A 72,089-nucleotide genomic window follows, 5' to 3' on the forward strand; every position below is an offset into this window, starting at 1 on the left:
ACCTCTTGGACTGCAGTACCGCTTCTTGCCGGTAGGCCACCAGAGCTTGCCAAAATATATCCATTCTTGGCAGTGTCTTTGAGTTTAAAGAAAGATGACAATCATGTGGTATAATTTTTTTTTCTCTTACAGATACTTACAAAGTTCTGTCATCATAAAAGAGCCACTTTCAAGGTAGGATAAATTTGGAGATGTATTATTTGAGTTGGAGTTTTTTAAACTTGATTTTTGTGTACCCTTTATATTCCACTCACATGAATTCTGTGTTTATTTTAGCTGCACTGATACCTGGTCCTGACTTCCTGGAGGAGAAGTATTCCTGTTGCTATCTTCAGTCTCACAGAGAAGCATCTATACTTCCCCAACTCTGAGTAGATCAGTAAAATATTCTGTTTGAGAAGTTCTCAGAATAACTACCTCCTCATGTGGTTGTCTGGCCAGAGAAATGCACCTCTTGTTACTACCAAGTATTTTCCTTCCCTGGATTTTCTCCCCTCACACACATAGACCTCTGCCATCCCAGATTTTCATTAGAAAAGCAGTTCATGCTCTGAAACAGAACCAAACTGTAGACATGAAATTCTGTTGAAAACAGTGTCTTGAGCTCAAAAATAGTAATACTGATTATTTTTTCCTTTCCTTTTCCCTTTTTTTTTAAAATCCTTTTTACTATTGAACGTAGAACAATATTGGGTTTGGGAGAAATGTCCTAAATTGCTGTTTAGACAGACTAGTTAATGTTGCCATTTGGTTTGCATGTAATGTTACTGGCTGCTTTAAGTTGGCATCTGCTCTGTATTCATAAATACAAAAATGAATACTGACCTTTGAGTATATCCAAGTCTTCTCGACTTTGATGTAATTAAATCCAACTCAAAATGAAGTGCCTTTTTTCAAATGTGGTTGTAAATTTCCTTTAAAATACTTAAATTGTGTAGATGTCTCAAAAATCATTATATATGAAAATGAATGTGTGATATATGGATTGGTCCATGCTTTTGAGGAAAAGATAATTAAACTCTGTTTAATAATAGATGCCATTTCTTACAAGAAATTGGTTTTCCAGAAGCCTGTTTACAGACTAATTAGAAGGGTTAAACTGGAAATAATTCTAAATAATTTCACTTAATTTTAACTTAATTGCCATATTTTTAATAGGTTACTACTACTATTTTAAAATGATACGTAGTTTGATTTTTTTAAAATTTCTCTAGTTTTCATTTCAGTGAACATCTACAGAGATTTTGGAATTCCATTCATTCATTGTTGTACCCCTCTCCCCGCCCCCCCATCCCCCACCCCCATGTAGTTTGATTCTTACAGCTTACTGATAATCAAGTATTCAGTGAACCTCCACTCATTCAAATTTGGGTCATACCAGAGAGCTCTACATTTTCAAGTGTTCAAATATTGTAAAACTTTCCTCAAATACAGTATATTAATAGACATACTACATTTTCATTCTTTAATGTGTTAATCTTAATTCTTTATATAACTTATCCTCAGTCCCTTGTTTACCCCATCTTCTGCCTGTTCATGCCACAGCAACAAGGGCTGAGTAATCATTTCGTTTGGGCAAAGCATGGTGCTAATAGAACAGGGTCACAGTTTCAAAACTTGAATGAGCCAGTAAGCATCACACAGGAAGAAATCCTTTCACATTTTCACATTGCACCACTGACTCCAGCTAGTAGTTTTGCCAGGTGCAAACTGAAGGGCTTGAAAGAAATAGGTCAGTTAGCACCCATCTCTCACTAGGACTGGAACAATAACAGTTTCCTAAGGGGTGTCAGTTTAGTAAAGTCTTTATCACAAATATTTAATGTTTTTGTTAACCACTAAGATAATCCAATAAATTTTCTTATTAAAGTTTTTTTTTAAAGGAGGAGAGTACCTTCAAATCCAAACTAAAAAGATTTTCTTATACAGAATGTTGTTTGAAGGATTTAAAACAGAATTTCTACTAATCTATCCTGTGCATACCAGATAATCAGAGCTGATGCGTTTGATTTGGTTTTGGGTTTGTTCTTTTTTAAATTTTTATTTCATATTTGTTTGCATATACTTACGTGTTTATTGAAGACAGGAAGGAGTCTTTTAATTGAAGTAGTAGCTTGAGAAAGAAATGGAAAATAAAATTGATCATTACTTACGGGAATTTGGAGGCTTGACTTTTCCATTTGCCAGAAAAAAATCTGGTTATATGAGAAATAGATTTGGATAACTTTGATAAAAGAATAATTCCAAAGGGATAGTCTCTGTTCAGATCTTCTTTTGTCTAAATACTGAGGTCCCCTATCTTCTGTTATGAATATACATTTGTAAGGTCTACCCCACACTACCTAGAAGGAAATTCACAAGAGGAATGAGCCATCCGCTGTATATTTTTTCACATACAAACATAAACACACATAACCATATAAACTCAGTGCTGTTGAGTGCTTATTTGGAAGTTTTTACAGTACTGCAATCACCTGCAAACAAGCTCTCTGCTACTTTGTTTCCACTCCTTTGGAACATTACTCTGTAGTTTTTTCAGAGGCTTATCACCTCAGTATGTCATCAAGAGTTACTTCAAAGTGTCTGTGATTGACAACATAACTCTTCATTTAAAATAATCCAGTAAATTTAATATGTTACTAATTCAGTATATATTCTTTTCAGGCTCATAGCCCTTATCCCTGTGATTTTGCAAGTATATGCTAAGCGCAGAGTTATCTGAACAGAGCCAAAACTGAGTCTTCAAAAGTTAATTTATATTTAGGGTGAGTTTTGATATAATAGGATGACAGGTTTGTTTAATTTATGTGTTGTTTTTTAAAAAAAAACTAGCCTTCAGTTAATGTTATATGAAATGTGGTTTGAAGGATATATTTGTGTGTTAAAAACAATTTGAAGTTACCTCAAAATATGAAAGTATCCATCCCCAAGTAAAGTGCCTGTCAGCTGTCATAAATGATGTATTTCTTTGTTTATATTTTTTTAAATGTTGCAAGTTGAACAACAAAAATAGTATGTTCTGTTTAAAGGCTAGCATGCATGATCTGTAAATGAATATTAAGTGCTTTATTTGCTCAGATATCTTAGGTATAGAACATTACTATAAAATATCTTATTAACGCTTAAAAAGAGCCCACAAAACCTCAAACTCGTTGCCCTTGAGTCAGAACCATCTCATAACTGACCTTGCAGTTGGTGTTCAGAGGCTGTCTGTCACATGAGAGGAGATGCCCATCTTTCTCCTGCACGTAACACTTAAGAATGTAATAGATTAGTTTTATTTTAATGGATCCCATCCTTTAAAGTGCTGTGAATTTTTTGTTTTGACTTGAAAACCAAGAACAGAGAAACAATTTAAAGAGACTTTTCCCCCATTCTAGAATTTATGAGCATTTTGTTTCATATGTACCATCATAAATGGCAGCTAGAACCCAGAACAACAATAGGTGCATTCTGCTTTTTTTTTATTATTATCTTTTTTTTAATTTGTGTGTGTGTGTGTGTGTGTGTGCGCGCGCGCGCGCGCTGTCGAATCAGATCTGACTGGTACAGGAGGAGATTGTCCCTCCTTGTCCAGCAAAACATTTGGTGGATTCGAACTGCTCACCTCTGGGATTGCAGTTGCATTTTGCTTCTTATAATCCATCTCTGCTAATAAATTATAAGTTGTTGGTCTGTGCAGTTGAGTCAGAACCAACTCATATCTGACCCACCAGTAGATTTTCAGAGGCGAGGATATTGCCCGTTTTACTCCTGCAGAACTGGATTCAGACTGCGTACCTTTGGTTTGGCAGCCAGCACAACTCCTTACTGCTAAGCCACCAGAGCTCTCTAATATGTTAAAAGAAGGAAGGATGTTAGAGGAAGTATTTTACTGGGGCAGTTTATAGACATAAGATGCTATAATTTTTGTGTATTTTTTCCCATTCTTACTAAATTTTTTTAAGCGAGCTAATGTGCCACAAAATGATTTTAAGATATTTGCTCTCTATGAGAATTGTTTTAAAAGTGTTTTCTCTTTATCAGAGTTATTACAGATGTATTTCGAAATATAATTGATGATTTTGAAAAGCCTGAGTACTGATCTAAGAATCAATTGTGAACTGTTCTTGAGGGGAGGAAGGTTCTTAATGAAAATTGTATGACATGTAATTCTGTGCCATTAATTACAGGTAAAAATATCATTTGTGCAATTCATCTGTTTAAATGCAAACGTTGGCATCCTTGACCCTAAATGAAAGGGCTGATATTTTAGGTTGACTATTTTATTGTAAATTAATTCATTCTAATTTTTTTTTAACTTGGTTAAATATTTTTCTTGTTAAATGATTTTTTAAAAATAAAAACTGGAAGTTCTTTGCCTAGTCTAATTGTTTTTCTCTCCTGAAATGCCTTTGTTTAAAGTTAATATTAATTTCAGACTTTTGATTGTGACATTTGAACAGTGTTGGTAGACCTGGGTTCCTCATTTATTCCTTTTCTTTTTATTTATGTGAACCTTAAAAAAATCATACTGTTTTTTCTTACCCCATTCATTGTTTTCTAACACTAATTGCAGTTAATAGAATTCATTACAATGCCTAGCCAAACCCTCTTGTATTTTCCCTTAACTCAAAACCTACTTAAACTATACTTTGGGAATGATTGATAGCTATCAGTCAAATTCTTACACATTAATATGAAGCACATAAAACTCTTATGGGAAGTCTTATCCTTTTTTTGTATTATAGTATGACCTAGCAATTTTAACATAAGTTGTTAGGTGCTGTTGAATTCAGTACAACTCATAACAGCCCTATGAACAACATATCTGAGTCCTGCCCTTATCCTGTGCCATCTTCACATTTCCTGACACACTTAGAGCCCATTGGTGGCAGTCACCATGTCAATCCACTTGGTTGAGGGTCTTCCTCTCCTTCATGGACCCTCAACCTTTGTAAACATCATATCCCTCTCCAAGGAAGAGCCCCTCCTAGCAACATGCCAGAAGTTTGTGAGGTAAAACTTTATCATCTTTGCCTCCAAAGAACACTCTGACTTTACTTTCTCCAAGACATACTTGTTCTTTTTGGCAGTCGGTGGAACATTCAGTACTCTTCTCCAGCATTTAACATAGAGAAGCAGGCATTTCTGTTAGGTGCCATCAAGACCCTAGTGGTGTTCATATGAAAAGCACTTCTGAAACCTTCCCAATCCTGTGCCATTTACACTCTGCTCTATCAGTCCACCTAGTTGAGGGTCTTTCTCCCCTTTGCCGTCCTTCCACATTTCCAAGCATGATCTCTCTCCAAGGAATAGTCTCTTCTACCAACATGCCCAAAATATGTGAGATGAAGCTTTGTCAACCTTGCCTCAAAGGAGCACTCTGGCTGCACCTTCTCCAAGACACATCTGAGTTGTTCTTTTGTCAGTGCATGGGATACTCAGTTATCTCTAACACCACAGCTCAAAGGCATCAATAATTATTCTTTCACCCTTATTCATTGTCTACCTCTCAGATGCATAGCAAGTGACTGAAAAGACCATGCATGACCTGAACCAGGCACACAGTCCTCAAACTGGCATGATTGCTCAATAATTTGGATAAGTCCTTAACTGCAGACTTTTCCAGTATAATACATTTCTTGATCCGAGTGCTGGTACCAAGTGTATTGTGTATTGTAAGGTGAAGTTGACAGTTTGCAGTCTTTTCTCCATCGTGATGTTGCCTTGTGGTCCTGTGATGAGGATTTTTATTTTCTTGACACTGAGGTACAATCCATTTTGAAGGTAGATAGCCTTGGTTCTGACTAATTTTATTAGCTTGGCCCAGTTTATTTGTAAAAGAAGTTGAATCAACATGTCTCATTTTCTGACCTTAGTTAATGGAGACAATGTAGATATTAAAGGAAAACTTCTTTTGTTTAGTTCTGAAATAATGTGATCATGGAGACTTTTATTCTGCTGAAGACCGGAGACTCAAAACATTTTTTTTTTTTTCATTTAAAGGGGACAGGATGTTAATATTTGGCTGAATTCAGAGAAATACAAATAATGGGCTTTTTAAAAAAAAAATTTCTGGATATGGTTACTAGAGCAATTAGGAATATTTTGTTTGCATTCCCATGTTTATTGTGGCTTTATTCACAATAGCAAAGAGTTGAAAACAACCCAAGTGCCCATCAACAAACAAATGGATAGAGAATATCTGATATATTTGCACAATGGAATACTATGCTGCTTTGAAAAGCGAGGAACTCATGAAATATACAAAATGGGTGACCCTGGAGGATGTTGTGCTGAGTGAAATATCTCAGTCACAAAAGGACAAGTACTGCATGGTGCCACTCTTGTAAAATGGGACTGACATCCAGGTTTAAGGGAGACTGAAAGGGGATAAATTATGTATACTGCTTGAAACAGATGAGGGAGAGAACTGTTTAAAAGGGATATATGATTAGTCCCTGTAAACTTATATTAAAATTAATTTTTAAAAAGATGGACATTGTAGCTGCTGCAATGGGATCAAGTCTATCAGAGGTCATAAGGATTACACAGCATAGAGCATGGTTTAGCTGCTGTTCATAGGGTTGCAGAGTTACACTCAAATGCACTTTACAACAATGAACTAGAAAAAAGTTAAAAGCCATCCACTTACAGTAATTGTAATAGCAATACATAACTAGAACAATCTTTGATCTCAGTTTATCAGAAGGTCAAAAATTAGACTCTTAACTGTGTCAGAAGTGGCCTGCTTTTAGTCTGTTATAGCAAATCTGCAACTGTTTTCATTTTCATATAACCTAAAATGTTTTTTAATTATTTCAGTGAAAGTTTAGAGACTTTGGATTTCCATTCATTCATTGTTGCACTTTTCTCCCTGCCCACCGCTCTCCCCCAGTTCGCTCTTCTCTTTGAAAAAGAAAACTCTTTCATTGTTATACAATCCCTACCCCCAAGTCCACTCCACTGTGCAGCCTTCATTCTGGACTCCTGTCATGACAATAATAGCTAATCATATATCCCTTTTAAACAGTTTTCTCTCTTTATCTGTTTCAATGCAGTATACATAATTTATCCCATCTCTCTCAGTCTCCCATCTTGAGGGTGTTCTTCACCCTCCGTCTTTACCAACATACTGTCCTTTTTAAGTATGTCTCCTAACAACATGCCCAAAGAGTGGGAGATAAAGCATCTTCATTCTTGTCTTTTTAAATTTTTTTATTATTAATTTTAATGAAAGTTTAGAGACTGAGGATTTCCATTCATTCATTGTTGCACTTTTCTTCCTGCCCACCTGTCCCTCCCCCCAATTCGCTCTTCTCTGAAAAGTAAAAGAAAAATTTCTTTCATTGTTATACAATCCCTCCCCCCAAGTCCATTCCATTATGCAGCCTTCATTCTGGACTCTTGTCATGACAATAATACCTAATCACATATCCCTTTAAAACAGTTTTCTCCCTCATCTGTTTCAATACAGTATACATTATTTATCCCATCTTTCTCAGTCTACCGCCAACCCCGATGTCAGTCCTTGTCTTTATGGCGCACTCAGGCAGCATTTTATCCAAGATATATCTGTTTGATCTTGTGTCAGTTCATGAGAAACTCAGCACTCTTCTCCAGTACCACAACTCAAAAATAATGGCCAAGATATATGTTTGATCTTGTGTCAGTTCATGAGAAACTCAGCACTCTTCTCCAATACCACAACTCAAAAATAATGATCCTCCTTCTGGCATCGCTATTCATTGTCTAGCTCTCAGATGCGTAACAGGTGATTGAAGAGATACGGCTTGAATCGGGTGCACCTTAGTCTTTGCTGATATCATTGCTCTTCAATATTTTGGAGAGGTCCCTGACAGCAGACTTCCCCAGTGCAATATGTCTTTTGATTTTTTTTTTAATTTTTTTAACGCTTTTTCCAAAGGTGTTGATTATGGATCCATGCAAGATGAGATTATTAAAAACTTCAATATTTTTTGTCTATCATAATGTCTTATTGGCCCATAAGGATTTTTGTGCTTTGATGTAAACCATATTGTAGGCTCTAGTCTTTGATCTTCTGCAACAAGTGCTTCAAGTCCTCTTCACTTTGAGCAAGCAATGTTGTATCATCTGTGTAATGCAGTTTGTTGAGCTAAATGCCTAGTGCATTGACTGTGAGAGATTCCCTGTTATCTTTGGAGGAAGGCCCTGGGAATGGGAACAAATATGTATCTAGCAGTAAATTGGCCAAGTAGTTGTCTTCCTAATTTCTTGGCATACGCTGGTGAGCACATCCAAGGTTGCATTTATTTGTTGAAACATGTCAATTGATATTCTATCAATTCCTCGGGCCTTAGTTCTCAGTCATATGTCATTTCCTGAAATGTTTCCATGCCTATCAGATCTTTTTGGTATATGACTGTGTATTCTTTCCATCTTCTTTTCATGCATACAATCCTTCAGTGTTGCTACTCGAGGCTTGAATTAGTTCGTCAGTACCATCAGCTTGAGAAATGCCAAGCATGTTTCTCCTTTTGGTTTTCTAACTCCATCTTCTTGTACATTGCATTTTAATATATTTGTCTTCTCAAGCTACCCTTTGAAATTTTATGTTACACAGATGACATAACCTCGCTTGCTATAAATGAAGACCTGAAACAGTGCAGAAGATCAAGGACTACAGCCTTCCCATTCCCAGAAGTAACCCAACAGAATATGGAAATTATCTATCATTAATATCACATACAAGCAAAATCTTGCTGAAGATTGTTTTAAAACAATGAGTACATCAATTGAGAACTGCCAGATATTCAAGCTGGATTTAGAAGAGGCTATGACACCAGGAATATCATCGCTGATGTCAGAGGGATCTTGGCTTAAGGCAAAGAATACCAGGAGAATGTCTATGTTTCATTTAATATTCAAAAGCATTTGACTGTGTGAATCATAACAAATTATGGCTAACATGGAGAAGAATTGGAATCCACAACATTTAATTGTGATCATGAGACTCCTATACTAGATGAGGAAGTTGTCCAAATAGAGCAAAGGAATACACATGATTTAAAAATCAGAAGTTTGTGGTAGGACTGTATCCTTTCTTCACACCTGTTCATTTGTATGCTGAACAAATCATTCGAAAAGTTGCACGCTGAAGCATGTGGCATCGAGATAGGAGAAAAATAATTGATGTTCATAAATAAACATGCAAGGAAGCCAAAATATCTCAGATAATTTTGTAAAAACTACTTGAAAGACCAGTGACACTGGTCACAGCATAAGAAGCTCAGCAGCTGACGTGTTGGAAATCACAGAAGCCAAGGAAGCTTCAGATATGTAAAGACACTTGTGCCAAAGGCAGGGACAACCCTGATAGTAATGGTTAACTCCACAATAAGGGATATATCTTTTATTTTCTGTAAATGCTGGTCTGTCTGATATTTCTCTAAATCTGAACATTCAGATTAAGAGACTAGGAAGAAGGATTGGCCATCCACTTCTGAAATAGCAGGCCTCTGAAAACCCAATGTACAACAGAACTCATGTAGAATAACAAAAAGCAGCTGAGGTGGAGCTTTCAAGTATGGAAATACAAAGGAAGAGGAGCAGTTGGAAGCAGACACTAGGGATTGAGACATGGAATGTGAGAACCATGAATGTAGGAAAATTAGATATTGTTAAGAAAGAAATGGAATGCATAAATATTGACATACTAGGCATTGGTGAGATGAGATGAACTGGCAATGGGGCATTTTGAGTCGGATGATCATATATTACTCTGGAGATGAAAAGATGAGGAAAAATGGAGTTGCTTTCATAGTTAAGAATGTCATTTCTGGGAAGCTCTGGTGGCCTAGTGGCAAGGTCCTGCAACTACAATCCCAGAGGCACACGGTTCGAATCCACCAGATGCTCTGCCGGGGAAGGAGGGACAATTTCCTCCTGTACCAGTCAGATCTGATTTGACGGTACACTCACACAAAAATAATAAAAATAAAAAAAAGAATGTCATTTCTAGATCCACCTTGAAGTACAATAATGTGTGACAAGATAATATCCATACACATACAAGGAAGTCCAGTGAATACCACTATCATTCAGATATATGCACCAACAACCAGAGCCAAGGAAGAGGAAATAGAAGATCTCTACCGGCTTTACAGTCGGAGAGCGATCGAACATGCAATCAAGATGCCTTGATAATAATGGGTGACTGGAATGCAAAAGTTGCAAACAGAGAGGAAGATTCAGTATGTAGGAAAACATGAACTTGGTGACAGAAATGGAGCTGGAGAGAGACAATGATTGAGCATTGCACAATCAATGACTTATTCATTGCAAATATGTTTTTAAGAGACATAAATGCAGGTTATATACATGGATTTCACCTGATGCTATGCATAGGAATCAGATTGATTACATCTGCGGAAAGAGCCGCTGGAGATGCTCAATATCAACTGTGAAAACTAGGCCAGGAGCTGACTGTGGAACAGACCACCAAATACTCATATGCAAGTTCCAGCTGAAGCTGAGGAAAAACCGAATCCATGGGAACCAAAATATGACTTTTTTGAGTCTTCCCACCTGAATTTCAAAACCATCTCAAGAACAGGTTTGAGGCTTTGAACACTAATGAGCGAAGACCAGATGAGTTGTGGGAGAATATCAAGGATATCATCCAGGAAGAGTATAGTCATTACAAAGATACAAAGACAGAGGAGGAAGAAAAGACCAAAATGGATGTCAGAAGAGACTCTGAAAATTGCAATGGAGCGCAGAGAAGCCAAAGCAAAAGGAAGAATCCAAAATACTAAAGAGCTGAACAGAAGATTTCAAAAGGCAATGCTGGATGACAAAATAAAATAATGAAATTTGCAAGGAGCTGGAGTCAGAAAATCAAAAGGGCTGAGCTCGCTCAGCATTTTAAGCTCAAGGAACTGAAGAACAAAGTCAAACCTCAAGTTGCTATAATCAAGGATTATTCTGCTTTAGGCAGAATATTAAATGATCCAGGAAGTATTAAAAGAAGATGGAAAGAATATACTGAGTCACTGTATCAAAAGGAAGGGGCAGACGCAGAAGAATTTCATGAAACATATGACCAAGAGCCTCTGGTGCTGAAGGAAGAAGTTCAGGTTGCTTTGAAGGAAATGGGAAAAAATAAGGCCCCAGGAATGGACGGTATCCCAATTGACATATTTCAGCTAACAGATGCTGCCTTGATCATGCTCGCCAAGTTGTGCCAAGAAATCTGGAGAACAACCATTTGGACAAATGACTGGAAGAGATCTATATTTGTTCCTATCCCGAAGAAAGGTGACCCAACAGTGTGGAAACTATAGAACAATCGCATTGATTTCACATGCAAGCAAGATTCTACTGAAGATTATACAAAACCAACTGGAACAGTACATCAGCAGAGAACTGCCAGAAGTCCAGGCTGGGTTTAGAAGGGGTCGTGATACTAGGGATATGGTAGGTAATGTTAGGTGGATCTTAGCTGAAAGCAGGGAGTACCAGAGGAATGTCTATCTGTGTTTCATTGACTATGCAAAGGCGTTTGACTGTGTGGATCATAACAAACTGTGGCTGACTCTGAGAAGAATGGGAATCCCAGAACAGTTGATTGTGCTAATGGGAAACCTATACTTGGACCAAGAGACAGTCGTCAGAACAGAGCAAGGAAACACTGCATGGTTCAAAATTGGAAGGCCATATGCCAGAGATGTGTCCTGTCTCTATACCTTTTCAACCTGTAGGCAGAACAAATTATCCAGGAGGCTGGGCTCTATGAGGAGAAATGTGGCATCAGGATTGGTGGACGATCTATCAACAATCTGCGTTATGCAGATGACACAACCCTGCTTGCTGAAAGTGAGGAGGACCTGAAGCACTTGCTGCAGAGGGTCAAGGACTGCAGCTTTCAATATGGATTGAGGCTCAATGTCAAGAAGACAAAGATTCTCACCACTAGACCAATTGGCAGCATCAGGATGGGTGGTGAAGAGATTGAGATTGTTCACAGCTTTAGTTTGCTTGGCTCCACAGTGAACACTCTTGGCACCAGTAGCCAGGAAATGAAAAGACGTATTGCGATGGGAAAGTCTGCTGTTAGGGACCTCTCCAAAGTACTCAAGAGCAATGGTGTCTCTCTGGAGACTAAGGTGCGCCTGATACAGGCCATGGTCTTTGCAATCACTTGTTATGCATCAGAGAATTGGACAATGACTAAGGAGGATAGAAGGAGAATTGATGCCTTTGAGCTGAGAAGAGTATTGAGAGTACCATGGACTGCTAGGAAAACAAACAGATTCATCCTGGAAAGGGTTAAAACCGGGTGGCTCCTTGGAGGCAAGGATTCTGAGCTCAATGAAACATACTTTGGACATGTAAGGAGAGACCGGTCCTTGGAGAAGGACATCATGCTTGGGAGGGTGGAGGGACAGCGCAGGAGGGGAAGGCCCTCTGTGAGGTGGATTGATTCAGTGACTGGGGTAATCGGGATGGGTGTATCAGAGACAGGGCGATTGGCACAGGTCAGAGCAGAGTTTAGGGCTGTTGTACATAGGGTCGCTATGAGTCACAAGCGACTTGATGGCACATCACAACAACAACTTGAAAGACATTTCTACTGTGGAAAATCTGTAACTCCATGACTTGAGAGCACCAACAGAATCAGTGTTCAATATCCAAACAGGAAGAACATGATTTTTAATTCTTAAAATCATTCTTGGTTATATGTGGTCCCTATACCTTAATAAAATAGAAACTCAAGGAATTTTGGAAATGCAAGAAACTAATGCTTTTTCCAATGCCTAAACAGACCAACTGGATGCTGGGAAGGGTGAAGTGTTGGTGAAGGAGAGGAAGACCTTAGCCAGGTGGATTGACATAGTGACTGCTGCAAGGGGCTCTGTGTGTCAGGAAGTGTCAGGGTGGCACAGGATAGAACAGGGTTCAGATCTTTTGTTCATAGGGTCGCTATGAGTCATACTCGCGCCTAATAACAAAAAAAAAACCAAATTCAGATTCCTGAACTACAGATAGATCTAATTACTTGATAAGCCTTATTTGGAGAATGTATTTCACCTTACTATTTACTTCAGACTTGAAGTAAAATAGTTTATTAACTTACTGGTGTGAATGGGATGTATGAGATAAAGTGGGTATGGTATTATTTAAGCTAAAAGGGTGAACTTAGTGTACTCTTAATTAAGTAGTATGAACAAATTTGCTATCAACTTGTCAGGAGCCCTGTAAAAAATGAAACCAAGGTACAGCACCTGTGGCATAAGACTTTGAAGGACTGGCTATTAAATGCTTCTAAAGATAGAGGCAGCTGCATGCCTGATGGGGGTGGATCCAGTTGGAATTGAACAGTTGCCTACTGGAGCTGGTCGATGGGGGAGCCTGAAATATTATCCATCTTTCAGAATGGCTGCTATGGTAGTGACAAAGTTGGCATTATTGACACTTTCTGAAGGAGCTTGAGATGTGTGACATATATAAGAACTAAATCTGAAAGAAAACTTACATAACTTTAAAAAGTATTTTTGTAGGTACTTCTCATTTCCCCACATGCGCTACTGAGATCCTATCTCCCTGATAGTTTCTTCCGTGTTAATGGAATGAAGTTATGTTTATCTTGAATGATCAAGTGATCACTTGTTACTGCTCTTTTTGCCAGTGACTTTGAAGAGTTTGACATTTAATATGGAAGTTCAAACTGCAACTCTAGCATGGCATATGAGCTGAAGTTACCCAGACTTGCACTCCACTGTCCCATCATTCTTTAGCTGGTAGGATATATCCTTTCAGAGAACTATATTCGCATCTCAGTTGGAAGCATAACTACAAACTAACAACGTGTTTATTAGCTTGGTTTGGTAAAATTTCCTTATGGCACCTTCTTCGTTCATTTAGTAGATTTTTATCAAGCACCTATTGTGTGCGCAGGCACTGATCTACCCATGGAGGCATAGTAGAAAATAGAATAGATATGGGTTCCTGCCCTCGTTAGTTTTCTTATGTTCTTTCAAGAGGAATCTTTAAAACAAAAACCTGGTTGTCATTTGACTAATGCTGCAAACGACAGTGTTACTAATGAGACATGATTTGCCTCAGTGTTGCAACTGTTGCTGTTTTGACATTGCCCACATTCATCTTCTTCTCCAATTACTCTGACAATATTTCAGGCCACCCAAAACTCTGTCTCATCTCTTGTTTCCACCTGGACTTAGAAGCAAAAACTTCATTGTTTCACAATTTCAAAATGTTTTTACATATTTCATTTAACCTTCCATGTAACGTGGTAATGATTATCCTTTTACTGATAATAAAATGATCTCCTAAAATATTATTGGCTTAGTTATATTAATAAGCCCAAGTCTTTTGATTTCAAATTATGTGCTCATTTTGATTTATTAATAGATTTCCAATCATGCTTCTTAGACCTTTGAATTACAAAACCTGTGACCACATCCACTGCTGTTGAGTCCATTTGAAATGAACAGCAGAACTGATGCTCACAATGCTGTCAATCTCAAGGGAAGCAGACTGTCACATCTTTTCCCTGCTAAGTGGGCTGTTGTGTTTGAACAACTGATCTTTCAGGTAGCTCTTGAAGTATCACCAGGGCTCTTGAAGTCTTGCAGAAAAAGTGCAGTGAATGTGGTTCTGCTGGCAGTGAAGATTTTTGGGATTCTACAACCACAGCAAGTTAGGGACCTCTATGTCACAGCTTATGAACCCAGAACCCAGTATCCTTTGGATACAGACGAGCATGCTCATTCTGCAGCTGAGCAAGAGTGGGGCAATATGTAACAGTGGTTCAAACCTCCACTCTTGAACCAAAATACCTGGGTTTAAATCCCACCTCTAACAGTTGTGCAACCTTGGGCAAGAAAATCTATCTATACTTCAATTTCTACAACCATAATATGGAGGTGATAATAATTTTGAAAAATATTGTTGTGAAAAATGTATCTGTAAAAGACTTTAGAACAGTGCCCAGCACTGCTGTTTTTGCTTAGACCCCATGCCATACCTCTCCCAGTAACAAAATGTAATTCATTACTGAAGTTCAGATTGTTTTGCTAAAAGCAAATTGCTGAATTTCAGTTCCATTCCAGAGGCAGGAAATAAAGCCAATTTGTCTCATGGAAAAGGATGAGTCTTGTAAATCTGACTTCTTTATTTTTAGGCTTATGAGGGAAATTATTACTGACAGGAAAATCTGACTGAATGTGTTAAAATGCCATAAGATTACTCACCATTTCAGAGTTTGATTTTACTCCAAACCAAAACACATTCCTTAGGTATAAGATAACTGATGAACACCTCTCAGGTGTGACAAAGAAAGTCAGTTGTTGCTGCTGGCAAAAGGATTGTATTCCTAAACTGTAAATTGTCATGAATTTAGAACTGCTCCCCCTGATGTAATTTAACAAAGGACTAAGGTCATGTGGAAAGTTCAGTGCTGGTAACTGAGCCCTGTGACGTGCTGTGATCTCTAAGCTAGGCATTTCAAAGGGGGGTGAGGGGAGGCATTCACAACGGGAAGGAGATCAGCCACAGCAGAATGGCAAAAATGGGCAGTGGTGATCTCATGTGTACAGTTAATTCCTATAAAGTGTCATCTACTTCCTGTGGAGCAACAAGTTCCAGTTATCTCTAACTCAAATACAAGAAATCTCCAGTTTAAAAATAAGAAGAAAAAAAAAAAGATGTGTTCCAAGAGTGTGTTTATTACTGCACTGAAACAGAGGAGGGAGAAAACTGTTTAAAAGAGATATGTGACTAGGTATTTCTGTCATCACAGGAGTCTAGAGTGATGGCTCCATGGTGGGGGGGACCTGGGGGAGGGTTTGTAAAACAATGAAAGAATCTTTTCTTTTACTTTTCCATAATTTTTGACTCATGTACTTATAACTTGTTAGTTAAATTTGTGTCTTCTAGGTTGCAACACCTCCATGATACATCTTCAAGGATATGAACATGTACGGCTAAGCACAATTAATAACAGTGCATCTAAATTCCAAAATCAATCTCCATAATAGTCTATGTGTTTCCTACTGCCAAAGGGGCCCTTTAGAGTAGTGAGAGAAGATCTTCACCCTGAAACCCACAGCGTCCCTTTTCAACAGGAAGTAGCTAAGAGAATACGCCATCCCCTTTTCCTTGTGAATCAGGGTGGGGTCTCTCTCAGGGAGGAGTGATGGGGAATGGCAAGGGACACACTGACAAAGGAGATTAATCAGAACTGACTTTGACAAGCACTGTGGCAATTGGACCATTAAAGCAGACATTCGGATGGCGGGGGAAGAGGAACAAACCGGGGAGGAGGGTAGAGAGAATGGTGCAGCAATGAAGGAATGGAAACCCAAAATCCCTGTGAATGTTCATTAAAACTAATAAAATTTAATAATAAAAAAATAAAAATAAAAAAGAGTGTGTTTATAAGTTTGTTACTTGAAATTCAAAATGTTTTCCCAGTAGAGTAATATTCTAAACAATAGTGAAGTTTCCAGATTAGCCCTGAGAACCAAAGTAGTCCATAATATAACTGAGAGACTACACTCATACAATTTTTAAAAGAAAATATTTTTATTTTGCTGAAAATGAATGCAAAAATGGTATTACATTATAATGGTTTATGTACTGATGTTTGAAGAAAAGCAGGCATAATTAGAGAATGAATAGATAATAAAAGATTTGTTGCCTTGAAATACATTTCTGGAGGGGTTGTAGTTGGCTGAGATTTGTTGCAAAAGGAGAAGATGCAAGGATGTAGGGGTGGTCATGGTGGAGTCTGACAGACATGCCACCACAACCCCACATATACACCCTCCCACCCCCGTGCTCCTGCACCTATTTTCATCAATCACTGGGTTCAATATTCATTGTTATTTCACAGACTTTACTCACTGTTGTGGTACCAAAAATGGATTTAGTAGGGAAATAGGATGGGGAATGAGAGAGGCAAAGAATACCTCACTATACAACTCTAGGTTTAGTCCAATAGTCCAAAACCAGATTAATAGTGAAACACAGTTCCTTAATTAGTAAAAGTCCTGGTTTAAGTTCAGCAACACAAATGCAAGAAGCCTCTGGTTTCCTTAATCATCCAGCAAGGTTTGCCTCAGAGCAGTTGTAAGTCAGCTTCTCTTTTAAGCAATTGGTAATAGCAGCAAACCCTGTGTATGGCTAACACAAATGCAAGAAACCGCAGGTCACACCTTGACATAGTTTCTCCAGAGCAATGCCAAAATCTCTCCACTGCAATCACCAGGATCTCGCCACTAGAATCTTGCTCTCACAAAAGTCTTGCTGCCCAGTGTCGGAAGCACCTTCTCTCTTATCTAAGTCCCACAGCTGTTGATGATTTGCAAGACCATGTGTCTACAGCTTTCTGTAGCCAGAGACCAGAGGGGGCTAATTTAATGGCTAGAAAAGCCAACTTTTAAGCTAATGCCATACTTGTTAATGCTTTGATTTGATTTAAAAGGTACCCCATCCTTTTCTTTAATAGAAATAATACTTGTTCCTGGAAGAAAAGTCAAATAAGCCAGAAGTAAAATATTGCCACCACCTGACTGCCCAAAGAGAATACTTGCTTAGACTGTTTTCTACACCTACAGAAATGTGTGTATGTGTGGAAGAAATTTTTTAAGTTTTAGAAACTTTTGTGAATATTTTCTATATTTATTTATTTATAGCTCACATATTTTGGGCATGTCATATAATGTGGGGCCAGTTTTTTAAAAATTACATTTTATTTGGAAAGGTGGAGGATCATCAAAAGAGAGGGAGACCCTCAGTGAGATAGACTGACACAGTGACTGAAATAATGGGCTCAAGTGTATCAGGGATGATGAGGATGGCACAGAATAAGGAAAGGTTCTGATCAATTGTTCATAGAGGTTCTACAAGTCAGTCAATAATAACATGGGCTTGTGAGGTTGTTTTTTTTTAACTGTTAAGAACATTTTTGCAGTTTCATTGTATAAAAATATACATTGAAACATCTGAACACTATCTCGGCAGCAAGGCAGCTGCTTTGTCCTTGACTTTTTTGGGTTAGTAGAGCAACTTGTCAGTAGATTAAAAAGAAAGAAAAAAAGACAACCTTCTGCATTACTTAAGTCTTTCCAAGGCATGCGCTGGTACAACACAAACTTCACCTGTCAGATGCAACTAGTCTAGTGTCCAAACATCACGCACTGTTAACACCTCGGTGGCAGCAGTGCGCTGCACCCACTCCCACCTCGGCCTTGCTTGTTTGTGTATGATATTTGAAGCATCTGGAGGAGTGTGAATAGTATTGGGAAAAGCAGGAAGGAGGAAACGGCATTAATGCCTGCCTGGGACGAGGTCAGCCGAAGTTGTGCAGAGAAAGCCTGAACATGTCATTGGTGCAAACCCAAGCATCATTGATATTCTTTAACAGGGACATCTGGTGAAAGCCCATGATGGGATTTTCATCAGCCTTGAGATGGCCCACAACCATACTGAGGATGCAGCTATCTGGTGTGGGCTGATGGTCCTGTGATGTGAGGCTGTGCTGGCTTTTCTGGAATGGAAGGCTAGACAACTTCTCCACAATGGCAGTTTTCCCCTGGAACTGTTGTCCTTCCCACGTAAGGCATGACATGTCAGTATAAATCACGCCTAGTTGGACTTCGTCATTATCATATAACTGGTAGTAATGTTGAATGAAGCTGGATCCAATCTGTTCCCAAATTGGCTTGTCTCCCATTATGGAGTGTCGCCCAGCCTCCATGAGACCCAAGACACTGGCACGATGGCAGCAGCAGTGGCTGCAACCCAACACAATCTCAATAACATATTTTTGTTAGGTGCCATCTAGTCAAGGATGGCTCATAGCGACCCTGTGAACAACAGACCTTAACCTCATCTTATCTTGTGCCATCTTCACAGTCTCTGACATGGTTGAGCCTGTTACAACAGTCACTGTGTCAATTCATCTAGTTGAAAGTCTTTCTCTATTTTGACTCTCCTCCTTTCCAAGAATGATGGTCCTTTCTAGGAAATAGCTTCTCCCAGCAAGGTGCCTAAAGTATGTCAGATGAAGTTTTGTCATCCTTACCTCAAAGGAGACTCTGGCTGCTCTTCTCCAAGACTTATCTATTTATTCTTTTGGGAGTCAATGTGATGTTCAGTACTCTTCTCCAACACAGCAGTTCAAAGGCATCAATTCTTATTCTGTCATCCTTATTCATTCAGCTGTACAACTCTAAGCAGCATAGCAAGTGATTAAAAACACCATGTCCTATACTTACCTGGCAGAGGAAAAGCACCATGTCCTGAATCAGGCTCACCTTAGTCCTCAAAATAACTTTGAGAAGTCCATAACTGCACACCTTCTTAGTACAATATATTTCCTGACTGCTGGTACCAAGTTTACTGATTGTAGATTCAACTAAGATGAAGTCATTGACAGTTTCAGTGTTTTCTCTATCATGATGTTGCCCATTGATCCAGTGGTGAGAATTTCTATTTTCTTGAAGGTTTGATGCTATCCATTATGAAGGCTGCAATGTCTAATCAACAACAAAGAAGAACAACATGTTGTTGTCATGTGCCATCAAGTTGCTTGTGACTCATAGCCACCCTATGTACATCTCTGAACCCTGTTCTATCGTGAACCAATTTCATTGTCTCTGACACACCTACCCCCATTACACCAGTCACTGAGTCAATCCATTTCATCCAGAGTCTTCCTCTCTTGTACTATCCCTCTGCCCTTCCAAGGATGATGTCCTTCTCCAAGGACTGTTCCTTCCTGGCAACATGTCCCTGTGTGTGAGGTGGAGCTTCAAAATCCTTGTCTCCAAGGAGCAGCCTAGTTTCACCCTCTCCAGGACAGACCTATTTGTTCTCTTAGCAGTCCATATTATGTTCAATTCTCTTCTCCAGCATCACAACTTAAAGGCATCAATTCTTTTTATGTCATCCTTAGTCATTGTCCAGCTCTCTGATGCATAACAAGTAATTCTGAAGACCATGGCTTGAATCAGATGCACCTTAGTCTCTACAATGATATTGTTGCTCTTCAGAACTGTGGAGAGGTCTCTGATGGCAGATTTTTCTCATAGCATTATATTCACATTGAAAATATTCACAGTTCTATGAAACTGTAAAAGTAGTCATACACACATGTATCCACCTACAGCAATATAGGGAGTTCTTATTGCCTAATAATAAGGAGCTGCACTGCCAATACAAGGTTTTATGTTTTGAATCTACCAGTTGCTCTGCAAGAGGAAGATCGGTCATCTCTTCCATGTGATTTACTGCCTCTGAAAACCTGCTTGAAAGATAGCTATGAATTGGTTCCAATTCGATGGCAACAATAATAGCATTATAAATGAAATAACATGATTACTGCTATTGTTGGGTGCAGTCTAGCTACTCTTATAGCAAGCCTCTGAACTCTGCCCCATCCTCTACCATTCTTGTCTTCTTTGCTGTACTTGAGCCCATTGTGTACAGTGACTGTGTCAATCCATTTCATTGAGAGTTCTTTGCTGACCTTTCCAAGCATGACATCCTTTCCCAGGTACTCGTCCCTCCCAAAAATATGCTCAATATATGTGAGGTAATGAAACATAGGTATTTGACTGTGTGGATCACAACTAACTGTGGCTGACTCTGGAAGAATGAGAATACCAGAACACTTGATTGCACTTACGTGAAACCTATTCTTGGACTAGGAAAAGTCAGAAGAGAGCAGGGAAACACTGCACGGCTTAAAATCGGGAAGGGTGTATGCCAGGGATTCATCCTTTCTCCATACCTTTTCAATCTATATGTGGAACAGATCATCTGAGAGTCTGGGCTTTATAAGGAGGTATGTGGCATCAGGAATAGAGGAAGACTCATCAACAACCTGCGTTATGCAGATGACACAACACTGCTTGCTGAAATTGGGGAGGACATGAGGCGTTTGCTACAGAAAGTCAAGGACTGCACCCTTCAATATGGATTGAAGTTCAACATCAAGAAAACAATGATAGATTGACAGCATCAGGATAGATGGTGAAGAGACTAAGATTGTTAACAGCTTCAGTTTGCTTGGCTCCATGATCAACACTCTTCATACCAGCATCCAGGAAATCAAAAGACAAATTGCATTTGGAAAGCCTACTATCAGGAACCTCTCCAGAGTGCTGAAGAACTATGTCAGTCTGGAGATTAAGGTGCACCTGATCCAGGTTACGGTCTTTGCATTTACTTGTTATGCATCAGAAACCTGGATAGTGAGTAGGGATGATAGAAGGAGAACTAATGCCTTTAAACTGTGGTGCTGGAGAAGAGTATTTAATATACCATGGGCTTCTAGGAAAATGAACAGGTTTATCCTGGAGAGGGGTGCTTCTTGGAGGCAAAGATTCTGAAGTTACATCTGACATATTTTGGTCATGTTACAAGGAGGGACCAGTCCTTGAGGAGTGATATCATGCTTGGGAGGGTGGAGGGACAGCGCAAGAGAGGAAGACCCTCGATGAGGTGGATTGATTCAGTGACTGGGGTAATGGAATATGTGTGTCAGAGACAGTAAGATTGGCTCAGGATAGAGCAGGGTTCAGAGCTGTTGTTGCTATGAGTCACAGGCAACTCAACAGCATATAACAACACATGAAGCAGAATTTGACTATCCTTCTAAGGGGCACTCTGGTTCATCTTCTCAAAAACATACATTTTTGTACTTCTTCTAAGTCAAATTTGTTCTTTTGGCAGTCCATAGTATATTCAAATGCCTCTGTATAGTCAATAAAGCACAAAAAGAAATTCTTCTGGTATTCCTTACTTTCAGCCAGGATCCATCTGACATCAGCAATGATATCCCTGGTGCCACAACCTCTTCTAAATCCCACTTGAACTTCTGGCAATACCATATCTATATACTGTCCCAGCTGGTTTTGCATAATTTTCAGCAGTATTTTGTTTACATGTGATAAATTATCTGAGAAGCTGGACCCTATGAAAAGGAATGTGGCATCAGGATTGAAGAGAGACTTATCAATAATCTGCATTATGTAGATGACACAACCTTACTTCCTGAAAGTGAGGAGGACGTGAAACACTTGTTGCAGATCAAGGAATGCAGCCTTCAGTATAGATTGTGTCTCAATATCAAGAAAACAAAGATTCTTACCACTGGACCAATAGGCAGTGTCATGATGGATGGAGAGGAAATTGAAACACCCAACAGCTTCATCTTGCTTAGATCCACAATTAACACTCTTGGTACCAGCAGACAGGAAATAATGAGATGTGTTGTACTGGGAAAATCTGAAGTTAAGGACCTAATTATTAATTATTGGATAATTATTAATTATGCAAATTATTGAGGAGTAGTGATGTCAGTTTTAGGACTAAAGTGCGTCTGATTCAGGCCAGAGTCTTCTTGATTACTAACTACACATCTGAGACCTAGACAGTGAATAAGGATGACAGAAAAAGAACTGATGCCTTTGGGGTGTGGTGTTGGAGAAGAGCACTGGACATTCCATGGACAGCCAAGAGAATGAACAGATAATGTCTTGAGTTGATGCAGCCAGAGTGCTCTTTGGAGGCAAGAATGATGAGGCTTTGCCTCACATACTTTGGACATGTTGCTAGGAGGTGCTATTTTTTAGAGAGGGACATGATGTTGGGAAGGGTGAAGGGTCAATAAGGAGAGGAAGACCTTCAACCAGGTGGATTGACACAGTGACTGCTGCAATGGGCTCTTATGTGTCAGGAAGTGTGAGGTTGGCACATGATAGAACAGGGTTCAGATCTTTTATTCATAGGTTTGCTATGAGCCATACTTGACTCAATGGTACCTAACAACAAGTATATTGAAGATTCTCCCCCAACACCATAGTTCAAAGGCATCAAATCTTCTTTGGTCTACTGTGATACTATACAATTAAAATTCTTGAAATGCACCCTTAAATACTTCTCATTTAAGACATAGTTGGAAAGCCAATTTTTCAGGTCAAGAGATAAGAATTTTAAGGATTTAACTTTGAGGATTTTTAAGAACTAAATTGCATCATTTGTTTCTATACTTCCACTAATCACAAACATGGGGAAGAGTATTTCCTTCTTCATATTCTAAATATATTCTCTATATATTATATGGAGACCTACAACCAGGAGAGGATAAAATAGATAAATGGAAACTTCTAAGAATCATATCCCTATGCACATCTAAAAACTTTTCCAACAGGGTAAAAATTGAAGGCACAGACTGGTAATGACATGTCTGGTAAGGGACTTATATATAGAATTTATAGAATACTTGAGCACCACAACAAGATAAACAACTCAGTTGCAAAATTGGCACAGGATATGAACAGACTCTTCACCAAAGAAGACATACAGATGGCAAACAAACAGATGAGGAAATGTTCAAAATCTCTAGCTCTTAAGAGAGATGCAAATTAAAACAACTATGAGCTATCATCTCACCCCCGTAAGAATAGCAAAATTCAACAGAGCAACAAACAACAAATGCTGGTTAGGTCATGGAGAAACTAGAACCCTTATATAGCATATGGAGAATATTCTCTCTATATATCAATTAATAGATTCTTTTTAATATGTATATTAACACAAAATTATATGGGTAATTAAAAATGAGAACATTCTAAACTATCAGAAAAAAATTCTAGAAGTTAGAATATATGTAGATTTTAGAAAATTCCTTCAGCAGGAAGTAGCTAAGAGAATACGCTGTCCCCTTTTCCTTATGAATCAGGGTGAAGTCTCTCTCAGGGAGGAGTGATAGGGAATGACAAAGGACACACTGACAAAGGAGATTAATCAGAACTGGCTTTGACAAGCACTGTGGCAATGGGACAATTAAAACAGACTTTCAATGGGGGGGAAAAAGAACGAACTGGGGAGGAGGGTAAAGAAAATAGTGCAACAATGAATGAATGGAAACCCAAAATCTCTTTAAAAGTTCATTAAAATTAATAAAATTTAATAAAAAAATTTCTTATTTGGAGTGTTTCATATATTTCCACTCTTTATCAGTTAGAACCCCTAAAGAGTTTTGTACTATACCTCCCACATTATTTAATATTACCATTTTTTTCTGGATCTCTTCATAAACAACTTTATATTGATTAATTTATTCAGTGAGTCAGGAGTTTTTTACTCAATGAATTAATGGATAGAAATATATCATTTGAACACTGCAAAACTATACCACTCCCCCCCTGACATACCTTTTTTAGCATCTTTCTCCACCTTCTTTGCTGCAGTCTTGGAGGAAGAAGCTTTCTCCTATCTTCAGAATGTTTCCCCTACTTTCTCCCCTCTCATGCAGGTGTAGAAACCCATTATCACCGATAGTTTCCACTCTCTTTTGTGTTCATTTCCCCCTATCATTTTTGTTTCTTCCCCTAGAATTTTGTAAACAAGTTCCTTTGGTCCTAACTCCTTTGTAGCTACCACTCTACTTTTTCTCCCTCCATTTTCTGATTATTGTTGTTGTTGTTGTTGTTGTTAATATGCCCTCAAGTCAGAATCAGTTCACTTATAGCAGACCCTCTGGTGCATTTTCAGAGATTATAAATTGCATGGGAGGAGTTTGCTCATCTTTTCCCCATGGAGCAGCAGTCAGGAAATCAGAAGATGAATTGCACTGGGAAAATCTACTGTCAGGGACCTCTCTCTCCAGAGTGCTAAAGAGCAAGGATGTCAGTCTGGCGAGCAATGTGTGCCTGATCCACGCCATGATCTTTGCAATTGTTTGCTGTGTATCAGAGAGCTTGACAATGAATAAGGTAGCAGAAGAAGAATCAATGCCTTTGTGATGTGGTGCTGGAGAAGAGTGTTTGACATAGCATGAACTACCAAGAGAACAAAGAGGTCTGTCCTGAAGAAGGTGAAATCAAGTTTCTCCTTGGAGGCCAGGATTTTGAAACTCTTTCTCACATACTTTGGGCATGTTGCCTGGAGAGACCAGTTCTTCAAGAAGGACATCATGCTTGGAAGGGGTTTAGGGATGGTGCAGAAGATGAAGATCCTGGATGAGAAGGATTGACACAGTGACTGGGATAATTGAGGCAAGTATGTCAGAGACATTGAGATAGGCTCAGTTTAGGGCAGGGTTCCAAATTATTGTGCATAGGGTCACTATGAGTTATGACTTGAGGGCACATAACATCAACAGCACCACCTTTGAGTTGAGAGTGCAACTCCTTTTAACTGAGCCAATAGAGCTCTCTCTTTTCCTTAAGAAAGAAGAATTTCTACTTCTTCAACTCCCATTTACTCTTCAGTTCACAGCCAATACACCTCCACTCCATGGCTTTTCCAAAATGCTCCTACCAGTGACTATGGAGGGAAGAAAAAAGCTCTTGAACTTTTATTAGGAGGGTAGCTAACAAACAGCTTCACCATGTATCTGCAACTGAGACCACGCTCAGTTCCTCCCCTACTGCCTTCTCATAGCCAGCGACTGAGCAGGGTGATTAGAATTGGGTCAAGATTATCCTGTGCAGGAATCTTGCAAAGAGCAATCTTTACCAGGGAACTTGCCATAGAGAACTGCCAATTCTTTCTCAGAGCTGCGCTATAGTCTGAGGCTCTTCCTAATCAATCCTCCTTCATTCCCTGTCTCCTTTCACAGAGCAGATCCGTGCCACATCACCATCTAAAGTATCTTCCTAGCGATTCCTGCTTTCTCCCACTGTATCCTTTAAAGACATTATCCCGGTTAAGTCTCTTTTTTATGTTATTCCTATGTTTTTCTTGGAGAACTTGAATTGACACAAGTTGTGGTGCTGGAGAAGAGTACTGAATATTCCATGGACTGCCCAAAGAACAAACAGAAATGTCTTGGAGAAAGTGCAGCCAGAGAGTTCCTCGGAAGCAAAGATGGTGAAGTGCTGTCTTTCATACTTGGGATTATTCCTTGGAAAAGAACATCATGCTTGGATAGATAGAGAGTCAGCAAAGGAGAGGGAAAACCCTGCACCGATGACTTCAGCAATGAGCTTGACTGTGTCAGACATGGTGAGGATGGCACAGGATAGGGCAGGGTTCAGGTTGGGTATTTATAAGGTCGCTATGAGTTGTACTTAACTTGACGGCACCTAACAACAGTGCACATGATACAAAACTTGCTGAAAGTCAGAAGAATGCTAAGATCTTGCTGCAGGTGAACAAACACTTAAGCCTTCGATATGGATTACTTCTCAACATCAAGAAGACAAAAATTTTCACCACTGAACTGATAAGCAACTTCATGACAGATAGGGGAAACATTGAAATTATCAATAATTTCATCTTATTCGGGCCCACAATCAACGTCCTTGGTACCAGAAGTCAGGCTATCAGAAGACGTATTGCATTGGGAAAGTCTGCAGTCAGAGACCTCTTCAAGTTACTGGGAAGTTTGATCTCAGTTTGAAGACAAGGGCATGCCTAATGTGGGTCATGGTCATTTCAGCCACTTACGAGCCACTACTCTGGTGACAACAGAAGAAGATGGAAGGAATACACAGACTCTTTGTTCCAAAATAAATTGTCTGACATAGAACTATTTGTAGAAGTAACATATGATCAAGAACCAATGATAATAAAAGAGGAAGTTCAGGCTGCTCTGAAGGAATTAGAAGAAAAAAAAATAACCAAGACCCCCAAAATTGACGGAATACCATTCATATATTTTAATAAACATATACAGCTCTGTAAGTGCCCACCAGGTTGTGCCAAGATATCAGGAGGATATCTACCTGGCCATATTTATTCCCATTCCCCCAAAAGATAATCCAGGATGTGGAAATATCACTAATTAATTAGTGGTATCACTAATATCACATGCAAGCAAAATCTTACTGAAGATTATCCTAAAACAGCACAACAACAGAGAACTTCCAGAAATACAAACTTAGCTTAGAAAAGGCCGTGGCACTAGGGATACCATTGCCAATGTCAGATGGATCTTGGATGAAAGCAGAGAATACCAAAAGGATGTCTATTTTGTTTTTTTTTTTATTAGCTATGCAAAGGCATTTGACTGTGTGAATCACAACATATTGTGGCTAATATTGAGAATGGGAATTTCAGAACACTTGATTGTGTTCGTGTGAAACCTATACCTAGACAAGGAAGCTGCAAGGTTCAAAATCAAGGAAGGAGTGTGTTGGGAATTTATCCTTTCTCTATACCTTTTCAATCTATATGCTGAACAGATCATTCAAAAGGCAGGACTTTATGAAGAAGAAAGTGGCATCATGATTGAAGGAAGAGTCATTAACAAACTGGTTTATCCAGATGACACAACCTTGCTTGCAACTTGCTTCAAGTGCTTGCTGCAAAAGGACTGCAGCCTGCAATACGAATTGCATCACAACATCAAGAAAACAAAGATTCTCACCACCAGGCCAATAGGCAGCACCTGATCCAGGCTGTGGTCTTCTCAATCACTTGCAATGCATCTGAGATCAGGCTATTGGATAAGTTTGACAGAAGAAGAATCAATGTCCTAGAATTTGGGTGCAGGAAAAGTATTGGAGGAACATACTCTGAGCTGCCAAGAGAACAAACAGGTTTGTCCTAGAGAGGGTGAAACCAGGGTGGTTTCTTGGAGGGAAGGATTCTGAAGTTCTGTCTCACATGCTCTCAGGGTAAGAGAAGAGGACCCTCTAAGAAACAGATTGGCACAATGACTTTAACACTGTTGAACATGTTGGGGATCATGAACAAGGTGGAGAATAAGGCAGGTTTCCAACATGTTGTTAATCATGCTCCTGAGTCATAGCTGATTTAAACGCACCTAAAAATAACAACCACAATGGAACTGCAGAAATTAAATGAGATCTGAATGTAAAGTGTTTGGTACAAAATGTTGTTGTTGTTTGGTGCCGTCGAGTCGAAGACGACTCATAGCGACCCTATGAATGAATGGCCTGAGCACTGTTCGTACACAGAGCTTCCGGAGGCAAGCCATTTCGGAAGTGGATGCTGCTCCTGCTTCCAGGCTTGATTTAGTCGGGAAGCTCCAGCCAGCACTGTCCACCATGGGTACCCATTACCACGATTGGCACATCACTGTCACAATCTTCAGCATCACAGCAACCACGAGTTACCTCTGTACAGCAACACACAGACCAGTGCTATACCACCTTAGAAGAATGTTTGACAGGAAAACAATTTGAACCTGGCCGAGGGCCACAGATGAAAATCGCCCACCTTCGGCTTGGTAGCGTATATAGCTTCCTTTCCACTAGGCCAACGTAGCTCTCTCTTTGTTGTTGTCGTTGTTATTGTTGTTTCATGCCGTCGAGTCGTAGACGACTCATAGTGACCCTATGAACGAACAGCCTGAGCACTGTTCGTACACAGAGTTTCCGGAGGCAAGTCATTTCGGTACAAAATACATGGTCAAAATCTTGTTTCTATTAATAGTATTTCTAGTAATATTAAGTATTAATATTAATAATATCTTGTTTATATTAATATTTCTATTAATATTATTATCCTTTTCACACCTTTTACAAAGTCTTGAGTGGTTCTCAATGTTCCACTTTCTCTGACCAGCAGGAAAGTGGCTGGTGATTGGAAGAAACTACTCAGGACCTTCTCCTTAGAGTGTGAGGAAGAGGTGAGAACGATCCCAGATCGATCCAAGCCCGCGTGTTGTCACGTTCCCAAGACCAGCACCTGCGCCCCACCGCCTGGCGTCACCACCATGCCCAAGAGAAAGGCTGACTGAGATGTTAAGGGAGATAAAGCCAAGGTGAAGGACGAGCCACAGAGCAGACCTGCAAGGTTATCTGCTAAATCTGCTCCTCCAAAGCCAAAGCCCAAGCCTAAAAAGGCCCCTGCAGAAAAGGGAGAGAAGGCACCCAAAAGGCCAAAGGGGCAGGCTGATGCTGGCAAGGACAGGAATAACCCTACAGAAAATGGAGATGCCAAAACAGACCAGGCACAGAAGGCTGAAGGTGCTGGAGATACCAAGTGAAGTGTGTACATTTTTAATAACTGTGTGCTTCTGGTGACTGTACTGTTTGAAATACTATTTTTATCAAGTTTTACAAAAATGCAGAATTTTGTTTTACTTTTTTTTTAATCTATGTTGTCAGCATACAGAACACGTCATTGTTTTTTTAGGGAAGGGGCAAATGTCACTAATGGTATGTGTCTGAAGATGAATTGATGTGAATGCAAATATCTTTATCTTCCAGTTTTGAGAGACTTCCTCTTGGTTGTCACACATTAGCTAGCAAACTTGGCATAAATACCTGTGGGGTGGAAAAACAAAAATCTGTTTTTATGTCCTCTTCTCCCTCTGCCATCAGCATAGACTTGACTCCCATAAATCCAGAGACCTTTTGGACCTGACCTCCCCCAAGAAATTGATTACCATTTTGTCAGGAATCAGACTTTTCTGATGACACCTGAATAGCTTTCCTTAAAAGGGCACCTGCTCCTTTTATTTTCTTTTTTCTTTTAAAGATTGTCGATCATCAGATTGGGATCATCCTAGGGTCAGCTCATGAAAAGTTATTAAACAATATACTAAATGTGAAATGTCCACCCTCACTCTAAACTTTCCCTGTTCAGAGCATCAAATGAAGATTTCATTGGGTTTTGCAGTGGCTTTCTGATTTTGGTGGTCCATTGAAGAAGGGAGTTTGAAAGTTGCTGTTTGCTGTTAACCATTGTCTGCCTATGTCCTGCCTGAAATACCATGATTTTTTTTATGAAAAGTATCTTTAATAAAATGATACAGTTTGACCTGGGAAAAGAAAAAAAAAAGACTTTCCTTCATGAAGAGGTAAGGTGCCAGGAACTCATGGTAGAGTATTCTCATGACTTATAGACGTCATAGCTTTTAGTGTTAAGTTTTACATTACACAAGCAGTAAAATCTCTTAACTGGACTCCAAGATGTGTTTTACTGTCTTTTCTTATTTGCTGACCTTCCCTGTGTCCATAACTGCATCTTGATCAGAAGGCAGCATGAGAATCACAGTCTTGGGTCTCCCGATGTTTGTTTTGTCTTACTTAATCCAGCCAGCTCCTGCCTTGGTCAGCTTAACCTCAACATCTCAAAATTTTAAACAACTCTTTTTAATCTACTATTTGAAAACAGACTTTAATCCAAATCTATTTGACTTATGGCCACTCCATGTGTGTCTCTGATGACTGTGATCTTACAGAAGCAGATCACCAGACCTTTCTTCTGATGTGCCACTAAGTGGATTTGAACCTCTAACCTTTTTGTTAGTTTGGAAGGAGGAGTGGCATCCACTTCCATAATAGCTTGCCTCCGGAAACCCTACGAACCTGGAGAGAGGATGAAATGCACCCAGGCCTCGAGGACTCTCCTTCATAGCGTCGCTGAGTCACCTGCAACTCGAAGGCACGTAACAACAACAAACAACAACAACAACCTTTTTGTTAGTAAATGAACACAAACTATTTATACCATCTAGGGACTGCCTTCAGCATTATAGTTGTTACATTTAAAACTCAACTTTGTCTGTTTTCTGTCTCTTTCCACTCTTTCTTGCCATACATATTCTCTCTCACTCACTGCTTGACCCCTACTCCTACTGAACTAATTGCATCTCCACAATTGGGTCAAGTTTCTTAAAAACAATATGTTTACAAGGCTAGAATTGATTCTGGACATGAGAAGGTATATAAACGTTTAAGGGGGGTATGGTAGTAGTCTGTAGGGAATTCCACTATTAACCCAATGACTGTATGTCTCAAGCGGTTCAAATCCAGCAGTGGCTCCATGAAAGAAATTTGGGCAATCTCTTCCCATTGGGATTTACAGCCTTGATAACCTGATTGAAGGTCACTATGAGTTGGAACTGGGCCCACAACAATAAGTGAGGGAGGGAGTGATAAGCCTTTGAATATTAGGGGAGAAAGAGGCCTTAATGAGGAAAGGTGTGAAGTCAGGATGACTCCACAGATTTGAAGATTTTTGTTTTCTCTATGATGTCCCATTGTCCTATGGAGGTTTATTCAAAAAGTCCCCAAAAGATTTTCTGGAGGACAAGTGGAGCGAGCAATTTTCTAAAATTGATAACGTTTCTAAAATTGCCTTGTGCCACTCATATAGAATTCTTGACCAGGTGGACACATGTGTCAGATCTCCAAAGTCTACTCTGTTAGTTTCTTCATGCAATTATTACCTAAAATTATTGTATTGCATATTGCTTATTAGAATATAAGTAGGGCTTTATCTTCTTGTTCATTATTTACCACTACCCAGATAGTATCTGATTACATATTTAAAAGTTAGGGCTAACAACTCAAACAGGTGTGTACATACTCATGTTCAGTGCTGCATTATTCACAACAGCAAAGAGATGGAAGTAACTCAAGTGCCCCTCAACAAATGAACTGATGGGAAAACTATGGTATATTCACAATGGAATAGTATGCAACACTGAAAAATAACACATAAAACATTACACAACATGGCGGAACCTGGAAGATATTATGCTGAGTGAAATATCTCAGTCACAAAAGGACAAATACTGTGTAACACTGCTGTTATGAAATAGGACAGATGGGGTGGGGTAGGGAGAATGGTAAAAACGTGGATAGATAATGAATACTGCATTAGATCAGATGAGGGCAAGAACTGTCCAAAAGGAATATGTTGTTGTTGTGTTGTTGATTGCCTTCGAGTCAAGCACGACTCATAGAAACCCTATGAACAAAAGGCCTGAAGCCCCTCTACAACTATTAACATTTATCAAAGTTCATAGAGTTTCTGGAGGCTTGTTGTTTATCATTAGGCATTATGCGTGTGAAAAAAGTCTGGAACAAGGGGTGCACTTTGGCCTAGTGCAAGGAGGGCTGGAGGAAGGGGGAAGGGAGGGTGGAAGAAAATACGCAACTATGGAAAAAATAAAATAAAACATTTTCAATTTTTTTTTAAGTTATCAAGGGAGTTTTTTATTTTACATAATATTTTATTATTGGGTTATAAATAGCAAATTCCCAATTATTGGACCTACTATATTATGAATACAATAACTACAAATACTTGCTTGTAAAAAAAAATGCTGAGGCTACACAACCACCGGTATGAGGATGAAATTGGAAAATAGGTCTAACTTTGGGCCATCCTCACACTCTCTGACAGCTCAAGCCCATTGTGACAGTCACTGTGTTAGTACATCTTGTTGAGTACATCTTCCTCCCTTTCTCTGGTCTATCTTTCCCAACATGATGTCTTTTCCAAGGATAATGTGCCCTAAGTATGTGAGATGAAATTTCATCATTCTTGCTTCTAAGATGCACCATTGCTGCACTTTTTCCAAGATAGACCTGTTCTTTTGGAAGTCTGTGGGATATTCACTCCTTTTCTCCAACGTCACAACTCGAAGTTAGTGATTCTTCTTCCGTCATCCTTATTCATTGTCCACCTTTCAGAAACAGAAAGCAATTGAAAATGCTATTCCTTGGATCAAGGACACTTAAGTGTGTAAATTCATATCCTTGCTCATTAATCCTGTGGAGAGGTACTTGTCAGTAGATCTTCTCAACATGTCTTTTGATTTCTTGACTGATGCTACTACCATGGGTGTTGATGGTGGATTAGAGTAAAACGAAATCATTTTTAACTTCCACTTTTCTCCATCTATCATGATGTTTCTTTTTGGCCCAATAGAGAGGATTTTTGTTTTCTTGATCATCAGATATAATACAAATAGAAATCTTTGATCTTCTGAAGTAGGTGCTTTAAACCTTTATTCTGTAAGATTGTTTTATCTGCATAATGCAGGTTGTTAATGAGTCTTCCTCTAACTCTGGTGCCATATTCTTTTTCATATAGTAATAACTTCGGACAAAACACTTCTCAGAACCCCGGGATTTTGTTTTTTTTAAACTGTGTTACTTGCTTTACGCTTATAATTCAACGCAAAATTTGACTCACTGCCGGTGAGTCAGTTCTGACTCATAGTGACTGTCGATGGGGTTTCTGAGGCTGTAAATCACAACGGAAGAAGATTGCTCATCTATCTCCTGACTCTGGTAAATTTGAGTCACCGGAGATGTGTAGCCTTTGAGTTAGCAGCACAAATCTCTTCCCTCTACACCACCAGAGCTCCTCAGGGTTGTAATTAGGATCAAGTAATGTTTCAAAAGTGCTGAATATAAATGTAAAAATGTTATTCTTATAGCAATATATAGAATAGGGGTGACTAAGCACTCTAGATGACAATTGAAACTCTGGATGGTAAGACTTAAAATAAATTCACAGATTAGTTCTTAAAGTGATTTTTGTCAAGTGAATATATGTGGAGTCACGGGTACTTGTAATAAAGAGTGTGTGTGTGTGTAGGACTTGATGAATAGATCTGTGGATTCACTGGGCTGTTGCCATACTTAAATAGAGAGCATTTTTACTTTTTCAGAAGGTTAGATAAACACCATCATATTTCACCCAGAATGGTTATATTATATAAGAAAAGTACACTTGAAGAGAATCCAATCTGTAGGAAGATTCAGAGAGAAATGAGCACAAAGCCTGGCCCACCACAGATCTCTTTTCTAAAATTTCAGAGCAGGGATCACAGATAGCTTCACCTGTTTGTCACTGTCAATTGCCTAAAGCTATAAATAGACCCAAAGCTCATCCCTCCTCTTTTAGCAGGGAAGGATTACATTTCAGGGGCAAAGCAAAAAAACAAAATGACTATCAGGGTATTTTGCAGTTGTCAGTCAGTCAGCTCACCTGCATCACCTTCTCTCCTAGAACCAAGGAACCCAGCAACAATGCCTCTGTTCAAACTTCCAGGTAGGTGTGCAAACGTGCTTGGAAAGCTCAGTTGTTTCATATGCAGCCCCTTCTTTAACTATCATCTAAGCTCTTAGAGAGTATTTATGATTCATAATAGCTTTAATAATACAATTCAGAGACAAGACACTTCTGAAGTTTTTTTTGTTTTCTTTTTACTTTGGGGAAGGAGAATATCCTTAGAAGTAATGTGGGACATTAATCAACATCTACTTTAATAGAGTAGTAGTAGTTGTTGTTGTTGTGTGCCAGAGTCAGAACTGACCCATAGCTGACCCTCCAAGTGGGTTTTCAGAGGCAGTTAATAGCACGGGAGGAGATTGCTCATCCTTCTCCCACACAGCAGCCAGTGGCCTTGAACCACGTACCTTTGGGATTGCAGTACAGCTTCTTGCCACTAGGTAGGGCAGATATTAATTAATATCTCACACTGTGGCTCAATGGTTAGAGCATTCAACTGCTAACCAAAAGGTTGGCAGTTCAAATCAACAATTGCCCTGTGGGTGAAAGATGAGGCTGTCTGCTTTCATGAAGATTTGTAGGTTTGGTTACCCTTGTAACTGTTGTACTCTGTCTGACAGGGTCCCTATATGTTGGAATTGACTTAATGGCAATGGGTTTCTATTAATTTAAACAAAATTTGAACTGCCACAATTCTGAGCAGGACCATAAACAGTGGATTAGATGAAAATAGTAAATAAGTTGTACATTCTGGTAGTTCTCAATGCAGGTTTGTATACAAAGTCATAAAAATGTTGTAAGTTATAAACATTTTTCATATAAAATAAATATATAGTTTACATGGAATAAAAAGTGGCATAAAAAATAATAAACATTCATGTGGAAAATACATGCAATTTAAAAAATTACTAGTAACCACAAAATCATTATAGTCCCATACTCCAAGGTTACACATTCACAGTATTTGGTGTTTTTCCTTTGAGTCTATTCTCTATGCAAAAGTAAAGAGTGTTTAAACATGGTTTTGATATGTAATTTATATCCTACTTACTCCTCATTGCTTACTTACCCTAATCATTTTACCATGATATCCGAAACTCTTCATGAACATCATTTTAAATGATTGCATAATATTCTAATCTTCTTATCTTTCAGATTTTTTTTACAGGCTTTCTGTAAGTATAAACATACTTTGACAATAGTCATTGCAACTAAAACTGTTTCTATTTTAAATTAGATATATATCCACAGGGTTTAGGTATTACTAAATGGATTTCCTAATGAGCTCAGATAGTTTACCTGCTGTTGTTGTTGTTGATTACCTTCAAGTCAAGCATGACTCATAGCGACCCTATGAACAAAAGGCCTGAAGCCCCTCTACAACTATCGACATTTATCAAAATTTCTAGAGTTCCCAGAGGCATGTTGTTTAGGAAGTAGATTCCCATCCATTAGGTATCTTTTGGTTTTAAAATATACTTTACAAATAATACCTTTTTAAAATTATAAGCATAAATTTGAAGAGCTCTATTGTACATGAAGATATATGCCTGAGTATATTCCCAGGGTTTTTTGATGATGGCAGATTATGGAAAAACTGGAGGAATGATGATGTTATAATGCATCCACTCCACCTCTTTCCTATACTAGTCTACATGTTTTCATTCCAAACACTGATTAATAACCACTACAATTTCTGAAAGTTGTTATTTTATTTTATTTTGTTTTATACAGCTGAAGAAAAACGTGAGTAATGGGACTTTTCCCCCTGTAACTTACCAAACTCTCAATTTAAAAATCGATGCTATTCCCTAATTCAGAAGCATGATTGTTTTTCAGCAGTGTTTATTAAATACTACCTACTGAAAGTTAACAAGGATTAGAAATGATCAGATATTCTATCGTCTAGCAAGTGAACTTAGAACACTTTCGGACTCCAAAAGGATCTAGGGTCTAAAGAAAACTTTGTGGGGCACTTATTGGATAAATTGAACTATTTCAGACACTAAATTACAAAAATGTGACTCTTTGTGACAAGATAAAACAGCCACTTTGGAAATAAAATTGTAACTTTAGATGAATATTCCCTTTTATCTCAGATCAGCCTTGTCCTTCAGCTGACTAATATAGGTCTGCCTCTGCGTTCCTCTGTCTGTGAGATGGAATGTGGTATATTAAGGGCCTACAGCCTTGGATTTCCACACTGTGAGGAAGAACTGCTGGGAAACAAGCATGTTTTTTTGGGAATTCTTGGGTCAAGAAGCAAGCATGATATTCCTTTTCTCAAAAGTTCTGCACTTCCTTTGTTAATAATAGTAACTCCCAACTTTTGGATAGTCCTGTGTAGCTTTTAAATGTTTTCCTATTTAACTTTATAACAGCTTTCTCGAGTTGGAGTTATTATTATTAACATTCTCTTCTTATGATGATGAAGAGGTTTCTAGTCCAAGGCCTTCCAGCTGGCACAGACACCTTTTCTGATTTCCACTCCAGGTTTTCACTTCATCATTCTACTCCTTGTTTCTAGTCTCTTGGCTACTCTCTACCCACATGGCGATATCCTAGCCTCACCACTTTCCCGTTTGGATTCTCCATTATTTCCACACATAGCATGCTCAGAAAAGAACTCAGCAATAATCTATACACACCCAAGAAGTTATTTTTCTTTCATGGATTCAGATTGTCAGCGAATTGCATATGCTCATTTTTATGAAATATCAAACTTTCTCTTTCCTTTCCAGTACCACTTCTACTCCCTGAATTATTTTTTGAAAGGCAGAGATCTCAAATTTGGAGTCAAATTTCAGCTGTGTCTACATAAAGCCAAAATAACTGGTTAGTGACAGGAAATACCAACTACATAATTTTTGGTTATCATGTAAACAATTCTTTGAGAGTATAGTTTCTACTTTTCCACTATTTATAGTGTTTTCAGTAGATATAGCCCCAGTAAAAACAATAACATTAAAAAATATGGACAAATGAATGCAGGCAGACCCAGATAATGAGCACTTGTTCTGGAAAAGCCAGATCTAAAGCAAACAGAATTTAGTTTCCCGGCATCCATTTCCACACAATCCTTCCAGAGACCTTCAGAAGCGTTGCCACAAACTCAGCATAACAAGTTCAGCTGCATCATCCTCATCCTCATCCTCCTCATCATCATTATAACCACCAGCCTGTTTCCATCTGCCTTTCATGGGGCCTGAGGCCTTGTCTAGCTTCTGCTTGCCACTCACTCATCAAGCTGCATGTGCTTGCTTGTCATGTTCAGGGAAGAATGAGCATCACAGGGGAAGATCTGGGAACCTTTTGGCCTTGGGTGGTGGGGGATATTTTTAAGCCATTGAGGGTATCTAATTTGTGTGCCATTTGTTCCTTGGTGGATCATAACACTTGCCAAATAACTACTCACAACATCCAAAGATGCTTTTCAGTTTCAAGAAGTGCTTGTATTTAATGAGGTAAACAGATGCATGGAGTTCAGCCAATATAGTGTGATTTTTCTGTCAAGTGTGCTGTGGAAGGGAGCTTTTAAAACTGCCTGTCCTGTTAGTGATGGTGACGTTATGACTCAAAAGACTATTGTTTCCAATAGAGGCTTCAGCCTGTGCAAAGCCATATAATTTATCATTTCCTTAATAGCCCACAGCTAAACTTAAATACAAAAGGCCTCTTTGAACAATTGCTTTCAAATTATAAAATTAAATTTAAATCAGGTACTTTCTTTCTCTCAAAGCATTTCCATTTTTATCTCATTTGAAGTCACAGCAATTTTGAGTGACACTGGGATAGGTACTAGAATTCCCACTTTACAGGTAAGGAAATGGAGGTAGAGCAGGGTAAAGGAGGGGGAATGTGCAGAGCAAAGATTTGAACATCACATCTGCTTATCTAGAACTGGAAATGTGGCTTTTCTGAGGCCTACATTACGAGGCAGAGGGATCTTTCCCTGCACACAGTTTGCTGTCATCCTGTGGGAAATTGTAATTTACTGTTGCTCCAAATAACCAGCTGTATGCCATTCTCATTTTAACTACCTGCTGTTTTCTGGAAATACTAGCCAGGGATTTTCAGAACGATTATTCCACTGGAAACCACTAGGTATCTAAACAACAAGGTAGAACTTAAAGGCAGAGACTTGATGTCCATCATCACTCTGTATGATGAAACTGGTCCTTTTAGATCCTGAGGAGCTTGGGTTATTCGTTTTTCATCTAAGTGTTACCCATCTTTTTACTAATGGGACAATGAAGGCATGTGAAAGCAAAATTGACTTTCCAAGAGTCATTCTAGGGAAGGCCACATGTCCACAAAAGGGAGAGGTCCCAAAACTAGATAGTAAATGTTAGTAACTTCCTGCCCCCTACACACCAACATATCACACAGTTGTCAGGATTGAAAAAAAAAAAGGATGTGCTATGTGAGAAAACTCAACAGTTGTCCCATGAAAGAGTGATATTTAATTCTCTGAACTACTTAGATCATTAGTTTTCTCTAGAAATAAAAACCCTAAGGACCAATGTAGCCCTGTCCATATCTTCAAAAGCTACCAGGAAACCTCATCAGTAAAATGAGAAAAACTGGGCTGCATGATTACCATCAAATCAAATAGCCCTCCAAGAAATAGGTGGCCTTTCATTAAGTGTTTGTCCTGCAAGAGCCTAATCCCATCTTAAAGACCATCTTTGGGACTATTCTGAATGCGCTGTGAGAATCTGATGTGGGGTTTTGAGAGGAGATTTCCTAGCTACTCATACAAAAACCCGCTACAGGAAAAGCAGGCATTGAGCTCTGTCATAAGTCTGGGACCGCAATGTGGGGAAGGGGTGCCACACATCGAGTGCAGTGCCAAGCCCTGCACCTTACACAAAGCAACAACTCTCAGATGACTTTTTGGAAACAGTTTGAACACTAATATGCAAAAACTTCCTTTAGAAATTGATGATGCAATGCGTAGCTTTGCTGAAAAAGTGTTTGCCTCTGAAGTCAAAGATGAGGGAGGCCGTCATGAGATTTCCCCCTTTGATGTGGATGAGATCTGCCCAATATCTCACCATGAAATGCGAGAACACATTTTCCACATGGAAACTCAGTCTGTCTCCATAGAAGGCAAGAGGTAAGTGATGGTGTATAAGGGGAATGCTTACTACAATGGATACAAGGAGGGGGAACCAGCAGGATGATATGTGGGGTTCAGTCCATCTGAAAGATGACTCAACTCAGTGGAATAACTAAGCAAGGGTTGTAAATGCTTCTTCTTCCACAGGGTGTATGCTAGGGAGAGGTACTAAGAACAGCGGAGTTTCTAGCCCCATCCAAGGTTTCATTTCGTCAGTCTTTCTATCCTCCAGAGTAAAAGGTTTAAGCTACCTATACAATTGTTGCAAAGTGGGCTTCTGACTGCTGTGAGAACTCCCACTTTACACACAGTGATTACATGTACCAGGACTCTTCACACTCCTTCCCTAAGCATCTTCACTGCTGGGCTCCCTGACATGAATCCTCCCAGCCAGGCAGTCGGACCTCCTCCTGGTCCCCGGGATACAGCTCTCCATTGCTATCCTCAGGCATCCTTATTGCCTGTTCCATGAAGTCTCTCTAGGCCACTCTACAAAGTCTATGTGTTTCTCCTTACTTGGACTGCTAATTATTTGTCTTTATCTGCCATATTTCAGTCCTCAGATCTGTGCTGACCACTGACTTGCAACTCCTTCCACAGCCTCAGGTGGAAAAGTAGGGAGCTCCCTACTGTCACCCTTTTGATTTTATGCTTTTAAGGAAAGAAGAATTTTCATCTTTGGTATTCTCTTGAGACCTAGCCTAGGGATGTGGTCAAAGTACAAGCAGTAAATACTTGTTGATGTAAGGAAATAGTACAGTTTGTTGTTGCTGGAACTGAGCCCTAGCTGACCCTCCAGCGGGTTTCAGGAGACTGCCCATCCTTCTCGCGTATGACGTGAGGAAATAATATTGATTAAACACTATAAAATCTAGACAATTTTCTAGGCATTTATATTTGTTAAATCTTATAAGAATACTATAAGGTAAGTATTATTGCACCATTCTTTTTTTTTTCAGATGGGACAAGGGCAAGTTGAAGGACTATTCACAAAATGGCACAGAGGGTAGCCTGGGTCGCTGTCTTTTCTGCTAGGAGTAGACTGACTGTGAGGCATGATGTTACACTAAAGGTCTTCCAGTAGATTCTCTAAGACCTACAGTGATGTCTTTTCCCATTATAATGGGATCTCATGTCTGATATCCAGTTCACGTTTTCATTTTCACTTACTTTCCTAAGGATAAATAAAATTCTACTGTGAAATACCAATCTGTCATGATGGAACTTCTGATGAAAAGAAAATGCATTTATTTTTCAATTTCCAACACAGGAAAAAGCGTTTCTTTGGTCGGAAGACAGTAAATTTAGCTATTCCACAAAGTGAAGCATCTTCCACCAAGCTGTCTCAGATTGAGGAATTCATTTCTTCATCTCCAACCTACCAGACTGTGCCAGATTTCCAGAGAGTGCAGATCACCGGTGATTATGCCTCTGGGGTGAGTTGCACCTTGTCCCCCGGCTGTGGGGAAGCTGCTCAGCTTGACTAGCCTAGACTTCGTCCCTTCATCTGCTTCCTGTGGAGAAGGCAATGCTTTGCTTGTCTTTTGCTTTACATTATTACTGCACTTCAATACTAATATACTCTCTCTCATATGTCTATATTGCTTTTAGCATCCAACACAATTTCTCCTTAGTCTCATTTGCTTGTCAATAAAACCATATCTGCATTACAGAATGCAGCAAACACATTTTGGAAAAGGTCTTAAGAGAGAGGCAGGTTGTGTAGACTCGTTGCTGCCATCACAGGGCAGGAACAGAAGCCTTGGGGAGGCCTTGAGGGGTTGCTCAGTGGTTATGATAGACCCCAGATAGATTGAGAATAAAGAGAAAGACTACAGAGAGCATGAACTGATCAAAGAAAAGAGATTAGTATTAAAAAAGGGAGAAGAATAAAGAAGAGAGGTGATCCCAGAGGGGGGGGGGAAAGGAAATTGAGAGAGGTTAGAATACTCTAATGAGGCTATTGTTTTTTCCAATTTTATTGCAGGAGCTGACACAGTAGATTATTTCTTGGAATAGATTCTAACATGTCACAAGGCTAGTAACTCAACTCATGTCATCAACAATTTGACCTGCTTGTCCTATCCATAACAGTTGGCCAATCCATAAATCTCTGCCACATGGACATGCAGAATCAGCACCATATTGGTGAAATGCTGTTTAGCCATCAATCAGAGCTCCAAATATAGTTTTAATGACTAGTCCCTGGCCCCCTTCTCATATAACTGACCCATTTAGGAGCAATCCTAAGCTACTTCAAAGTGCCAGAGCAAGGAAAGGCACACCATTCTTGTTTATTCTGTTTCTTGGTCATAATATGGGTGCTTTGCAAATGGCAGGGATATTTTTATGCTAAATAGCTGAAAGGAAGTGTTTAATTGTTGGTATGGACATGGGAAACAAAATTTGGAAACTGGTGATAACTCCAGGGTTCAAAAATTAGAGACGAAACTTGTTATCTATATGTTTGGTAGACACGAAACCATGAGTAGAAGGAAAAAGACGGAAAGGACAAGGAATGCCGAATGGAGTCCAGGAGTCTTCACTGGAGAGCTGGGGCCCAGTGACTTTGAAAAACCAAGTACATTGCTACACCTGTTGGTTAAATGTGGCTGTGCAACACTCCACTTGCATTTAGTCTGTGTGTAAATTGAAAAAAAAAGGTAGAATGGATTGCTATTTTTAGGTGCCATCAAGTTGACCTTCACTCATACTGACCCTAGGAACAGAGAGAAGAACCCTTGCCCTATCCTGTGCCATCCTCACAATCTCTGTGACACTCATTTGTTGACGTCCCTGTGACACAATCTCTGTCAAGCCATCCTCACAATCTCGGAAAAGTCCATTGCTGTCGTAACTGTGTCAATCCATCTCATTGAGGGGCTTCTCTCGTGCTGATTCTTTCGTTTTCCAAGAACAGGTACTTCTTGACAACATACTCAAAGTGTGTGAGAGAAATTGCACCATTCTGGCCTTTAAGGAGCATCCTGGTTGCACTTCCTTCAAGAAAGATTGTTTTGTTCTTTTGGCAGTTCATTGTATCTGGGATATTCTTCACCAGCACCATAATTCAAAGGCACCAATCTTCCATCTTCCTTATTCGTTGGCAACATCTGCACACATATAAAGTAATTGAAAATATTATAATTTGGGTCAGGTTCACCTTAGACTTTAAACTGACATCTTGACAATTAAACACTTTAAAGAAGTCTTTAATAGTGCATTTCCCCAAAGCAATGGTCTTTGGATTTTTTTATTGCTGTTACCATGGATGTTGATTATAAAGTGATACAAGTAACTATTCAATCTTTTCTCGATCATGATGTTGCTTATTTGGTCCAGTTGTGAGGATGTTTCATGTTGAAAATTAATATATAGTAAAGACTGCAGTCTTTGATCTTTTTCAGTAAGTGCTTCAAGTCTTCTACAAGCAAGTTTGTATCATACACATAATATAGGCTGTTGATGAGTCTTCCTTCAATCCTGAGTTCACATTCTTTTTCATATAATTCAGCTTCTGAGATTATTTGCTCAGCATACATATTGAATAGGTCTAGAGAAAGATTATAACCCTGATGTATATACTTTTCCTCATTTTAAAATGCTCAGTAAACTGGGCTGCTCCTTGAAGGCAAGGGTTTTCAGGCTCCCTCTCACATACTTTGGGCATGTTGCCAGGAAAGACCAATCCTTTGAGAGAGACATCATGCTTGGAAAGATCTGTAGGGACAGTGCATGAGGGGAAAACCCTGGATGAGATGGATTGACTCAGTGACTGGGGTAACGGAGATAGGTTTGTTGAAAACAATGAAATTGGATCAGGATAGAGCTGGCAGGATTCAGGGTTCATACTTAGGGTTGCTATGAGTCACAAGCAACTTGATGGCACATAACAACACAACAGGATGACTAATTTCTCAAGGTTATTAATCCCTGATAAACCATCTGGGATTCTGTGTAAGTAATCATGATAACTCTGTGGTAGGCATTATGTGCTAAATGCTGAGGAAACAAATGCGGAAAAACCCAGGTCTTGTCCATGAGTTGATGATGGAATGCTGGCCAATTTGGTGGCCATGGTGCAAACATACCCTCACAAGTATACACCCAGCTTGTGCCACTGGCTCCCCATTGTGGGTCAGACTCTTTTCACTAAGGCCTGAGGGTCTTTAGAAATAGTAAAGTTGATTAGGTTTAATATCTGAAACTTGTACTATTGGAAACAAACTATGTTAATCATAGAGAGGAAAATAAATGAGAATTCAATGATTTCAAGTTAGAACCACTAGGGCACACCTGACGCAGATCATGGTCTGGTGTAGGGGCAAGGTAAATAGGCCAGTTTGGGAGGGTTTAAAACACAGTCATTCTACTTTTGTTGTTGCTGTTTGTGCTGCTAAGTCAACTACAATTCATAGCCTCCCTATGAATAATGGCTCTGAACCTTGCCCTATCCTGAGTCAACCTCATTGTCTGACACATCTGACCCCATTGCCAGAGTGTGAGATGCAATTCATATAGAAGGCCACAGTCCTTGACCTTCTGCATCAAATGATTTAAATCCTTCTCATTTTGGCGAGCAAGGTTGTGTCACTAGCATAACTGAGCTTGTTGATTAGTCTTCCTTCTGTCCTGATGTCACATTCTTCTTCATAAAGTCCAGCCTCCTGAACGATTTGTTCAGCATATAGATTGAAAAGATACATAGAAAGAATGCATCACTGACTTACTCCTTTCCTTATTTTGAATCATGCAGTGTTCTCTTGCTCTATTTGGACAACTTCCTGGTCTAGGTACTGTTTTCACATGAGCACAATCAAGTATTCTGGGATTCCCATTCTTCTCAATGTTAGCCACAATTTGTTGTGATCCAAATGCCTTTGCATAGTCAATTAAACACAAATAGACATCCTTCTTGTCTTCTTTGCTTTCAGTCAAGAACCATATGTCATCAACAATGGGTTTTTCTAAACCCAGCTTGTATTGAGGTATTGTCTTCAGAGGCCTATACCTAAAATGTCCATATGTTCTCATGAAGGATAAAAACAATTACCTTTTTAGAATGAGTTCTGTTAATTATATCTGCTGGATAGCCACTGCTATTCTTTTAGCCATTGATAAAACATTCATCAAAGTCATCCAAAGTGACTTCTCACAGAAATTTCTAATCGATCTATTAGTATTTGTAGCTACGGAAACAAATATTTGGCAGTACATGCATCACAGAATTTTAAGGATTCACGACACCTTATTCATTCCGAAGCATTTCTCTCACTCACTGGAAAGTGGCTTGAATTCTTACAATTAGGGTTAAATTGTATTTCTATAGGTATTGTATTCAGAAGTCTATATTTAAAATATCCATACGTTATCTTTCTTTAATGTAGAATAACTTAGAATTAGCCAGCTGGACTAGTTTGTTGTAATTGTTGCCATCTAATTTCCTGCAACTTATAGTAACCCTATGTACAATAGCTCTGAACCCTGCCCTATCCTGAACCAACCTCATCTTCTGAAACAGACCTAATCCCATTTCCCCAGTCACTGAGTTAATCCGTTTCATTCTGAGTCTTTCTCTCCTGCACTGTCCCTCCACCCTTCCAAGCATGATAGCCTTCTCCAAGGACTGGTCCCTCTTGGCTATGTGCCCAAAGTATGTGAGACAGAGCTTTAAAATCCTTGCCTCCAGGGAGCAGCGTGGTTTCATCCTCTCCAGAACAGAGCTGTTTGTTCTTCTTGTAGTCCACGGTATGTTTAACACTCTTCTCCAGCACTACAACTCAAAGGCATCTATTCTCCTTCTATCATCTTTAGTTATGTCCAAGCTTTGTGACACATAGCAAGTAATTGCAAAGACCACAGCCTATATCTGACACACCTAACTTTCCAGACTGACATCATTGCTCTTTGATACTCTAGAGAGGTCCCTGACAGCAGACTTTCCCAATGCAATTCATCTTTTGATTTCCTGACTGCTGGTGCCAATAGTGTTGATTGTGGAACCAAGCAAGCAGAAGTTGTTAACAATCTCAATCTCTTCTCCGTCTATCATGAAGCTGCCAATTGGCCCAGTAGTGAGAAACTTTGTTTTCTTGATGCTGAGCTTCAATTAATATTGAAGACTACAGTCCTTGACCTTGTGCATCAAACGTCTCATATCCTCCTCAGTTTCAGCAATGTTGTATCATCTGCATAACACAGGTTGTTGATGAGTCTTCCTCTAATCCTGCTGCCACATTTCTTCTCATAAAGTCCAGCCTCCTGAATGATCTGTTCTGCATATAGATTGAAAAGGTATGGAAATAGGATGCATCACTGATGCACACCTTTTCTGATCCTGAACCATAGTATTTCCCTGCTCTGTTTTGATAACTACTTCCTGGTCCAAGCATAGGTTTCACATGAGAACAATTAAGTGTTCTGGGATTCTATACTCAAAGTTAGCCACAATTTCTTGTGATTCACCCGGTCAGATGACTTTGCATAGTAAATGAAACACAGATAGACATTCCCCTGGTATTCTCTGCTTTTTGGCCAAGACCCATCTAATGTTGGCTAGGATGTCCCTAGTGCCATGGCCTCTTCTAAATCCAGCCTGCACATCTGGCAGTTAGTTAGTTATCTGCTGATGTACTGTTCAAGTCGTTTTATTTATACTCTTCAGTGTGATATTATTGATATTGTTCGATAGTCTAGAGGATCCCATTTTTGTTGGCAACATCCAAAGCATCATAGTCAGGAGCTAGGCAAACATAGGCCTTCTCTCCATCAGGCCTAATCAAGATGTGGACCTTGGCCACATCAACATCACAGAGCTTCTTTATAGTTTCTTTGATTTGGTGCTTGCTGGCCTTGACATCCACAATGAGCACAAGTATGTTATCTTCTGTCTTCTTCATGGCTGACTCAGTGGTCAAACTTGATGATGGCAAAGTGGTCAAGTTTGTTTCTCCTGGGGTGCTTTTCCAGTAGTATTCAGGCTGTCTTCAGAATCTCATGTTAGGATGCCAGAAGGTGGGTGACATGTGGATCTTTTTTGTGTGTATGTGGCTTGTGAATGCCCTTCAGGATTGCCTTCTTGGCCTTGAATGCCTTTGCTCTGGCTTCAGTTTTGGGAATGGCAGGGACTTCTTTCTTCGCAGATGTTGTCTATATGTTATCTTGAAGAATGAAAATATTTACATTTTTAGAATGACTCCTGTTAGTCATATCTGTTGGGTAACTACTGCTATCTAGTAAAAAAAACAAACTACAGGACATGACTTGCAGGGCAGGTAAGTTTCAATAGAGATGAAAGAGCTAGAAAACCTTCCCAGGCAGCTGCTAGCATGAGACGTAGAGCTAAGTCAATTAGTAAGCACGGAGGTTTGGGGAGGACGCTGCTTGCCTGGTGGGTGGGGCGAGGTTTGGCCTGGACAGCAACAGGAGAGTTTGGGAGGTGCCAAAGACAAACTTTAACTACCCCTTCAATTTCCACGGTATCAGTTCTGATACTCTGAAATCTTGGCAGGTTACAGTTGAAGATTTTGAAGTGGTTTGCAAAGGTCTGTACCGGGCATTGTGCATACGGGAGAAATACATGCAGAAGTCGTTTCAGAGGTTCCCTAAGACCACTTCCAAGTACTTGCGGAACATTGATGGGGAGGCTTTTGTCACCCATGAGAACTTCTACCCAGGTAATTAATATCCTTGTTAGATGTAGGAAATAGGGGCTTACGTTTAACTACTAAACATTAAATTGAAAACCTGTTCCTATATTATAAATAGTACAGTCGGAAAAAAAATCATAGCCATTGATAGCTTCATTCTCTTCCCAGCCCCACAGGTCTACTGATTTGATTGAGTCTGTGCATATCTCTCAGAATCTCTCCTCTTGTCTTCATCTCTCAATTCCTCTAATTTAGACTTGTATTTCCTGTTTTCAGATCACTATAAAGATCCCTATCTACAATTGCAATCTCACTCTCCATTCAGTTCACCTTCACTTCGACACAAGTTATCTTATACAAAACACAGCTGTGAGCACATTCCTTTCTTAAAAACCTTTCCTGTTACTAAGAAAACAAAATCCAAAGCCTTTGGCACAACATTCAACATCTCCTTCCTAACTACATCTTTATGAATTAATTTTTGGGGCATGCACACTCAGCATGTTGCAACATTTACTGCTGCTTCTTTACCTTTTAATGCTGTTCCCTCCCTCCTTTTTCCAAATCCTTCCAGGTGCAGATCAAGTGTTATTATTTCTTGTTTTCCTTTAGCTTTTGGATAAATGTAAACTTCACCTGCTTTGAGATTCCTTTATACTTCATTGGCATACCATAATTTTTACTTTCTGTCTATATAAATCTAAACACCTACTTTTAAAGAAATGTATTTTAATACTTGTTGTTCTTCATTGAGTTAGAACTGACTCAGAGATAACTGTCCAGTGGATTTTCAGAAACAGTAAATAACTTGGGAAGAGAGTGTCCAGTGGTGGATCAAACCGTGTTTGGGATTGCAGTACAGTTTCTTACCATTAGGCTACCAGTGCTCCATTTTAATGCTAGCACAGATATCTATTGTTATCTTTTGCATATTGTGTAACTGCATCATAAGTGAAGCCATTTTTATTTTTAGTTATTTAGGTTGCTGGCTTTAACAGTGTATTTCCAAATATCCTTCTATAAATAATTGTGTGCCATTGTATTATAATGGCTTGAGGATTAAACTCATAGAATTGCAATTTTCTCAATATGAGGGTTGTTGTTGTTGTATACTGCCAATCACAAATGACCATAGCTGATCCCCCAGTGGGGTTTAAGAGGCAGTAAATTACATTGAAGGGAGCTCTGGTGACTTAGTGGTGAGAAGCTGCACTGTCAACCCGAAGGCACTTGTTTCAAATCCACCAGCTGCTCTGTGGTAGAAAAATTAGCAATCTACTCCTATGTGATTATACTGACTCTGACATCTTGCTGGTGGCTCAGTTGTGAGTTGTTTCTGATTCAATGGTACTTAACAACAACAACAATAAATCACATGAGGAGAGATTGCCCATCTTTTTCCTACAGAGCAGCCGGTAGATTAGAACCCTGTGTCTTTGAGTTGGAAGCACAGCTATTTATCAATTAGGCCACAAGAGCTTCTTGAGGGGGTGGGAATGTAGAGGTAATAATTAAGGTTTTCCAACTTCCAAATTGTCACCTAATTAACAATGCCCAGTGTTACATCTCCCACTCTGTAACTCCTTTTATTATTAAACTAACATTAAACATGTTTCCAGGTTCCTAACTCATACCCTCTTTAATATTTCTATTCAGGATGTTCTTGATTCTGCTTTTCCTAAATTATACTTAATCTACTATATTTAAATATAAGGATTAAAAATTAGTATTCAGTGCAGCAACATACTCTGTTTCATTTCTTTTGCGCCCTTTATTTCCCAGTTTGGAACAGGAAATGTGTAGACTTTTTCTCTATATGTTCTTGTTCTCACTCTGATTGCTTAAGTCTTCAGTTGTAAACAAGAGGCTTTCTGATACCTTGGACAAAGCAGCTAGAGGCATGAATGACTGCACTGTTGAAAGTAAAAGGCTGAGTGTTTAAAGTCTCTGACAGTGTGGAGTTTGTTCTTGATTTCCTTAGGTTGAAATTGTTAGCTCTGAGAAAAATGGAAAACTTAACACACATAATACTTTCTCAATTCCTTTAGCAAAAACTGTGTGCCTTTTTAGTGGGAAATGTTATAATTACAATAGGAATTCTGATTCTTACAATAAGAATTTCTCTATATTTCTCTTTATATTAAAACAAAATTGTCTAAACAGTTTTCAATGACCAACTTTCATAAATGAAAATGGTTTATAAGTAACATCAAATATGTCAGCAGTATTTCTTTAATATTGTTCTAACACTAAGCAAAATATTATATAATTATTTTAGTCATCTTAAAAAACAATGTAAATTTCACTTAACTTTGGATAATTATGAACTATTAGCTAATGATATTTTACATTATTTCATATTTTGGTTATTTTTGTGTGGTGATTCATTCTGTGTGCTGACATATGACTCTGTGTTTTATTGAAAAAGTCTTTACCCCTCCTCTGAAGAAGGGAGAAGACCCCTTCCGAACAGATGACCTTCCTGAAAATCTGGGTTATCACCTCAAAATGAAGGATGGTGTCATTTATGTCTATCCTAATGAGGCAGCAGCAAGCAAGGATGAGCCCAAGCCACTTCCTTATCCAAATCTCGACATCTTCTTAGATGACATGAATTTTTTACTTGCCCTAATTGCTCGAGGACCTGTGTAAGTATTTAGTAAAACCTGGCAAGAAGCTGTGCTGCAATCTCAAAGGCATGAGGTTCAAATCCACCAGCTGCTCCGTGGGAGAAGGATGGGCAATCTCCTCCTGTGGTATTAAACGACCTCTGAAAACCCGCTGTCGGTCGGTTCTGGCTCGACAGTACACAACAACAAGAAGTAGCAATAAAAATTACTATTACTAAAAAAAAAATTACTATTACTTCTATACTGAGGTTGTTATTATTATTGTTATGTGTTGCTGAGCCAGCACCTACTCTAAATCACAGGAGGAGACTGGTAATTTTTCTTTTGTCAAGTCATCGGTGGACCTGAACTTCTTACTTTTGGGTTGGCATTCCAACTCCTTACCATTAAGCCACCAGAGCTCCCTGATAGTAAGAATAAATATTTATTAAGTGTTTCTAAACTAACTTAAAACCCTACATTACTTGTTTACTCTTCAAAATTTCTCTCTAGGTAGATAGTTTTCAAATTCCTTGGAGTTTTTTTTCCATTGATATTTTGATGAATTAATTTACCCAAAGTCACACAGGTGGCTGAACTGAGACTGTAAAACCAAGTCCCTTAACCTTGAGGACAGAGCCCTGTTAGGTTGCTAATCAAAAGGTTCAGTGGATTGAATTAATCAGTTGGTCTGAAGGAGAACATTGGGTATTTTCTTCACATTAACGGAGGGGCACCATGAGTGGGATGGATGAGTTAAAGGATTGATTAAACATTGTAATTAGGAATTATTTTATTAAGGGAAATTAATGTAGAGAAGGAATCAGCCTATAGATGACCCTCCAGTAGGCTTTCAGAGGCAGTTAACTGCATGTGAGGAGGCTGCCTATCTCTCTCCCACACAGCAGCTGGTGGATTCAAACCACGTGCTTTCAGGTTGGCAGCACAGCTCCTGACCACTAGGCCACCAAAGCTCAATTACTTTAGCTAGTGGTAGTTAATGTTATAAAACAAAATGCCTGTGGATGACTGTATGAAAAGCCAATATGATTTTTAAACTTTGCCAGGTGAATGGAAAAGAATTAAAATACAAAAATAAATAAAATGGCTTCTCATATTGCCCTCTTTATTAAGGCTGATTTTGATGGAAAGACTAAACCATTGGAGTTCAATACTTATAGTAGGATTAACTGCAAATTGAACCAAAATATTCATCCTATTATTTATTACCTATGGATTACAAAGGTCCTGATGCTTTTGAAATTGTAGTTGATTCCTGAAATGTCTGGAATGTTAGGAAATTATGTCAATATTCTTTTTCCTTTTTAAAAAAATTTTATATTGGTTATAATGGTACATGTAATTTTCTTTTTTCGTAGTAAAACTTACACCCACCGCCGCCTGAAGTTCCTGTCCTCCAAGTTTGTTGTCCATCAAATGCTCAATGAGATGGATGAGTTAAAGGAGCTCAAGAACAATCCCCACAGAGATTTTTATAACTGCAGGAAGGTAAAGATTTCATAAGCAAAAGCATTAGTTATGCCTCAATTAGGACAAAAATATGGATTTTTCTGATTAATCTGAGATTTCTTCTGGTTCAGTGATCAGCAGAAGCAAACAGATTATGTTCATGTTATCCTTATAGCAAGATCTACCATATTCTTGGAATAAAAATTTATAATTATAGTCAATAATAATAGCAAAATCTCAGAAACTACTATTCTAGGACCTACTAGTTCTTGGTTCTGGTCTCTCCACTCCCTTTTCCTGACTGTATGATCTTGGGAAAGTGATTAAATGTTTTTAGCTTCAGTTTCCTCATTTTTAAAATTGGGAAACATATCTGTTTTACCCAGCTAACATGAAGATTGTGAACACCAAATGAGTTAATGATTGCAAAAAAACAATCAATTCGAAACACTTTCAAAATGTGCACTGACTGAATTATTGCAGGAGATGGCAATTGAAAATATATGAGCAGAGATTTGGGGGAAATCCTAGCCCAAGAGGCTATGCGACCTTGGGTAAATTACTTAATCTGTCAAAGTTTTAAATTTAAAAAAATATCATTATGACAATATTACCTCATAAATGTCATCACTGTGCCATGGCTCAAACTTTTTTTCTGGGTTGAAAGCAACATCACTACCTCCAGTTGTGTTTCAGAGGTGAGGAATGGTCCCCAAGAATTTCGTGTGGCTCACATGTAATGTAGAGGTTCGTATATACAGGAGAAGCAGCCATCCTTCTGCATCCAGCCTAACCTGGTTATGACCACTTCTGCATTCTTGTTCAGTCACATGAAGGTTCCGCAGTCTTTTATAGCCTGTCAGTTCTCAGCCGTGTATGACTTTTCTCCCACCACGGTGGGATTGTATACACGATCTGGTGGATTAGTGGTAAGGAATTGCACTGCCAATCCAAAGGTTTAAAGCCACCAGATGCTGCATGGGAAGTGATGGGCAGTCTTCTCCTGTGCAATTTACTGCCTCTGAACATTCCCTGGAGGATCGGCTATGGGTCAGTTCTGACTCAACGGTACACAACAACAACACCATATCTAACAGAGTAGCGTAACTAAGGCTGACTGCTGTTGTTTTATTTCTCTGAATGCACACACAGGTGGACACCCACATCCATGCGGCTGCCTGCATGAACCAGAAACATCTGCTGCGTTTTATTAAGAAATCTTACCAAATTGATGCTGACAGAGTGGTCTACAGTACCAAAGAGAAAAAGCTGACCCTCAAGGAACTCTTTGCCAAGTTAAAAATGCATCCTTATGACCTGACTGTTGATTCTTTGGATGTTCATGCTGTAGGTTGAAAAGATGATTTTTTATCCCCCATGTCCCTTTATCCTCCCTTCTCTGAGCCCTCTTAGCCATGTTGGAAGTACACCTAGATAACTAGATAACATTGTCAAGTGTCCAGAATTCCACTCTTGCAGGCCAAGCCCTTTTACCCTGCGACCAGCTATTCCCTGGTTCTGTTTCTGACTTTTCTGGTTATTATACATTGTGTTCCTGTTTTCTGATTCAGGGACGTCAGACTTTCCAGCGTTTTGATAAATTCAATGACAAATATAATCCAGTAGGAGCGAGTGAGCTACGTGACCTGTACCTGAAGACAGACAATTACATTAATGGGGAATATTTTGCCACTATCATCAAGGTGAGGAGAAGCCAACCAGGTCTTAAGGTGAAGGTGGTGTCTGACTTAGTTCTTGCAGTTGTGGGGGAGAGAATGAGGGAAGAAGAAGGAAGAGGAAGGCAGCATGTATGATATTCCTAGGAGGGCCAACCACAACAAGAGTAAATACAAGACTTTTTTCAAAAACTTCCACCATAGTAATTTAAAAAGACCTCTTTTTAATTTTGGTGTTGGTGAATAACATTGACTGTATCATGGACTACCAAAAGAACAAACATATCTGTCTTAGCAGAATGCTCCTTAACAGCAAGGGTAGTGAGACTTCATTTCATATAATTGGCAAATGCTATCAGGAGGCACCAGTCCCTGGAGAAAGATATGCTTGTAAAAATAGAGGAAGATCCTCAATGAGACAGACTGACAGTGTCTGCCTACAGGCAAACACAGCAGTGACTCGGGGGCAGGCCCAGGCCCAGGCAGGATTTTGTTCTGTTGTACATAGGGTCACTATGGTGGAGCCGACTTGATGGCATTTCTAAATTAAAGATCTGGAAGAAATTAGGAACCGGACTCTTTTACACTTTGAAAGCTGGAGATTCAGAAAAATGTTAGGATTAGAATCTACCCTCACTTTCATTGACACCATGTATTAAGAAGCAGGAATGACACGTGGAGTTGGGAGATGTTTATTTTGGGAGGTAGAGAGGACTAGAAAAGTTGAATTTCCTTTGCAGGCACCCTGATTACCTAATCAGCCTTAATTTCTTTTTTTTTCTTTCTCACACCTTAATCCCTATTATGTTTTGTTAGTCTTTATTCCCATTACATTCCCCTAAACTCTCACTGCCATCTCTAGCTTTGATATTCTTGTTTCCTACTTCTTTTCATCTTTTTTAAAAATTTTTATTTTATTATTTTGTGTGTGTACCATCAAATCAGACCTGACTGGTATAGGAGGAGATTGTCCCTTCTTCTCCAGCAGAGCATCTGGTAGATTCAAACCATGTACCTCTGGAATTGCAGTGCAGCTTCTTGCCACTAGGCCACCAGTGCTCCCTATTCTTTTCATCTTTTTTAAATTCTTCTCAGTAGCAATCTCCTCTCCCTCAGCCCTAAATGGTATAGATAGATCCCTGAGGGACTTGTGGGGATTCCTGATCTTGGACTCCTCTCCTGGTTTGGTAGGAGGTTGGTGCAGACCTGGTGGATGCCAAGTACCAGCATGCGGAGCCTCGTCTGTCAATCTATGGCCGCAGCCCTGACGAGTGGACCAAGCTCTCCACCTGGTTCGTCAGCAACCGCATCTACTGTCCCAACATGACATGGATGATCCAGGTCCCCAGGATCTAGTATGTACCTGTCCACTGATAATCCTAAAGCCTGTCCTCATCTCACCTGATGAAGCGCACACCCACGAGCAAGGGATGAACAGCACATGAAGGCAGAAATAATCTTTGTTATTTTGTTAGTAAACAGGAATTAGGAAGATAATTTTATTTCCATGAAGTACCTTCTAAGCGTCCCCCCCCCAAAAAAAAAAAAAAAAAAAACAATTTAAGAAAAATAAAAAAAATGCCGGGAAAGAATAAAAACAAACCAAGGAAAAAAAAAAAAAAAACCCAAAACACCCAACTAAGCTAGAGTAAGAACTTCAGATAGTTCATTTTACATTTTCTTTTCCTCTCCTTGTCCAGTTCATTGTTTCCTCTGCTTATCTGTAACTTTCTTGTATCTGAACCTTGATTACTGTCTGCCGATTGTCTCATCTACAAGGGTTTAAATTCTCCATGAATGATTCTGGGGAGGATCTCTGTTTCCTTTCACATCACTGGCTAATCATTAATTGCCCTCGGGGTGGCTTTTCTGTTTGTTCACTATCACTACTGTTCTATCTAACTTAATAGTTTATAAATTGTGGCCACTTGTCTCTGTGTTCTGTGTGCCCATGGCCATAGGAGAATCTCAGCTTGTCTCTTTAGCTGAAAGAGTAACATTTTGCCTGGGGTTGTTGGAAATGACCCATAGCTGAGCCTCCAGTGGGTTTTCAGAGGCATAAATCACACAGGAGGAGACTGCCCAACTTTCTCCATGGAGCAGCTGGTGGAACTTGTTTGGTTGGCCAGTGAAAGTCCTTCCCACTGGGCCAGAGCTCCCTTTTGCCTGCAGTAGTGCTTCCTCTCTACTGTCAGGGAGGCAGAGGCCATAGGTCTGGTGGTTAGGGATTCTAGAGCCAGCCTGGCTGTGCTTGATCCAGATTCCACTGCTTATCAATTCTGCAAACTTGGAACATTCCATCAACTCCCTGTGCCTTAGTTTCATCATTTCTAAAATGAGGTAATGTTCTGTCCCATCAAGTCAGAACCAACCAATAGCTGACCCACCAGTGGGTTTTCAGAGGCAATATATAGCACAGGAGGAGATTCCTATCTTTCTGTCACAGAACAGCTGGTCTATTTGAACCTCATTCCTTTGGGCTGGCAGTGCAACTTCTTACACTAAGCCATCAGTGGTCTCTAAAACTAGGTAATTTAGTACCTAACTTATTATGTTGAGGATTGCATCAGCTAACATTTCTAGCCTTAGAAGAGTGACTGCCATGAAGTACAATCTAACCATGTGTTAAATTATCTCTGGTTATGACAAAGCAGACATGGTCATGGTAACCCTTTCATGCTCATCATCTTGTAAGTCACACATACATATAAATCACTGAAACTTTTATAACATAGTTACCTTTAGCTATAAAGATGTCATTTTCTTATGAAAGAGGGTTTATTGATGATAGTGAGTATACGTAGTCTAGCATGAAATGTATATAATTTCTGCCCAACTCAAATTAAATACTTTTTGATGGATAAGGAAGATGATGTGCCAGAGTGAACCTAAAATGAAAATGCTAAATCTTTGCTTGTACATGGCATTTGGTCTTCTGATTCACTTATATTGGGGATATTGCTATGTTGTGTTATGAGCAGTTGAGTCAGAACCAAAGCATAGCAGACAGTCCAGAGGGTTTTCAGAAGCTTTTATCACAGAGAATGAGATTACCCATTCTCCTCTGGAGCTGCTGGTAGATTCAAACCACTTGCCTTAGGGTTGGCAGCCCAATTCCTTACCCACTAGGCCACCCAAATTTTCTTATCATCTATGTTTTTTTCAATAATCTTCAGATGACACAAATAGTTAAATGTTCAAGTACTAGTAGCAGTGTGACCTCACTACAAATAATTCAGAAGATAGGCTTGGTGATTTGCTTCTGAAAGGGCGTAGTCTTGAAAACCCTGTTGAGTGGTTTTGCTCTGCATATGTTGCCATGAGTTGGAACTGACAAGACAGCAACTGAAAACAATAAATATTTTCTTCATTCTTGCTACTAGTGATGTGTTCCGGTCTAAGAATTTCCTTCCACATTTTGGAAAGATGCTGGAGAATATTTTTGTGCCAATATTTGAGGCCACTATCAACCCACAGGCTCACCCTGACCTCAGTGTCTTCCTCAAACACGTAAGCATAAACCCCCTGCGGCTTATCACCCAGCCCTCCTACGTGGCCAGGTCTAATCCTTGGTCCATATCTCAGATGTTTGGCCCCATTGCCATCAGATCAGCGCTAAACATTTACTTGAAGACTGGAACCCTTCAATTGGACTGAACTCAGTGCATGACTCACTTTTCCTGACAGATCACTGGCTTTGATAGTGTGGATGATGAGTCCAAACACAGTGGCCACATGTTCTCCTTCAAAAGCCCCAAGCCTCAGGAGTGGACAATGGAAAAGAATCCATCTTACACGTACTATACTTACTACATGTACGCAAACATCGTGGTGCTCAACAGCCTGAGGAAGTAAGTAGAGGAGGCTTGGAGTGAGAAGGGCAATCTCTTTGACACATCTCTTTCCTCACCCATTGGCCTGTGCTGCATTCCTATGATGCTTCCAAATGGTCAAAGTCAGAAATCTATTTAATTTTTCCTTAGCTCCTTGATGTATTTAAGAACAGGAATCACCACTTTTGACCTTTCAGGAAATTTAATAATTCCTTTTCTTTAGAAGTTTGCAGATTTATGCTAATTACTGTACAATTTAACACAAAACTAAATTTGATCCTTTTAAAATATATGTGGGTAAGGAATAAATGAAGGAATATTATAACAAGGTTTCATAAATTATTTTCCCCTTATAAGTAGGTAAAATGATGGTATTGGTAAATTTCTAGTTGAGACTAAAGACATTTCTGTTCATTTAATCAAGCCTATATTTCCCTCCTTACACCTCCATCCACTTCTGTCTTTTTTTAAAATTTTTTTTTCACTTCTGTCTTTGAAAAAAGAACAGATTATTGTTTAGGAATAATCACATGAATTAAGACTATGATTTGGCTGGTTTCACTGAATTCTTTAGCTGTCCTATCATCCCCTTTTGGAGCTCTGGGGGCCTAATGGTAAGGAGTTGCTCTGCCAGCCCAAAGGTAAGCAGCTGAATCCACCAGTGGTTCCGTAGGAGAAAGAGAGGCAATCTCCTCCTGTGTGATTTACAGCCTCTGAAAACCCACTATGTGTCAGAGTTCTTACTCGACAGCACATCCAATGGCATCCTCTTTTATCTTTCTTTAAAAAATGTCTTTAAAAGATTATTCTATGCTCAGAATTATTTGCCAAGTCTCCGTCAGCCACCTGAGATTTCTATAGCAATTCCCATTTCCCTAGGGAACGAGGCATGAATACGTTTCTGTTCCGGCCTCACTGTGGGGAAGCTGGAGCTCTCACCCATCTCATGACTGCATTCATGACGGCAGATAATATCTCTCATGGCCTGAATTTAAAAAAGGTGAGTCAGGGCCTCTTTCCTTAATATTGAATTAGATTCAAGCTTTAGGGATAATTTTTGTTCTCAATGTACTGTCATAAGTCATTATCAACAATAGAATCAAGGAAGAGTGAGAAATAAAGGAGTTCTGAGACTATTTAGTGGAGTCTGTTTTACTGAGGCCATGAGGAGTGCAGAGACCTGCTTAAAATCACTTCCCAAGTTGCTTAATGCAGATCTCTCCTCCATTTCAGAACTCTGACGAAGGATACCTCAGAGGCAGTTAAGCCAGATTTCTTTGCCGAGATTCTTGTTGTGGCATGTTTTGAAATGCCTCTAGTGAGTGTCAGAACCTTCTGGTAGAGAAAAAAAATTTCAAGGTGAAGTCTTCTGCCCATGATTGTCTTGCCAAGGCAACTAAAGTTCAAGATGATTTAAAGAATTGATGACAAATTTTGTAGAAAGTTAAGTTTAAAATAGAATATGGGTGTCATTTTCTTTAGTTTGTATTTGTCTCTTTTCGACCCTTAAATATATTTTTTTTTCTTTTCAGAGTCCTGTGTTACAGTATTTGTTTTTCTTAGCCCAGATTCCCATTGCCATGTCACCATTAAGTAACAACAGCCTGTTTCTAGAGTATGCCAAAAACCCTTTCTTAGATTTTCTCCAGAAAGGGCTAATGATCTCACTCTCTACTGATGATCCGATGCAATTTCACTTTACCAAGGTATATTTATAGAATTGTAAGCAACACGAATATATTTTGCTGCACTGTTGTTTCCATTCTGAAGTCAAATTAAGATATACTATTACATTTTGTATGTGAGTGTGCCAGAGGCATGCTATTTCTTTTACTAATGCATTCCTTGTTTTGCTTCATTGATATAAATACCTCAAGGAGCCCCTGATGGAAGAATACGCCATTGCAGCACAAGTCTTCAAGTTGAGCACCTGTGACATGTGTGAAGTAGCAAGAAACAGTGTCCTGCAGTGTGGATTGTCTCATGAGGTAGAATTGTTCTTGACTGGTCACCCTTTGGAGCATGCTGCAAGTGTGCTGTCCAGTTGAGTTTCTACTGATAGTATCCTCATGTAATGGCTCTCTCTGTAGGCCTTCTTAGGCTGGAATCTTTATGGCAGAAGAGGCCCCAAGGATCTGCTTTTTTCTTCCTTGGGGCCACTGCAGGGTTCAAACTGTGCTCATGTGACTATCAGCTAAGTGCTTACTTATTCCACGATAGGAGCTCCTTCTTTCTTAGTATAGGCTTCAGTAACTTGACTACTGAAAAATTAGTTAGGGAAATACATGTAGAAAAATTTACCCACAATGCATATGCAGTTATTATTGACACAGATTAGGGAATAAGTCTTCCTCTATATCTAAAAAACACCTCCCCCACCCCCCACCCACCAAAAAAAGTCAAATACATTGCCTTTGAGTTGGAGCTGACTGGATTTGAACTACCATCACCAGCATAATGCAGTCTTTGGGTTAGTAATGCAACTTTCTTCTGACAAAGCTACCAGAATTCCCTCTCCTGTATCTCTCATCATGAGTTTTGACAAGACAAAGAAAATATATTTGACTTCTCAGCTGACCATGCACATTGAGGCCTTGGGTGAATGCTTTCTTTTCTTTCATTTTTGATGAGTGCTTTTAATGGTTGATTTCTTTCTATTGCATGGCTAATGTTTTAAGGAAGGGATTTTTGTGGAGGATGTAATTAATTTTTTTATAGCAAGGTAAAATGACATAGCAATCACTCTCCTTCCTTTTTCTTTTATAGGAAAAAGCAAAGTTTCTGGGTGACAATTACCTTGAGGAAGGCCCTGTTGGTAATGATATCCGGAAGACAAACGTAGCCCAAATCCGCATGGCCTATCGCTATGAAACCTGGTGTTATGAACTCAATTTAATTGCTGAGGGCCTTAAATCAACAGAATAAAAGAAAACAATTATAACATGGGGAATATTTTCATTATATAGTTATCTAGAGGACAAAGATTATATATGTCATAGATATATTTCATGAAATAATTTTCACAGTTTTATAAAGTAGAAGTTATTATCTTCATTTAGGGGAAGATGAGTATGCTGAGCTTAATGAAGTTAATAACTAAACATCCACTTAGTAAGTGGTAGAAAAGCAGACCTACACACTTACCTGGCAGGAGAAATAACCATGGTCACAAAGGTGGTTTTCCCAGAGTGAGGGTTAGCCATTACACTCTGGATGTGCTGACCCCTGTGATTTCCCCAAATGTGGGAAACTTGACTGCAGAATTTATGGTAGTGGGGGACTGTGTTTGTGCTTTCTCCTGTTAAAGGAAGAAGAAGACCCATACATGTCTGACTGTAAAGTCTCCATGGTCATACACGTAAAAAAAAATTACTAAAAAATTAAAAAATATATAAGCAGATGAGCTGCTATTGGGAGAAGGTAGGCTTTTGACTTATAGAATACTTAAGGCATTCCTTAGAACCATTTCAAGTCATTTTATTAGGGTACAATTGAAGAGTAGCTTTCTTAGACAAAAACAGGATCTGCTCAATATAGAAGATACATACTGAGGAGTTATTTGCTTAGAGGAAATTTCTTTTAGAAAAGGATTCTTAGCATTAAATATATAACTGACAATAAAAGTTTAGTGGGCTATACGAGTACATTTTAAGTGGTTTTTCTTACCAAAATAACATGGGAAGTCCTGTTATCTATCAGAATAAAGCTGATCCATATTGCCGGTAATCTTTATGGAAGTAGCTTATCAGGCCTTTCTTCTGCAGAGTTTTTAGGCTAATTCATACCTCAATACACAATAACTTTTCAGAAGCATGTCTTCTACTCAAGATGAAACACCAAATAATCAACCTGTATTTTTACACATGCAACTGTGTTGCCATCTAGTGGTTAGGCTGATATTTCATGCAATCTCTTTAATAAGCAATTATTCATCAAATGCCTAAAGTATAAAAAACTTATCAACACATCAAAGATATGAAGACTAAGATTCTAATCCTGCCTTCAAGTTGTTCATACCTCAAAGTTGGTTATGAGCTGTTGAATACAAAGGTGGGAAAGGGCATCTTTGAAACACTGAAGCAAGCAATGACATTTCAAATGGGGGATAAAAAACACCCATTAAGAGCAAATTCCTGCATGTTTGAGTATTCTGTACCTTTAAGCATAGGTGTTGAACTGTGTGTATTATTTCTGGTGTAAGAGTCCTTTCTTTGGCTTCCAAAATTGCCGTTTTATTTGCTGAGTAGTTTGTAAATCCCTTAGAGAGCCTGATTTTGTTTGACCTTGATCTCCTTGTCATCAATATAATAAAAATTACCAAATGAAGCATTTTAGTCTGTTTTAAAAGGGTACTAGCTACTATTACGCGTTTATCGAGCTTACCCAAGAGAGGGCAGTAGAATACATACATATGAATTCCTTTATAATTTCATAGAATTTATGCCAGATGTTTTCATATTATGTACTAATTCCATATATTTCGTTTTTCCAAATAATCTTCCCAAATGCAAAGCTTTGAAAAGAATTATCAAATCCACATTTTTGGGGCTTGAAATTTCCTTTTATAAAACGGTCTTGGGAATTTTGTAAATATATTTATTATATGGTTTGCAGGGCGTGGTGTAAGGAAAATGGTAAAGGAATCTATAAAGATCCGTGTTCAAAATTCACTATTCATCCTTATTTCCTCATTGAGACATTTTTTTAAAGTCTTATCATTATTTTTTTTTTTAATAATAAAATGTAATTTCTGTTCTATTGTTCACAGCTCCTGTTTTTCAGAACTGCTTGGGATATACTGCTTTTGTTGTTTCGGTCATGTTAGCTTCGGTCACAGTCATCTGTGATGTGTAACCAAACACCTCTTTCTGGCAATCTTCTATTTTGGTACCTCTGTGTGAACAGATGTGAGAGGTGTCTGATCACCAGACCCAGGAAACTCAAGGGGTAGGGTAGGGTAGGGTAGGAAGGGTGGAGTGGGGTGTGGTGGGGCAGGGCCGGGCGGGGTGGTGATATAGCAGCGCCTGCGAAACAGGCTCAACCCATCTTTTGACTCCAAGCCTTAGTGAAACTGGGCTGCTGCTCACAGTGGGCATCGCGCCATGCACATACCTGAGCAAGAGCGTGTTGCAGGAGTGCTCATGCATTCGTGTCACAACAGGGTGTAGGGGCGGATTCTGGTTCTGGGATTTCAAGCCTCAGGTGTCCAGAACAAGTATTTGCATCTCCTTACTTTCGTACTTGACGGCACCTAACTATTCAAGTTAACACCACACTGAAATAGCCTGGGAATTATTTACTGGAGCTGTTTCACCGTGTCAAGCTTGCAATTCTAATTTCCTTGAGCGAGGTGCCATTTAACTAATCCAGACTTTACCTCATGGGCTATGAATGTCAATCATGCCACATAAAGTTTAGGTGCGCGGTCACTTGGCCGATCTGAAGGCTGGCACAAGAAGGACGACAGAGTTCTATCCACCAGCACGGACTTCCTAGTCGCCATCACACAAAGTTTGGAAGAAGGTTTTCTCGCGCTAAAGGGACAGGGTCTGCAAGAGGCGCCGGGGCGGGCCTAACAGTGAATGGTGGGAACAGCAGCCAATAAGAACCAAGCTCTGCTGGCATGGGCGGGGCTGGAGCTGAGAGGCGTAGCCTGCGGTTGTGGACTGCGTGGGCGGGGCCTAGCCGACCCGAACTGGGGCTGCCGAGACCCAGGGCCGCCGGGACCTGGCACCCGTACCGCGAGGCGCGCCAATTTAGCCAGTCGGCGACGTCGAAGCCCAAGACAGGTAGGACCACAGCGGTCCGCGTCTGGATCCGAGACCATAAGGGGCTTCGTCTAGAACTCGGACGGTTGGTGTCGTCCGCTGGGGATGGAGTGGGCTGCACGCCGCGGTCTGGGAGCGGCAGAACCGGATTGGCGGAGGTGTCGGCCCGGGGCCGCTGTCTCTCACCTTCCGAGCCCGAAGGGGCTCCCTAGGGACCCTTGGACCCGGGCTTTGGGGGCTGCTTTCGTGGGCCGTGCGGGTTTTGGCCGAACCTAGGGAGAGGCTCCTCGCCCTCACCTCCTGAGTTCCAGGCAGTCGCCCCGAGGGGACCCTTGACTGGGCCGCCCCCGAGGCGCGCTGCCCCGAGCCACCGGGGTGTGCTCGCAGAAGGGAGCGCTGCGCATGCAGAACGAAAGAGGGGATTAGCCTGTGAGATTGAACATCGACAACCGAGAGGATGGACTTTTTAAAAGTTTTTTTTTTTTTATGCTTTGATTCTTAGCTGAACTTGACAAGGCATAGTACTGAAAGTCGTCAGGTGAGATTATTGAAATTCTAATATAAAATTCTGACAATGGGACACCTAAGCTTTTCTTTGAGTTTTTATTGTGTATTGTTTTGTTTTTTTTTTAAGCACAGGAGAGGATGATTATATTATGAGTCAAAGGACCAAGTCACAGTCAGAAGTCATTAGAGATGGACTCAGTGAAATAACTTTTCTGGGCCTTATTTGGCCACTCTGATGGCATGTAGTCCTATCGTGCATGTAGAAATTGGCACTGCTAATCCAAATACCACACCTCTCTGGCACTTCAAATCCACCAGTGGCCCTTCAGGAGAAGGATGTGCAATCTTGTGCGATTGACAACCTCCAAAACCCAACAGAGGGTCAGTAGTTATGGGTCGGTTCCTCCTACAGACAGCAATGAGGTTTTTTGTTTGGAGGCTCTTACCTGTTAAAGTAGGATGCTCATGCCTCTGGATATTCCGAGGGTCAAATGTGTGAGAGCCTCCTACGAATGTTCGATATTATTATTTATACATGCACTTGGAGCATATATAGCTACTGAGAGCCTGGCACACAGTAAGCACTCAATAAATGTTTGTCTTAAAGCTAGTCATTCACTTACAGTGTTTTAAGTAGTCCTAAGTTTGTATTTATTGTGGAATAAGTTGTTTACACACTCTCTTTTACACAAAATCACCAGTTAGAGGTTGTGGTTCATGTCATTTTTCTATTAACACCTTATCTGTGCATTGTAATTCAGCTATTTATCATTAGATTTGATTGCAGTCAAATTTACATCTTTGCCTTAGATAAGTAATTGTAGTCTAAGATACCTGGCAAAAAGCAGGTTGGGAGCATTGTTTCAAATCTAGGCTTTTGGGTGTTTTTTTGTTGAGAACTGTCAATAAAAGACTTTCCTTCTGGTGGCTAAGTGGTAAGGATTTGCACTGACAGCCCAAAGGCAAGGGGTTCTAATCTAGTTGCTCTGCAGAAAAAAGATAAACAGTCAACTCTTGTGCAATTTACTGCCTCTGAAAACCCTCTGGAGGGTCAGCTATGAGTTGGTTCCAACTCTATAATACATAACAGCAAGACCAAATTAATAGATAGTGAAATGTTTTTTGTATAACCTGTATTACAGATATTTGTGTTCTTTATTGGAGAGGTGTATGTATGAGTGTGAGACAATTTGAGAAGGGCACTAAAATAAGTGACGAGTATTCTGTAACCAGCAGGCTTTTCCTGGGGATGCTTGCCGGTGTGTTGAGCAGTGATTTCCTAGGCAGACACCAGGAAATGCAGTAATTATGTGTCTTGTGCTTTCATTATACTTTCCCCCCTTCTTCCCATTGTTTTTGTTGAATGTGACAGATTTTTAAATGCAGTAACAGAGGGGGAGGAAAGGTTAATTTTCCTGATCTCATAATAGGCAACTTCTAAACCTGGAAATTATATTATCAGGTAGATTGATATAGTGACTGCTGCAATGGGCCCTAGTGTGTCAGGAAGTGTGAGGATGGCTCAGGATAGAAGAGGGTTCAAATCATTTGTTCATAGAGTCATCATGTGTTGTGTTCGATGGCATCTAACAACAACATAATGAGTTTTGTTTGTTATTAGTCTGTTTCAACTCATGGCAACACCTTTAGCCTCTTATGTACAGAGAAGAACTACTCCTCAGGGTAAGCATAGCTCTGTTATACCTTCAGCTACCTCTGAGGGGGTTCAAACTACGAGCCTTTTGGCCAGAAGTTCAATGTTTAGCTGTTTGTATCACCAATGGGCTCCTACTTTTGAACTGTAGGCAAAGCTTTTAGACCATTAGAAACCACGATAAGATCAAATGGACTGGAGGGAAATTTTCTAGTGCTTGTAGTTTTTGTATTGCTGTAAGTCTTACTTAAATTTATTTCAAGGTGATTTTTTTTAAACCAATTTAAGTCACCAATTTTAAGTATGTGTTCCATCACTAAATTTTTCTGTGGTTTGTAATTTGGTGACTTCAGTGGGCTAAAGTTTTAAATTTACATTAGCCTGAATTCACTTTGTTGTACATGTAGTGTCTTCCAAGGTATAATTTTAGTACTTAAAACATATTCATACGTGAGAAGGGTAGTATTTCCCCCATCCAGAAAAAAGACTGCACTCTATCAAATCGGCTAAAATAAATACTAAGATCTTTTTAAAAACTGATGACAGCAGCAACCACACCATAAATTAGCATTTATTGGGACCTGCTCTGTCTGTGGCAGCACAGTGGATAAATACTTTGTTGCTAACTGAAAGATCGGAGGTTTGAATGCAGAGCACTCTGCAGGAGAAGGAACTGGCTATCTTTTCTTGTAAAGATCATAGCCTAGAAAAACCTATGTGACAGTTCTGTCGCACGGTGTAGCTGTGAGTCAGAAATTTTCTTGTTAACTCTAAACAACTACAACTCTGTCCCAGGCATTATTCTAAATTATTTTTTAATTTTAATTGTGATTTTAATGAACGTTGTCTCTTTTTAAATTAATGTATACAGAAAAATTGGATTTTCATTCATTCATTGTTGCACATTTTCCTTTCTCCCTCTCTTCCCTCTCTCCACGTTTACTGTCTTTTTTTTTAATATTCATTCATTGTTGCACAATTTTCTCCACCCCATTCAGCCTCCCCCAGTCCACTTTGTAATGTACCTCTAGTTCTGAGTTGTTGTCATACATATAATGCCTAATCATATATTCCTTTTAAACAGTTCTTTCTTTCATCTATTCCAATTATCTAGCCACTCTTTTCCTATTTCCTTCCAACCTCCCCCATGTTAGTCTTGTGTTCTGAATTCTTACATGGCTTAGCATTTTTAATTCTCACACCACTACCATTATGGATGGATGCCATTACTGTCATCTCCTCATTGAGAGGCATGGAGAATTGAGTAACTTGCCTGTGATCAAACCGCTTAGGTAGCAGAACCAGGATTCAAACCAGACAATCTGGCTCCAGAGACCTCTTAACCTCTGCACTGTACTGGACTCAGTTTCTAGGAAAGAGACAGAAACACAGATAAAATTCAGTGCCTGTATAAAACAGAATTTAGTAAATAATTTCTTCAGAAAGAAAAAGAGAAAAGAAAATGGTATTGCAAATGAAGACTTGTTCAAACTATGATTTAATTATATTTTGTATGTGAAAGCATCTTTTTCTCTTGGTGGGTTTTTTGTTGTTGTTTCTAAGCTTAGTCACCCAGTCACTATAATTATGGGATTATCTAAACAATATACCAAAACCAAACTCACTATTATCAAGTTGATTCCAACTCATCATGACTGTTAGACAAAGAACTGCCTGGAGAATTTCTGAGAAAACAGACCTTCTGCTTTCTCCCTTGGAGAGTTTGGTAGGTTCAAAACGCTGACCTTTTGGCTAGCTGTTGAATGCTTTTCCCCGAAGCACCACCACAGATAAGAGGTGATTATTTTTCATATAATAATATCTTTTATTTAAAAAAATCTGTTTCAAGATTCAATAAAGAAAATGTTTCCCTACCTCCAAGAAGCTGATAATCAAGCATATCATCAAATTGCATAAATAGAATGTGGTAAGAGGTATAACGGAAGTTAAATAAAGTTCATCAGTGGGAACACTGAGGAGGGAAAAAAGTTCTTCATTTGGTACAGAGGAGGATCAGGGAGGTATTTATCTCCAATAGATTTCAAAAAGGAGGCACTGAAGGAGTAGTCTGTAGCGCGTTGAATCCTCCAGTGGCTCTTAAGGAGAAAGAAGGGCAGTTTCCTCCCATTAGAGTTTACAGCCTTGAAAACTTGGTGAAGGATTCCTGTAAAGCAGAACTGACTACGGCAGTGAGGTAGAGGTTTGAGTAGATCCCAACTCAGCGTCTTCGTGTATGTCAGAGTAAATGTGTGCTCCATTGGATTTTCAGTGCTGTGACCTTTCAGAAGCAGATCTCAGGCCTATATTGTGAGATGCCTTGTGGTAGATTCAGACTACCAACTTTTCAGCTAATAGCTGAATGCTTCCCTGTTTCTACCACATAGAAATCTTACATAGAGAAGATACCATATTGGAATTGAACTTTGAAGGATGAATAGGAGCCTACTTAAAAGGAACGAAAGACATAGATGAAAACTAGATATATGTGAAAGCATGTGGTATGTTTGAGGCCTCTTGTGTACTACTGTGTTACTAGAGGTCAGGGTAGATAGAGATGAATGGTTGGGCTAAGAAAGATACTGGAGCTAAAGCCGAAAGAAAATTTAAGAACTTGGTTGCTGATCACAGTGGTAATCTCTAGTGACATAGCCTGTCAGAAGTATTGGTACTAAGTTATGTTACCCAAAGACCAAGCCTCTCCTACAGTTTGAATTCACTAGCAACTCTAGGAGAAAGATAGACAATCTCCTCCTGTCCAATTTTAAATCTTGGAAACTGATTGGAGGATCAACTATTAGTTAATTTTAACTCTACCATAATGAATGAGTGAGTGAGTGGAAATTAAAGTTTCAGCTTCTCTCATTAGTGATAAAATGGCAGTTAGATAAGTTTCAGTTCCTTTCGTTTTGAATACTGAAGTGAGTGATTTGAGTTTGGCAATATCTTTCCCTATTGGAGTATGAATCTTAACGAACTTGATGGCTTTGGGTCAGAATATGGTGTTAAATGAACATTTGTTTTGAATATTTTTAAGAATAGGATATATTATAAAACAAGACAGAGACTTAGGAAAGCAAAAAGCTATTATGCAGAAAAAGAGTAAAATGTAATAGGTGGAGAAAGCTTCTGTATTAGGACTTTGGACTTGATTCTAAAAACAGTAGGGAGTCAATGGAGGATTTCAGTAATTAGGAAAGATAGTGGAAGTATGGTATAGCAGTTGATTGAATAGAGAGAGGCAAAAAAGTTTAAAGCAATAAATGAAGAAGCTATTGCTGTTGAATAGGCCAGGTAAGGAACAATAATGGCTTGAAGTAGGAAAAAACATAGCAAGTAAGGAGAGGAGAAGATTAAAAGGATGGAGAATTTATAGGGTTTAAAAATTGATGACTATAAAGGGGGAATAGAAAAGTGGAAAAGGCTTAGTTTCTTAGTTTGGGAAACTGAGTGATAGAAATTTTTTCCTTTTTTAATTGATAGTTTAATGAAAGTTTACTGAAAACTTAGATTTCTGTTCATTCAGTGTGTTGCACATTTTCCTTAGAAATTATTTTTTTCCCCAGAAATTATTTTTAATGTATGTGTATGCAAAGAAAAGAATTTCAAATTTTAATATTTTGGCCTTGAAGTATCTATGAAAGATTTAGGTGTAGATACCACTAGGTAACTAGAGCTTAGAAACCACACTAAGATTAAGAATTCATTTTTTGTAGAATTGACTAGGAAATGATTATTGAAGCCTGAAGAGCAGATGATATTAACTCATGGAGAACATGTAGAATTAGAAGCAGGTCCAGAATAAATTATTTACTTTCTATAAATGGAAAACATCTTTTTTTTTTTTTATTTTGGCAAATCCTGTCTCATCGAAATTGTGATTATAATATAGTACAATGAGATTTAACTAAAGGCTAAACAATGTTTACATACATTTGAGTTCTGTTGTTCTAAAATTTTATTTGAGAGTCATTTATTACTCCAAAAGTGTATTGCTTTGAGTATCATTGGAGTTCCTCTTTGTAAAATACTTACTAGCACATTTATAACCACAGAAAAAGCTAGATTATTTAACATTATCATGGAATTACTTTTCCCTTTTTTTAACCTCATTTTTTCATGGCATATATAATCTGTGTACCAAGAATCAAAACTCTTAGAACATATGACTATGCTTCTACTTGATTGTGGCCTTTTTGAAGTCAGATATTTTGTTGTTATTGTTATGTTCCATCTAGTTAGAACTGACGCATAACTGACCCGCCAGTGGATTTTTAGGGGCAGGAAACTGAACAGGAAGAGAGTTTCCATCTTTTTCCTGTGGAGCAGCTGGTGGATTTGAACTTCATGCCTTTGGGTTTACAGCACCGCTCCTTATCAGTAGGTCACCAGATCTCCCTTTAGTGCTTTACAAAACAAACAAAAAGCTTAATGAACCTTTATCTTCCATAAATTTAAATTATCAATAAATATTTGTTCTTTGATTCGTCTTGCTAACTGACCTTATTTAGTCTGGGATTCTAATGATTTAACCATTTCCAAAAATGATACTCATCATCAAAGAATGAAGATTTGTCACCAATGAGGTGACTCAGAAGAATGTGCTTTGGCTTTGAAGCCATATTAAAAAAAATCTTCAATTTTAATAATATTAGGCTTAAATATATCGTCTCCTAAGTTGGGAGTTGGTAAAGCAAACTTTTTCTGTAAAGATCTTGATAGTAAGTAATTTAGGCTTTGTGGATCACACAGACTATTGTATCTCCCCAGCTTTGTCAAAAAGCAAATTGCATGAGCTGTTGTTTCAGTAATACTTTATGGATACTTAAATTTTAATTTCCTATAACTGCCAGACCAAGATGTATTATTACTATATGTTCTTATACCAATCACTTAAAACTGTAAAAGCTACTCTTCAGTGGCTATACAAAAATAGGAGGTGGACCAAATTTGGCCTACAGGTCATAAAATGGGACCCTGTCATACTTTGAAGTATGTAGATTTGTTGCTTTAGTTTCTCATGTAACCTAATTTGTACAGTATCAGAGGCAGACATATATTTTGAAAATAGACGTTTTTGTGAACAGTAAAACAGCAAGCACTTGGCCTCCAGCAAAGTGGAGATATGGGAACCAGGGTTAGGGACAGGTCCACAACGTGAAGAAGTAGCCTGCTCTAGGTCCCTGTGGACTGGGCAGGATAGGAGCTTTTGACTTTTTCCTCTTTTACTTGAATGGATAATGTCTGCGTTAAGGACAAGAACATCTAAACAATTTCTTCACTTTATAGGAGATTGTGAAATCTAAGATTAAGTAAATAAGAATGAGATAAGAGAAGGAAATATACTGAAATAATCTGTTTACTTTAGCAAATCAGGCCGCCTCAGGGCATTTCTCTTATCTATTTTCAAAGAGAAAAATCAGGATTTTTTTTTTATATAAAATTACTAGAATCCTGGTTAACAGTTTTAAAGTGGAATTTTTAACTTTCAGTTCACTAATATTAACTCATTTATAGTACTTAGAGTATATTATTTTTTCTAAATTAGATTTCTGTGTTGGTTTTCATAGAAGTGATAAGTTGTTATGACAGAAGGCATGGAAGGAAATTTTTTCTAGTTTGCCTTTAAAGATTTCATTAATGGTAAAATATTTGTGGATTTTTTTGTGTATATTAAAAATTTAGGAAGATGGGGGCGTGTCTGTATATCTGTGTGTTATTCATGCTGCTACTTAAAGGGATTTCCTTTTTTCCCGTTATTTTATCCCCTCCCCCCCCCTTTACATTGGAGGAAAAGAAATCTATTTCAGATGTTTAGGATAGGTAGGATACATAGAAATCTGAAACATAGTTTGTATTTAAATACTTCTATGAACTCTTTTATTCTGATTAGATAGAAGTCTTTTAAGAGTAGTAACGGCAGTATCTGCTGGGAGGAAATGAAACAGCCTGTTCCACTACTCTATTTATTGCAAATTTCCTTTACTCTGGTCTTTATTTTAACTGTAGGGATATCATGGAACAAAAGAGGAAAATTGTGTGAATTAGAGTGATAGTTTGATAGGACCATGATTTGATGACATGATGTCATGTTGACATGATTTTTGTTAAAGTGGGGGAGTTCTAGTGGATTCGTGGTAAGGAATTGCACTGCCAACACAAACATACAGTTCATATCTACCAGCTGCTCTGTGGGAGAAAGATGGGCAGTCAACTCCTGCCCTGCTGGAGGGTCAACTAGGAATCAGTTCTGACTTGATGTTACACAAAAACACAAAAATGAAGGAGCTCTGGTGTCATAGTGGGTAAAGAAATATGCTGTGAACCCAAAGGCAAGCAATTAAAATCCACCAGCTGCTCTGAGGGAGAAGGATGGACAAACTCCTCCTGTACAATTTACAGCCTCTAAAATCTCATGGGAGTGTTTACTATGAGTCGATTTTGGCTCAGTAGCAGTGAATTTGAGTTTTTTTAATTGGTGTAGTCCTTAGGGAATTGTGCTGCTCTCAAAAGGCCACTTGTCTCCATCAGTTCAAATCTGCCAGGGAGCAGATGAACAGTCTCCTCCTGTGTGGTTTACAGCTTTCTGAAAAAGCCCACTGAAGGGTCAGCTGTGACTTAGTTCCAACTTGACAGTAATGAGTTAGAGTTTATTCACAAAAATTATAACTTTTAACCAAGCTTTATTTTCAAACGTTCAGTGTATGGTTTAAGTATGCCATTTTAAAAAGGATTTGTGATAATTGTTGCTGTACCACTCTTGTTGTGCACCATAGCATGGGAACTGACCCATAGCTGACCTTCCAGTGGATTTTCAGAGGCAGTTAATTGCCCATTACTATTTAACTTGGGAGGAGATTGCCCATTCTCCTCCTGTGGAGCAGCTGGTGGCCTTCAACCACTTGCCTTTGGAATTGCAGCACAGCTTCTTGCCAGTAGGCTACCAAAGCTCTAGAAGCAGGAGTGCCATCAACTTTCTAAACAACATGCCTCTAGAAACTATAGGAACTTTGAGAATTGACAATAGTTGTAGAAAGGCTTCGGGTTGCTGTGAGTCATACTTGACTAGACAGCAATCAACAACAACAACAACATAATTGTTATTTGTAACTAGAGCATTTTCCCTGAAAATATGTTTAGTTATTGGAAGAAGAATAAAAACCCCACAAAGTACAGAGGAATGGTCAATAATTGGGTCTGGTTGTACAGACCTGTTAAAGAAAATGGTAATTTGAGAAGAAGACTAAAGCTTTTTTTAAAAAAAAATTACAATTTTTATTTTATACTGGTTTACTTACAAAGTTCAGTTTATATATACATTGTTTTTCACATCGGATCTTTTCCCTTTCCTTTACCATCCCCTCTCTCTACATGTGTGACACTATGATTAACCTGCTCCCCCAACACTCCCAACCTCCTGCCCATCCTCAGCCCTCTGCTCTCTACCTCCCCTCTTTGGATCCTCATACTTGTTCTACAATAATGGTCTTATACAGTGTTTATCCTTATGGGGCTGAGTTATTTCACTCAACATAATGCTCTCCAGTCCCTCCCAAGTTAGGTAGTAATTTACAAAATCATTGTACCTGCGTGCTGTGTAGTATTCCATTATGTGAATGTACCATAATTTTTCAATCCATTTGATTGTGGTTGAACATTTGGGCTGTTTCCATGTTCTCGCAATGGTTAATAACGCTGTTATGAACATTGGTGTACAAGTCTCCATATGTGCCTCAATTCTCATTCTCCGGGGGTATATTCCAAACAGTGGAATAGCTGAGCGATAAGGAATTTCCATGATCAGCTTTTAAAAGAAGCACTAAACTGCCTTCTAGAGTGGTTGTACCATTTTATAATCCCACAGTATTTAAGAGTTCCTTTGTCTCCGCGTCCTCTCCAATGTTTATTATTTGCTGTTTTGTTAAACTTTGCCACTGCTACTGAAGTAGCATCACTCTTATTGCCATGGATTTTTATTTTGAGCATTTCTTTATGTGTCTATTGGCCATCCAAATATTTTCCTCTGTGAGGACTTTCCATGTCTTTTGTCCATTTTGTAATTAATTGTA

The 72,089-nt window shown here is 39.0% G+C and overlaps 1 protein-coding gene and 1 pseudogene across 1 annotated transcript; one reads left to right on the top strand and one right to left on the bottom strand.

Moving 5' to 3' along the window:
- Positions 1 to 18,340: 18,340 nt before the first annotated feature.
- Positions 18,341 to 18,724, bottom strand: LOC102854862 (annotated as a pseudogene).
- A 15,004-nt stretch (positions 18,725 to 33,728) lies between these two features.
- Positions 33,729 to 59,025, top strand: AMPD1 (adenosine monophosphate deaminase 1). Its single transcript, XM_006895686.1, has 16 exons — positions 33,729 to 33,774; positions 35,470 to 35,481; positions 38,674 to 38,854; positions 40,128 to 40,293; positions 46,368 to 46,533; positions 48,935 to 49,154; positions 50,495 to 50,624; positions 51,738 to 51,932; positions 52,157 to 52,288; positions 53,453 to 53,616; positions 55,645 to 55,771; positions 55,949 to 56,112; positions 56,974 to 57,094; positions 57,627 to 57,800; positions 57,972 to 58,082; positions 58,861 to 59,025. The coding sequence occupies exons 1-16, from the start codon at positions 33,753 to 33,755 to the stop codon at positions 59,017 to 59,019; spliced, it is 2,244 nt and encodes a 747-aa protein (XP_006895748.1). The 5' UTR covers positions 33,729 to 33,752; the 3' UTR covers positions 59,020 to 59,025.
- Positions 59,026 to 72,089: the final 13,064 nt, after the last annotated feature.

This window comes from Elephantulus edwardii, unplaced genomic scaffold (assembly GCF_000299155.1).
Source record: "Elephantulus edwardii isolate Elephantulus edwardi_28Jun2011 unplaced genomic scaffold, EleEdw1.0 scaffold00174, whole genome shotgun sequence".
Lineage (NCBI taxonomy): Eukaryota > Metazoa > Chordata > Mammalia > Macroscelidea > Macroscelididae > Elephantulus > Elephantulus edwardii.

Coding starts and splice junctions, on each gene's coding strand:
- AMPD1 (XM_006895686.1), top strand. CDS start 33,753: ATGCCTCTGTTCAAACTTCCAG. Junction 46,534..48,934: donor CCATGAGAACTTCTACCCAG/GTAATTAATATC, acceptor TTATTGAAAAAG/TCTTTACCCCTCCTCTGAAG. Junction 56,113..56,973: donor GTGCTCAACAGCCTGAGGAA/GTAAGTAGAGGA, acceptor CCATTTCCCTAG/GGAACGAGGCATGAATACGT.